Raw genomic sequence first — 72089 nt, 5'->3', positions numbered from 1 at the left:
TTCCAGTTTTAGTCTAGTTGCATCCCATAAATCCAGCTGTAGTGGAGTGAATTATTGTAAGACTGCTTTGGTTCTTCAGAGGCAGATTTTAGTGTAACAAAACTGCCAAGAATGGCAGCCAGAGCTCCCTCCTCCTTTTAAATAGCAGTGAAGTATGCTAATTAAAGTGACTGAGGTAACATTAACATTTAATCGTGATGTTTTGTAAGGCTCTGCTCCTTTTTTTTAGTTTGTGCTCTCCAAAGTTAAACCTTTACTATAAAAACAATCTGCTTGATTAAAAAAAATGGTACACAACAATATACAATAAACAATATTTTTCAGTCTTTAATTTTTCATTATTTAAAGTTAAGTGTTTCATCATCCTTTAATAAAACTAAAACAATTTGAATATGAAGTAATGTGCAAATGGACGCTCTTCCCAGTGTGCAGTATATGCGTGTAAGCTACTTAAAACTATATCCTCAGGCACTACTCTCAAGCTCAGTGTAGTCAAGGTTAACTTGGTGTCCCACTGCCCCAACCTGGCCACACATATAAACATGTCTTTTTTTCAAATAAAACCTTCACTGGGTTATGAGTCAATATCCAGAATGCTGTGCACAGGTTAAAAAGACCTATGATTCCCTCAGAGTCTGTGAGGCGAACTGACAACAGTGCAGACTGAGACTGAGGTGGGTTTGCTGAATGATGCTCCTGCACATGGAACTGAACATAAATTGATCATGTGGAATAGCACGGGGAAACTGTAGAAACTATAAACTGAGCATGTGGATGAGAAAGTTTCTTGTACATATATATTTTTTTATTATTGGCTGGAGGACAAATACCTTGCATGCCATAGTTAGTATATAAAAATAAATAATTATAAGTCGTTTCTTTTTCTTTTTATTTATCAATGACAAAATGTTTAAATGTGCTCTTGCATACAACTAAGCTTTAGTGATGAGTAGCAGCAAATTCTGAAGGCCAGATAGAGGAAAAGAAGATTGCAATCACAATCCAGCTATAGATAAGTACCTACGGAGGAGAGTTTACCCTACAAGAACACTTTCAAGGCAGTGAAGCGCAATTTTCATCAGAAAAACACTGAAATAAGTATTACTGTAAGTCTGCCTCAAGCAGGCGTGTTTCCATGGCAGAGAGGGGAGACACTGTGCATACAGCGACTGTCGGCGATGCACAAATCACAAAGTTATGGCTGTAAAAAGAAACTCACATGACATCTGGTCCCATGTTTGCCAGATGGCACGTGGGAGACTCTGAATCTGTCTGTCTATCTATCTATCTATCTATCTATCTAGTCCTATGCATCTTTGTCTCTGTGTCTTTGTATTCCCTTGATGTTTCCACATATAGTCACAGACCAGCAGAGTGAGTATAAAATAGTGTTTAAGGATATACGTTCTTGCAGGAGACAGCTTCATCCTATCTGTCTAGACAGGCTCTACTACCTTAAATACAGAATTGAGACATTATAGAGGGAAGCGTGCATAAGAGGACAGATGTAAAATAATGGAAAACGAGAAGATTGAATTCATTTGTAACTTAACAAGTGGTTCCTGAATAACTCCAAATCGAGAAATGTCTAGTAGATTAAGGTGAATTAATTATGTCTGTGAATTGACATGCTTATCGCTTTCTTCATGAGTCGTTCCTGATTAACTGTAAATCAGCAGCTGAGCGTCAAAACAATAATAACTCACTAATAACTAATTACTGGATCATTTACTTTTCTCTGGCCCCAAGTAAAGTGATACTGAGTCGTTACAAAGTAGTCCCTCATTACTTAACCAGACACAGTTCAAGACAATTCAGCACAATTCAGACCACACATATATTGATATTTACGTTTTTGTCGTATTCTGTGGCAGTCCTGAAACATTTGACCGTGGAGCTGCGGAAAGGCAACAGCTCCAAACACAAAGTGCTTTCACAAGTGAGTATTTACATGCTAAGAAACGTCTCAGCATCAAGCTAAATAATAAATGTTCAAAAAATAAAATAAAAGAGTTAGTCGATGAAAGAGAATGGTACTGACAGTAGTGTCTCCCAGTCTGTTCTCGAACTCGTCATTATCTACCATATAGTCCACAACTCAGAGTCATTCATACGACTTTTTAATGATTTATGATTTGTCATGTCAATCAGGATTCGTTCCTCACTCAGTCCTTAACTACTCTCAGGTTGTACCGTATTGTGAAGAGCTGCCAATGCATTTTATGATGCAGTCCTTAGCTATCTTAAAACATTCATTTTGTTGGCTCTTCTATTCTGGTATCTCAGGTGAAATAGCATTGTTTAGCATTTCCAGGATGTGCTTTGCATGCCCTTGGTACCTGCTTAAAGACTTTCATGGAACTAAAAGCAAGTGCATTTGAAAAGAAAAAAAAATCAAACAAGCAAAGCAGTCTGCAGATCCCTTTAAATCCAACCTTGTATACCTCTGTGTACATAGAGAGGGTATTTCTGCATCAGTCAAAGCTGTTTGAAACCCAGTGAGAAACTCATACGTGAATATTGATTGGGTGCAGCCAATTATAGAGCGCTAGATAATTGCCTGTAGGTTGAAACCAAGAGTGCATCTATTTTGGAGATACTTTAATATTGTCTGAGAAGAAAAGGAGAGTCATGAGAGCCGGTGAATTCGCTCAGTACCTATCCATCCTTCGCGAATGCTCCTTTGGAGATGTTACTGTAAACACACAAGAGGGCTTGGCGCCATTACGAGAGAGCGGTAAACAGGCTGGCAGTGTCAAAGGTGGCATAAATCATGATGGAGATATGACTGCTGCTGGACAGTTCTTTCCTCTTCAACATCATTTTAGTCCAGTCAATAGTGTATTTAGTATGTAATAAACAGGGGAACCAGATACAGCGAGAGACTGCAGGCGGGATACGACACATTTACGCTCTTTTTTAGATTAGTCTGTTTTGCTCTGTTGCTCTTCACTGCCAGGCAGAACACTCCATCTGTGGGTACCTCTCAATCCCGAGCAGACCAGACACTCTCCCACATCAATGACTGGCTGTTCAGGAGCTGAAAAGGAGCATCTCAACATTACACACCAAATTCCTCTTCAAAAGACGTGCAAAATCAGTGACAAATGCTTTGCGCTACATAAGAATAATTATGCCGTGCCGTCAGTATCAGGCCAGTGATATGTTTTCATTGTTTTGCCTCTGCACTCCAGGAAATGGAACAATGACTGTGAGATTAAAGAGCGGCTCTCAGCTCTAATGGCGTTTGAGAGTTTTCATATTGGGTAAACAGTGTAGGGCTCAGTTCTCCTTATACAGAAAACAGTCCCTCAGTTAGTAGCAGGAAAATAAGCCTAAAACATTTAGACCAGAAGGTTCTTTACTGGCAAAATCAGTCATCTGCAGAAACGACTGCACATGTATTTCATTTGCTGGAAACCAGAACGATGTCAAAAAGGTGTCGAAATAAGCATTCTCTTTATATACTCCCAATTAGCGAAAAGAAATGTTCTGAAAAAAAAAAAAAATTCCACCTGGATTGTGCTTTTCAATGAAAACGATGAGGAAATGTTTTCTATATCTGCCAAGTCGTACTGAATGCATTAGCACTGGCAGCATATTTCATCTGTTTTCCTCATAATATCTGCTCTTGCAATGCAACATATGTTTGTAGCAACTAGAGCATGATTTACATTTTGAATGGTCATGTTTGGGAACCCAAAGCATTTGGTCAAGGTCAGGGAAAGATTATGATCATGGTAATATATATATATATATATATATATAAAGTCAACAGTGACTTGAAGTACAACGCATTAAGTACATGTTTACTTTATTAGGAGAGCAGAATCCATAGCAGTGTTCCAGATCCTGATTGCTGAGTCTTGGAGATGCCAAGAGCAACTTGCCTCCACTCCAGTCAGTTCTTCTTCGTTGGGAGAGCTATTTAGCTATTTGATTAGTTCAGCGCCTTTTGTCTGTGGCCAGCTCGGTTGGTTCTGCCTGCCCATTCTGGCAATATTTTCTTGATTTTGTGTTGGCTTGAGCAAAGAAAAGAAATGCTGAGTTTTTAAGTCAAAAATGGCATGTGGTGTTTTATCTGCACTAGGGTTCTGTTAAGTAACATTACAGAAACAGGGCTGAAATTGTGGGACTAATAATAAACAGTGCTGTAATTCATGTGTTAGTCCTTTAATGTGACTGTTGAGGGTTTTTATGTAAAGCCAGGTCTGCAATTAAAGAAAGAAAGTTTGTGGGACTTGTTGTGTTGTCCAACACGGAGAAAAACTTTCTTGCGATGGTGTAAAACTTATGACACTTCCTGCACTCTCCAAACCCAACCCATCTGTTTCTGAAACAAATCAGGAATTATTTTATTTATCTCTTCTGTTTCCCTCCTAATATGCATCTTCATTCAAACCTGTGCCTGTTCGGTTTTGACTTCTTTCATAAAAGTGCCATTCATCAAGCCTCAGTGGCATCAGGGCTAGCTGCAGATGACAAAGGCTGTCAGGATGTGACACTGCTATCGCAGCAAGCGGGCCAAGCGGGAGCGGCTTTAGATAACATAAAGCAGGGTTGTTTGACGTGAAAAGAGTGACCGGTAGTTAGACACTCAATCAGGAGGGGACAGAAGGGCTTGCCAATCTCTAAGGGTCACAAAGCAGCCTCCATCTGTCACTCTGAAGCCCCCCGCTCTCCAGTACTCTTCCACATGCAGACAGAGAGACACTGGAAACCACTAAAGGGAGAGGTAGAGCCAACATAGCAGGATGAGAGCGACTGCTAATGAGGAGAGTTAAGCTCTTTATAGGCTAGTCACAGTCAATGATAGACCTTAAAAGACTGTCAAGGAGCCAAAAGGGGGTGAGAAAATCCAACATTATCATTTTGATATCAAGCCAAAGAAGAAAGGGGTTTATTTTACAAACTCAGTATCATGCTAATCAAAACCAGAAACACTTGATTCAACAACCTAAGAAATACAATTAATAGAGAATATAAACAATTATGCTTAATGGATTGCATTCAATTTGTGCTTTTATGCACATTCTAGTGCTAACAGAGCCTCACACAGAGTAGATCCATAGAGTTACACTTCTCCATACGTAGCTATTGTTTTCTTAACTCAGACAGTGAAATTGAGTCTTCTTTCATGCTTAAGTCTCCTCTGGGGTTCGATACATTTCTCAGCATATGGTATATAGACATTGCCCCCATCTAGGCAGCTTATACGCTAACGTAGAGCGAAAGGCCTGTCTTGCCCAAGAAAGCAAGGCGTACATAATTTACCACACTCAACTCAGCAAACTTATGAAATAATGATGCGGCGTCTGTTTACGCGAAGGGTCCGTTTTATTATTCTGGCACAAATATGAGAGAAGAAAGCAATCAGCTCGTGTAAGTGGTACATTTAAACAATTTTGCTTGCTTGTCTGCTGTCATTCAAATGGGGGCTATTTAAGATAAAGGGCTCTCAGAATATTCCCTAGAGCTGAAGCCGCTGAACATGAGGACTTGGAGTGGAAGCCCCAGACTGCACTGTTTGCACAGAACACACAAAACATCGAATTACGAGGGGTATAGAAGTTGCTTGATGTGCATATTTGAACTCTGATGCAACAATATTTTCTGTCTATTCACACATCTGCAATTTGTATTGCTAAACTTGAATTACAGCCGCTTTTTCCTCTCGTATCTTGTTTTTTTGTTTGTTTGTTTGTTTGTTTGTTCCTTATTGGATCAGCTAAATCAGCCTTTAAATCCAAATCGGCGGAGTGTCACTTTTATGGCTGTATCTGCTGCCACAGTTTTAATTACGAACATCTCAATGCAGCATATCCCAGACGTGCTCGCGACAGACAACAACAGACAGCACAAGGAGCCAAAGAATGACAGGCGATGTGGCTGGCAGTGCTGCCGCAGAGGCACGCGGGGCACAATCTTGTTGTGAAAACGCTGATATGCCTTGAGACACCACATTAGGAGGCCATCCTCGCTTGTCATCAGAGCTTTAATTGCCACGACCAGGTGCAAACAGCATGTAATCTTGTTTGTCAGCTGCACAGTTTTATTTTTCTAATTTCGTCCTTTTGACAAGCAATTTGGGAATAGAGAGGATTTGGGAGAGCAGGCGGCCGTGAGCTAGTGGGGTGGAGTCGGATTTGGCGAGGCCGTGAGAGGAGAAAATAAGGGTGTCGAATGTGTACATTTGTGCGCGCGAGTGTGTGTGTGCGTGCGTGCATGCGTGGGCTGGTGATTGTGTAAGTGCGTGCGCGCAGTCCCCTCATCACTCCTGTTCAACCTTGTAATCTATGTGTCTCCCCAGTCCCTTTGTCCTGAGGAATGCCTGGCTCAGTGAGTGCAGAAAATTACCCTCCTGCTCTGTTCCTTCGCCTCATGAATATCTCACACACACACGCACGCACGTACACACACTCGCACACACACACGCACACACACAGAACCATAAGCTCATCTAGTTAAAATTCTAAAGGATGTGAAATGGGATCATCCGTTTCCAGTTTTTTCACGGCCACCCGCTCTTTGCTTTGTCCCTAAACCCACCGACAACAATACAGAAGGAGCTAAGACAAAAACTAACCGCTCGCATCGGGAGCATCAGCAACAGACCGGCTCTTCCTCTCATTAATGATTGCATTTATTGAGTGCCTCATGCTGCCACCTCGAGCACTGCCGGTGACCCCAGTTGTCAGCAAGCTTGGCGGCGCCGAGTGCTCTGGAGAACCCGTCCTCTACGCAGATTCATTGTTTGCTTGTGTGTTCCCTCCGAGCGTGTGGAACTTCAACCTGTGCGCTGCTGAACGTGTGTCCGTGTCTGTATTTACGCCAGAGCAGCTGTGACTAACAAGGCCGAGTGTGCGTGTGAATCACCGTGTTTGTATCTATGTTTGTGTGTGAGCACAGGCTGCCCCCAGTCCGACCTTCCCCGTTTTTTTTTTTTTTAACAGGCGGAGAGCTTGTTTGTGCAGCCTTTCAGGTACGTGTCCCTCTAGTGCTGCTTCATGCCGCGTCCTGTGGGAGCTCTCTGACCCACCAGCCATCTCTATTCATGTCTTTGTCAAATTGTTTAGCATAGGCAAGAGCACTTTCGTGTGGCTGAGGACCCTGGGATGAGTTTTACTATGACGGGGTAGACTGAGTGACCGGGGAGGGTTTTGTGCATGCAGTGCTCAGGCCATTGTGCTGCCTCTGTCTTGATATTTAAATGCAGGGCACAGCCTTGGACCGAGCATGTCAGGCAGGTAGAGGTCAGGTACAATAAAAGGCTTCTTGCAGAGACTATGCTGATGCAGTTTTACTCCATAAAAGATGAGGACTGGGTCTGCAGGAGTATGAGTGAGGGCATGCGAAGGGGTGGAAGAAAAAAGAGCAGCGTGACACCTGCCACAGAGGTGTTCATCTCCCGCATGTCCTCACTGACAAGACTGAGCAGCTCTCTCTCGTGGATCTGCAGCTGCACCAGAGGAGAACGGAAATTAATTTCTCAATTTCTATGTTTGGAAAAAAAGAAAGAAAGAAAGAAAGTGAACGAGACTGTAAAAATGAGCTGGGATTTAAATATATAATTGTGCCAATGAATGCAACAGTTCATACACACACGCACACACACACTCTGGATCACAGAGGTGGCACATGAATGCCCACTGAAGGAAAGTGTGTGTGTCTGCGTGCGTGTGTGTCAGTTTGTGCATAAGAATGAGAGGAGGAAAGAAAAGAAGAGAGAGACTGAGACTGAGAGAGGAGGGAAAAAAATGGTGCCATATTCATTTGAAAACTCTCAAAATGGAAATATAATAAGTTTTTTAATTAAGTCCCCCATTTTATCGTGTTTTACATGGGACATGCCACTATTAATACCCAGATAATTAATTGTTTTGCAAACTTTTCACAGTGTCTGGTGATAAAGTTTTAATCAAGCAATATGGTGTTCTTGCCAAGCCATGTCACCCAGATATTTAATTATTTAGAGAGTCCTGGTTAATGCATTGTGGCAGTCAAGAAGCTGCGAGAGCACAGCTGACTATTGTCGTACTTGTAGCAACCAAGAAAACATCATGCTAGATTTCTGCTGCATGGGAAGCAGGAGGATGCTGGAATGTCCCACCTGAGGGTAACATGCTACTTTCGCCTGACTGGAGATCTGCTGAGACCCGCAATGCAGAGGCAGAGAAGGAGAGTGAACAGTAGGCGATGAAGAGGAGCGGGTCTTGTTGTTGAGGATGAAACATATTTTCCATGTCAGAATGAACAAGGAAGAGCATTTCTCAAGTGCAGTTTTCTCCAACTAAATTCAGATAGAACTGAAGTTATAGTGCTTGGCCCTGAAACCCATTATCTAATGGGATAGCTATTCTGGATGATGTTACCCTGGCCTCCAGCCCCACCGTAATGAATCTGAAAGTTATCTTTGATCAGGATATGTCCACTAACTCACAGGTAAAAGACATTTCAGGCACTTCCTGTCTCAAGTCAATGCAGAAAAATAAGACCATGCATTTGTCAATTCCAGGCTGGATACGTTCAGTTCCTTATAATCAGTTGTTAATAATAAGTCACTAAAGACCCTTCAGCTGATCCAGAACGCTGTGCTACTTGTTTTGAGAAAAAAATAAATCATGTTTCTCCCGTACTGGCCTCTCTGCAGTAGCTTCCTGCAAAATCCAGAATAAAATTTAAAATTCTTCACCCCACTAGAACACTGTGCCTAAAGTCTCCACAAGCAGAATGGGAGTCAGAGCCTTCAGCTATAAAGCCCCTCTCCTGTGGAGCCATCTTTCAGTCTCAGTCCAGGAGGCAGACACCCTCTCTCTATATTTAAGAGTCGGCTTAAAACTTTCCCTTTTGATAAAGTTTACTGTTGGGGCTGGCTCAGGCTTGCATGGATCAGACTCTAGTTGTGCTGCTATAGGCTTAGACTGCAGGGGAACTTCCAATGATGCACTGAGCTCCTCTCTCCCCCTCTCCCTCTCCATATGCATTCATGTCCCATTAAGGCATGTTAGTAACTTGGCTTCCTCCCCGAGCCCTTGTGCTTTCTCGCAGGTTCCCATGGATCGAGGCAGCACCTGGATTGTGGCAACTACTGCTGCTGTAGTTATTATTAGTCATATTTATGTTATTGTCATATAGACATATACTATTACATATTATTCTATACATATAATACTGTATACATCTAATATTATACCATAATATACTCTTTTATTATTAGCTATATTTCTATAAATATTATAGCTGCTGTATTGTTATTATCGTCATCGTGCATCTCTGTCTCTCTCTCTCTGTCTAAATCCAACCAGTTGAGGCAGATGGCCGCCCACCCAGAGCCTGGTTCTGATCGTGGTTTCTGCCTGTTAAAAGGAAGTTCTTCCTCGCTGCCATTGCCAAGTCCTAGCTCACGGGGGAATTGTTGGGTCTCTGTCAATGGAAGAGTACAGTCTAGACCTGCCCTCTGTGAGAAGAATCATGACGTAACTTTCGCTGTGATTTGGCTCTATATAAATAAAACCGAAATGAATTGCGTTTGAGGCGCTAAATTTAAAGTCAGTTTGTATTAAAGGTGCCAACATTCAGACCTGTCACTCTGATGGAAAGGGTTTTTGTTTTTTTCTACAGCTAGAGAAAGCATGTATTGAAGTTTCAGAAAATGTGGCGTTCAGAGAGAGGATTTCTTTTTTTTCCACTAAACTTACGTTCTTACAATTACACAGCCAGCTCTTCACCAGTCCACCTAGAGTAATTATTTGTGCCTCCAACAAATTGTGGTGATTATGCCACTGCCAATTTCATTGCTCCTTCCCTGCTAATCCTTTGGCTTGCTGAGGTGAGACTGCATGCAGCTGTTTTTGCATGCAGTTTGATGGTATAGCAGTGGTGGAAATTAGCTACTAACACTTAGCTCACGTACTGGAGGTCAGCAGCCACTCATGTGGCAGATGAGGAGATGGACATTTTGATGCTTGGATAGCTTCTATCTCCCTGATATAACTCTGAATCAATAACAAAGAAGTGTGCAATCATATCTCCTAAAGATATGTTACTAGGGATGCATTTTAATAGTATTTCAGTGAATCTGTATCATTTTAAATCTCTTATCTCCTCTTTTTAGGCAGTTTGTTTGGTTGGAAAAGAAGACATCTTTGTTAAAAAGAAGTGGAGTGAAGATGTGCTGTTCTTATTTCATTCAGTATCATAAATAAACCATGGGCAGGGTTTAGAGCAGTGCTCTCACCACATATTTAGTCACTGCTCTGTGACATTCATTAACCCTGTCCTATTTTTTTTTTCTTTGAAAACTCAGTTTTGTCCTCACTGGGGGGCTTTGCTCCACCTGCCAAAGCAGTGGAAGCTCAAGTATAAGCGACACAGTGGAAATTATATCTATTCTGCTTTCTCACTTAGCAAATATCATCTTAATAAATCACAGATTTCTCTGCATGCAGGATGCACTTTAAGTCACCTGAATTTGTTGTCGCACTGCCTCCAGACTCTGATGGGTCACAGAATACGCCCTGACACCGCAGGCTGAGGCTCAGCAGGCTGAGGCAGAGCACTCTTCCTTCTCAGAAATGCCACATCTTCTTCTTGCTTTAATATTTTGGACAGTAGATAAATATTTAAGCAAGGGACTTGTCTTTGCCCCTTTGTCACGAGCACCCCACCACAACATAGCAGCTCACAGTTGTTTTGTCGGATCTGGTGAAGTGTATCAACATTTTGGCATATTCAAGTAAAGGCAGTTTGTCATCTTCTGTCAGTCTTGCTAACAACTGTAGCACTGCGTTAGCATGTGTTTGTATAGATGGTATAAGGTGTGATATGTGGTGTTTGTTTCTTAGCAGATGCCTGCTGTGTCAGGCAAACAGGTCGCCGAGCTGAACAAATCCAGTATTTTACTAACTTGGAACCGGATCCAAAATGGAGCCAGTAACCGGATCCCATCTTTACTGTTACTACTCTGCCACAACAAATATGTTTTACATGACATGTAATGTGTCCCACATTACATTTTGTTGTGTAGGCAACAGTGAGCACTTGGTTAAAGTTGGTGTTAGTTAGATATGTGAAAAATATGATTGCTGAGTTGAAGCGTGAGACAACCAGACGTGATGACCAAAAGAAAAAAAAAAACTTTACCAACTTTAAGAGACTGCTTCTATTAGAGTCCTTTTAAAACAATTTATTTTCAGTAGGCTTTGTGAACAATATTTGTGTACCTGCTACTCCACCGGTATTGAGCCTTTTAAGCCAATATCTCCCTTCAGGGATATACTGTAAGTTTTTAAAAAGGAATGTATTTCACTGAAGTTCACTTTAGTCGGCCCAGGCCTTGGAGGCAAAATATTGATCAGTTTCTTTTGATGTTTATTGCCACTGGCAAGATTCACGTGTATATGCAATTTTTGTTTGATTATTGTATTTCCTGAAGTTCGCCTCAATTCAATTCGAACTCAAGCTGCACGGAAGGTCGGCTGATGATTTTAGTTGCTGCCTCTTTTCTGTGCTTGAGACCTTGCAGTGGTATCGAGACTGCAAAAAAAAAATCTCAATTTTAATTCCAGCATTGCAGGAGGATGTGTGAAAAGGGAATGGCATCCCCAGAGAACACAAAAAAACAGGTTCTATACATTTCTGGTATCACAGGATGATACGTTATACACTAACGCTACAATCTCAATCATGCACTAGACAACTTTGCCTGTCATGTCACATGCAGCATAGTAATTACAGTATATTCACTTTGGTTAACAGAGGGAAACTTTTCCTGGACTCTGCAGATGTGGCCCACGGGCAGTGTGCATCTTCTTGCAAAGCAGAAAACAACAAAATGCTACGGCTCCTATGGTCAGACATACACACATGGTCATACCCACATACACGCACCCATACAAACAGAGGCACAAATCCCTCTGGTCTCCCAGCCTGCCTTCTTCCCCTGCTGTGCTTGATCAGGCGTCCTCTCTTCATCTGCAGAACACAGAGACATGGCTGTAGTCCCATGTAGCCTTGTTTTCATCCTCCCTTTTTCCATTTTAAGCCCCAGAACACCACTGAGAAGGGAGCTTCATTCTGACAAACTCTTTTAGGTGTCCATCTACTTACTTGTTAGCCTGCCTGGCCAGCCGCCTGCGGGTCTAGCAGCAATTCCATCAGCGACTTCTGTCTCTTGTTGGATTCAAGGCTTCACCCTGGGACATCGCATTGATGGGCGAACAACTGGCCCTTTGGTTTTGATGATGGAGTGAGAAACTGCTGGAATATTTCTAATAAGACGAGAAGGGACTGAAACTGGTGTTATCTGAGTAAGATGGAAGGCGCACAGGATACAGGAGAGGGGACTGAACAGGGGGAGATGGAAGGTTTGAGGGAGGGGTGAATGTATATGTGGATGTATATAACCTGTTCAGCCTTTGTAGTAGGAGCCCAGCTCAAGCCCTGTGAATCATGGGGGTTTGTTTCATCTGTAACTTCATGCGACTGAAAGACCATCTGAATTTCACATATAATTGGACCTGCAGTTGTGTCCTCTGAGGAGCCAGTTTAAGGGCGCACACGGTGAGCACCAATTGGACAAGATCGGAGCTGTGTGTGTGTGTGTGTTTGTGTGTGTGAGTGTATGTGTTGTGAAACTGATTAGGCATAAGTGATGATTAAACAAAATCAAACTATAAAAGCATGAGTTTTGAAGCTGCCTCCATGTACTTAACAACATAACAGGTGAGATCAGTGAGAAACATGCTGCATGGCTATGAATCTATGGCTGATAGAAGCTGATGACTTTATAGGACATTGTGTATAGAACTGAAATTATTACGTGACATATTACAGGTTTTATTTTTACAGGTTTTACATTAAGAAAATTAATACATTTGGTGCTTGTGTCATCAGTTCCATGGACACCTCCTGTTCTAGTTAAGGTGATGTAAAGCTACAACGACATATACGAGAAGAGGTCGCAGATTGGTCAGTTCACACTTGTGGATTCATCTTTTTGTTTGTTTTTTCATCTTTATGCATGGGATGACTGAATTATCAAACAGCATATGAAAGCACAATGTATTTGATTTTTTTTGTTTTAGCCTGAATTGCCCAGAAAGTTGGAGCAACACAAACATTTTCTACTACTCCGATACGACTAACGCTCAAAATCATTAGTGCAGTGCGAACGGGATCATCTTCTAAACTGCTCAAACTCAAAAAAATGTATAGATCCATTTTAGATTGTGTACTCAGAGACGATTCACCACATCACACAACTGTTTATAGCAGGAATCAACTGTTCACATCACCTTTCGCACACTTTCAATTGGTTGAAGGTCTCCTTAATTAATAGGGCCCGAAGCAGCATTGATGCTTCTGATTTTTATGAGCACGCTGACTGCAGGCGAACAACAAACTAAACTTTCCACTCAGCTGATTCACACTGGCCATGCCCTTCGCCGCTGCCGGTTTCCTACCTGCACAGCCCACTGTAGTCCCAAGGCTAAGAGATTATCGTGTTGATCTCAAAGTGTGAATCAATTAAGCTCTCACCACATTTGCAGTCAATAAACAGCAAAGCCACTGACAGGCTCTTGCCTCAATCCTTCTCCCATTGTCAAAATGTCCTCTAAAGCACCTAAGCCCAAACTCCTGTTGAGACAGCCAAAAAATGACTATTCTAAGCATGTCTGTATCGACGGATTCTAGCAAGGGGACTTGGGGGAACCAGGGGTAACAATAGAAAAGGCGTTTTCAAGAATCAGAGATGGATTTGTGTCATGATTGTCAATGATCTATTCTCTTGCCCTCTCAGTCAGACAGTGAGGCCCAATTTGTATTCCTGTTTCTTTTTTGTAACTGTCAGGGAGACAGACGTGTGTCCATGTCTGCTGCTGGGGCAGTCAATGAGCCATTGATTTGGAGAACCGTGTTGATGTCTGAGATGCCTATGTGATGGATGGGCCCCATCTTAAACAGGGGGTAAAAAAATAAATAAATAAATAAAACAATAATAACGAAACAAGCAAAAGTGTGAGATCTAGTAGTTTTGAAACTTTATAAATTGCTCACACAGCCGTTTGGTAGTAAGTGCTTCCATGCCCATGTTTTCCTTTGATGGTCCTTTGCTTTTGCTGTCTTTATCTTATTCACCGAAATGATTGTGGAATCATTTCCCTTTTTCTAAAATGAAAAGGCGTCTTACCGTTCTTTCTGATTTCAAACATATTTCACATCAAAGGTGGCCATTCGAGCACACGACACACAGAAAGTGACATACTGTGCATGTGTTTGTACGGTAAGTCTGTGGATGCGTTGCACAAATACCACCTAATGATCTATTGCTGCGTTCTTTCATTATTTTCTGGCATCGGAAAGCTGTCACTTGACAAGCCTTCTGTAATTCATTGTATTTTCACTGCCTTGAATGATTTTGCTGCTCCTATATGCGAAACAAAAGTAATAATAATAATTTCCCCATAAGACTATGTTCCCATCAAAGAATAAGTACCTATCTTTTCTATGCATGCTTTATATTGTGTGTGTTCCCGTGTGTGTATGTGTGCTCATAAACCAACATAAACTACATACATAAGCAGGCGGCTGTGTGCGCTGAGCTAGTTTTCTCAGTTTTTGTTGGCTCAGGGGTGTTTTTTAGTCAATATTTCAGAAAATGTCTACAGCATAAGATAAATGGAACACAAGGCAAAATTAAGCCAGCTGATGCACACCCAGCATAAAAAATACGACTTGTTAGTTCAGTAGAGGGTGCGAGCAAACCCTCATTATTATGTTCTATCATTGAGTATTCTGTCAGAAACACACACACACACACACACACACACACACACACACACAACAGATCCAGCAATGGAAGTTATAAAATGAACAAATGATTTGCTGTGTGTGGACAGGCTTTCTGTGTCAGCTGTGTTTGTGTGGTAGGCCGGTCTGACTGGAGTTGAACATGCATATGAGAAGCTAATGAAGTACTATACAAACTGTACTGTATGTAAATATCCATGTACATGTACATATGCATAGCACATAAAAACTGATTAACTGCAGCTTTCTATTAATCCGAACAATAAACAATAAACCATAGTTGGGCCTGCAGAGGTTATAGTCAATATTATACTCAATATCATTGCCATTTGCTTCCTTTTAAGAAGCAGCTATCTGCGGCCAAGTCATCTGTCGAACCATTTGTGAAAGAGATGCAACTCTTATCGTTCAAGTCATTTAGGACCAACGGGGAAAAGCAATTACACCATCACCACAATTCATCTTTTATTCCTCTTTTTTTTCCCCTCAGCAGGAACGTGGCTGACAGTCCAAACATGCCACTGGCCTGACTGTCCGCGCTTTTGTGTTGAGAGCATTGCAATCAGGGCCAAAGACCTATTTGAGCCCAAGCTGAATATAGGTTAATTGGGTGAATACAGGCTGGAGCCGGTTGCGAAAGCTGCCATTTGATAGAATGATCCCTAAATGTGTTATAATGATGTAAAAGGATGGGTTAACACTCCCGATCCCTCCTCATCACCCTGCACCATCCACATTAGTCTAAGTGCCTTGATCATCCATGTGTGAACCCTCTGGGAGAATAGGGTGGGAGCTGTTGGTGGTGAAGGTGTGGTGGCACATTCCTCCTTGCATCATATGAAACCTCCATTTCACGGCTGACTAACTTGATGGAAAGTAATAGGGGGACCAGGGAAATGATGAAGTGACATGACCAATAACTTTCATTATGTGTCTGTAACCTTGTCCCATTCACTAATTAATTTTCCTCTGGCAGTCATATGCCAGTATGTGTCGGACCACAGAAGAACATCCCAGGTAATCTCTCTTCACTGGCCTCAGCGGGGCACGGGTGGTGTTGCCAGGAGGGAGCAGACAAGCAAATATTGCTGATCCTCCAGCCTTAGGTAAGGTTTCGTGGTGGAGACCAATATATCTGTTTGCTTTTGCAGAGTCAGATTTGTCTATCCCTTTCTCAGCTCCTTTTTATGGATCATAGCCCCTTGCCAGATGCAATCTGTCTTTCTTTCTCTCTCCCACATAGCTGTGAGCTGAGAGATGTTTTCTTTCTGAAGTCCCGCGTTCCTCAGTGTTACCGTGTTGTGTAGGATCAGTGTGTAAAGTAACAGGGGCACCTTCCAAATATTGATCTGAATCCATTTTTGCCAAGTCAATTTCTCAATAGTCTTGAGGCGCAAAATGCTTATTTCGCTGGTCTCCTCTTGTCCATGACTGAAACTGTCTTAATGTGGGGAAATAACCATCAGGGATCATGGGGGGGGGGCAGAAAAAAAGGCTGAGGTTCTTCATGTTTTGCACATGTAACGGTGAACACCAAAGTGTGCAGTAAAACTAATTAATTAGCGTATTTTATTTAATGATGCTGTGGGTTTATCCAAACCAGTTGCAATGAGAAGAATCAGCACAATGAATAATAGATCACAAGACTAAATCTGAACACAGGCGAACAGAGCAGAAAGCTCCCTATCAGTTCTTATCTTCATATTACCACTGGTACCAAACAGTGGGCTGCTAAGTGCTCTGCTGTTCAATGTTTAAACTGGAATTTCTGCAGCCTATTATGGCTTTATTGTATTTCCTATGTCATTATAGCTGTTTGTTGTTTCTTTTCTTTTTTTTTTCCTCAAAACACAATTAGACCTGGGACTGTAAATCTTGCCTCGCGTCTGGCAAACTCCTCCAACAACAACACAGTCAGCTCCACAGTCATCTTAGGAGGTTAAGGAAGCCCATGGGGGTCCGTAGAGGAGGGAGGAGGATGGGATTTCAGCACCACCTAGTGGCAGCCCTCGAAGCAAGGCATTGTTTGTGGACTGGGTTTAAACTGCATCCCGTGAGGATCTCTTTATGTTAACGCAGAGCAAGGGAGCCCCGTCCAAGCGCCTATTCCCTGCTGTCAGCTTATAATTTGCACACAGAGGTAATACTGCTTTTGTTGTCCATCAGAAACAGTAAGGAGAATCTGACAGTGCTGAAGAGAGAGGAATATCTTCTTTGCCATTACCGTTTGTTACATTCAGAGGCATTAGGGAAACAGCACAATGGCTCATAAGCCAAATGGTGTGGTATGAAACTGTCATTAGTGAAATGATAGAAAGGAAAGCCAATGGGCAATGGAAATGATAACAGAAGACAATATCATATCATAGTTGCTTGATGTGTATTGTTTTTCTCCAGGGTATATCATCCAACCAGAAATGCTGCATCCCAATAATGTCTTAGTTTTCTTTCAATTATATTTTATACATTCATAATGATGATTTCCTCATTGAAAGGAAGCAAAACAAATCCAGTGGCATTACTAATGGTTCAGACCTTCGACAGTTCAAGCCCATCCTAATCAGACCAGTTCTAATAAGGTGCAATTTCTCATACGCACCCACAAACACAGCTTCTCCTTTCTTTTCTTCTTTATGTGTTTTCTTCTTGATAATGTGTTTTGTATCTCCGCTGCCACAATCACACCCATGTAATGGCATTGTGGGAAACAGCTTCTCATCTATTCCACTTCTTCTCCCGTATCTTGCTTTTCTGTGAATAGATGCAAAGGGAACCACATCCAAACACAACCTATCCCTGGACAGTGCCTGCGACCAAAGACACTGGCAGAAAGAAAGAGACTCCTTAACTATGGAGTTTCATCTGGCATTGGGGCTCAGCATACCACAGAGACCAGGGAACACAGTGATGATGAAAAAGAATGTCCTAGATTTTCAGAGAAAGAAGGGGGCTGGGCACGGGGAAAAGAGATTAAAGGATGTGTTTTGACAGTGGTAGCCTGTTCCAGACAAAGTCCTGCACCACACTCAGGGTCTATACTCTTTCTTCCCTTTTCCAGTTCAGATTCAGTCATGATTTGGATCAGGGTCGGGGTCATATTCTTTAAAATTTCTAAGGTAGCTAAGTTTTGCAGTTGCCTCATTCACTAACAAAGCTGATATATTGAAAGTTGGCACATGACCGCAAGAGGACCACTCTTTATATTGATGAGTTATTTTGCATTATGCCCATCCACCAAAGCACATTGGTTATTCCTCTTTTCTCCACCTCCTCACTCATTCATCCTTTCGTCCGACCTAAGCACCCACAGTGACCCTCATAAATCCTCCATATCAGCCTCCCATCTTCCCGCTATCGCTGTATCCTCCCACACTTTTCTCCAACTAACTGCCTCGCCTACTTCCCCCGCCTCATCCAAGGGTGGCCTCTCTCTTTCGTCTCTCTCGTTCCTCTGTCAGTGAGGCCTGCCTCTCGCTCTCCGCAATAATAAGGCTTTCAAAGGCTGATGGCAACACTGTGGCTATTCATTACGGCCGGCCCATGGTTCCAGAAAGATCACTTGTTGACGCCCGTTACGAGGCGAGAGGGAGAGAGGAAGGGAGCGAGCGAAGACAGCGAGGTAGGTAGCGGTGGGTGGGTCTCCGCTAGCCAAACAAAGCCTTGGCTATTTCAAGGTTGTCATGTGTCATGCTGCCCATGGGCCTGTCCAGGCGCGGCTGTCTTTGCACAAGCCTGTCCACATTATGAATGGCTATCATGGACCCCGACTGTCAATCAAAGCAGTAAACAGAGACAAGGACTCAAGTCTGGGGTGAATTGAAGCACAGAGAGTGGACGGTGTATTTAATTTTGTAATGGGCTCATCGTTGCCAATCAATAATGATGGTCCTTTTGCATTACAAATATCTTTCCGTCCTCCTGTACCTGCATATAATACCCTCTCCTTTCCCTGATCTTTTTTTTTTTTTTTTTGTCTCTCTTTCTCTGTCTCTTTTGTGTTTATTTGTCCCCGAGGAGGCGGAGGAGGTGGTGGAAATGTGACCAGGCCTCAGGCTGGGAAGAAGGTCAGAGACAATAGCAGTGAGGATCCTGTATAATTGTACGTCTGATGTGCTCACATTTTCCATTCAGGTGTTCGAAACAGGCTGCTTTCATCACCTGCTATGAAAGGCCAAGTCCTTATTCAGGGGGTGAGCTGCATGACAATGCCCGGCTTTTTGTCTTTTATTTTATTGTTAATGCTATCAGTGCACAACAGTGTTCCGCTAAATGTTGACTTGAAAGAGACTTAAGACAAAAACACACAAAATGCATGGACAAAAAAAAAAAAAGAAAAAGACAGAGAAAAAGAGTCCTGTAACAAGATGAAATAAAAACACCTTAGCTGTCATTCTGCTATATATTATGCTATAAATACATACATACAGTGTATGCAATGAGGTGAATGGAGGAAGTAAGCATCGAGGGCCACAGCATGAGCAGAGGCCCTGAATCCAACAAAGAGCCCAGAAATAAAAGTTTGTCTTTATCTGCAATAATGAAATACAAGACCCTTCCTCCTACCTAAAACAATATCAGCACGTCTCAGCGGCCCAGCAAAGTGCACATGGTTTAAAAATCTGGCTACCAAAAGAGAAGAGAAAAGAAAACATCCAGAGGGAAAGTAACTGTGACAACATTGTTCCCCAAGAAATAATTATGCGAACTCAGCTTGCTAGCGGTCATTCGCTCTCAGCGTTGGGGGCCAGAGTAATGACTCGCAGCACTGGAAATATGCTGAGATTTCAGATTACGCAGTCGTTCTTCAACGTGTTATAAACACTTCATTACTGATTACCCTAATAACCACCACAGACACATGTGCTTGTTTATTGATGTGGCAATGGCATTAAAAGGGGAGCCTGTTGTGCGTGAGCCACACTAGCTGTGGCTGTAGGCTATCGATCCCACAGTGGGTTTTACCTCATCAGCTCAAGGAGGAGGAGGCTGTGGCGTGCTCATGTATACGGCTTCTACTGTTTTTCTTTTTTTTATGCTCATATTTCATTATTGATTCAACTGAGGATGCAGGCGTGCAGCAGGCGTACAGATGGAGAAAGATCATTTGTGTGTAATTTTTATCCACATTGTTTAAATAGGTGGGCAGAGATAAGTGGCATGCAAGTAGTCATTTGCAGTGGGCTGTGTGAGCAAGTGTCATTGTCTAGGAATCTCATTTTGTATAGTTTGTACTGAGATGTACTCTGTGATGAATTTTAGAGTGGATGAGTTGTGTTCTGGCGTCGCAGAAGGTGCTAAAAGCGTCCTTCCTCTTCCTTGGAGAGAAAAGTTACGTGAGGATTAAGTTTTGTTTCCAGACTTTGTAGATCTTTTAATAAGGGATTTGTTATTTTTTTCTCTTTGGCTACACGTTTTAGGTAATGGATCATGTTCATACCTAAACGACTGAATAGGTCAATTGCCAGTGACTCTCAAAACAACATATATCACTATTTCTAAAACAACATATGATTAGCTGTGTTTCCATTGCCCCTAGAAATGCGCAAATCCTAAATATCGCAATAAAAAACTGGTAATGGAAACACCTATATTTCGAAAATCCTCTCAAAAAACATTTTTACGCTCTCATGAGGTGGTTTTTCAGATGTGTCGATATAAAAGCGTATCGCAAAAGTGTAATGGAAACACTTTTTTCGCATTTACACGTTACCGAGGTCAGCGGACGCATAACACTTTTGGCCATCTTCCTCAAAATGAAATCTCGCGGGATGTCCGAGAATTTACGAGAATTTCAGCTGGTTCGCAAAACACTGTTCAATGGAAACACCTGCAAGTAAATATCGCTTTTATTTTGCGAACAACTGTAATGGAAACGCAGCTAATGTTGGAGACAGCAGCAGGCGTACAAACCTTCATCGTCACGTGGTCGCTTTTAGGTTGCTTAGGTTTAGACAACAGAAGTACTCGGTTAGGTTTGGGTTTGGTTAAAATAAGTATGTTAATGCTATGTACTTTACATCCTCGCTCCAATTGCAGACTTTCTTTTTCTTTTTTCTTTCCTCCTTTGTTCCTGTCATAATTACTACGGCCAGTAGAGGTCGCTGTCTACGGTACAAATAAATGTCGTAATAACCTACCTGCACACATAATATATACAGCTGGTGAGGACGGCCTAAATCGATTATTAGTCGCAGTTAAAGAGTGGTCTGTATTGGCTGAGATTTTATTTTTGAGACTTTGGATAATACTGTGTTCTATCAGTGCCACATCAGGGATAGCCGTTTGCAAGACACGCGACTGTTTGTGCCAGTTTTTCACCTGGTCACAGACAAAAGGAGATAAGTATTCCCATGCCGAAATATGAGCCATAGTGAGCTGAGTCAGTGTTACTGCCCTGCAGTGGTGGGTAGAGTGCTAAAAATCTATTCTGAAGTAAAAGTACACCCAATTACACCCATAAAAATAAAAGTAAAAATCACCATTTGAGAAACCTAATTAAGTAAAAGTAAAAGCAACAACAACAACAAAACACATGGTTAATAAATTAGTCACAGTATTAAGTTCCTTCGCATTTTTATATTTGTAAGGGTGTTCAGGCCAATGCAAAATAGTAAAGTAATGTTAATGTTAGAGTAACTGCGTTCAGTACAGCGGCGCACCAATCTAAACGCCAAACAGACCACCAGCTACAAGATAAGTAAATGTCATTATCATGACAACAAATATTAACGGCTAGCTACATTTTCACCCGCAGCGCGTGAAGCGTCCTTCAATGTGTTTGGAGAGGTTAGAAGAGGAGTTTTTGAAAGCTTAGATCTCAGCGTTACTTCGTGAGGCACGTCGTGTCCTGTACCTGCCGTTTTTATTTGGAATAAAAAGTGTGTCCAGATGTGGCCAGGGACTGTCAGCAGAAGCTGCCTCTCGTTCTGGGTTTTGCTCCATCATCACTGCATCGTGGTCAAAAGACAGGTGGTGCTTCTGTTCCTTGCAGGCAGCTGGCTAATTGGCATCCGCAGCGGCGGTGCTCCTCGCTCGCTCTCCGCCCCTACACTCAATCCCCACATTTAGAGCAGACGAGTTGTAGAAAAGGTAGAAATTGCAAATGTAGTGTAGTAGAAAAGCAGATTGCTGGCTCAAACATACTCAGATAAAAAGTAGAAGTACTGAAACAAAGGAACATGAAAACTACTGTTTTACTCATGCACTTACCTTGTGGGGGAGAAAGGCAAAGTTTGAGCTTTAATAGAAAAGAGGACTATAGATTCTCTGTTTTGAGAATGGGATCCTCCACTTACTCTCTCACCATGTTTCCTGTATTTAAACGTTCTGATATTGAATTGAGAATTGCGTTAAAACTCATCCCACTATTTGAATTGCACAATATGAGAAAATGCACCTTCAAATTATTGAGTTGTGGTCATTAGGCCAATCAATGCTGGCTATTGGTATCTTAATCTTCAGGGTGCTTCAGTGGGAATAAGCCGTGATTAAGGCATTAGCAGTGCTGCTGTCGTACATGACTGGAAATCAACATTTTCATCTGGCCGCAGACTCAAACTGAATTAAAGATTTTGACATCCGAGGCGACCTTTGTTGTGAGCAGGCGTCTGAAGGTAATTTGGTCTACATCAGTATGCCGGGTCGGGTTTCATGTTGGGAGGTCTGCGTGGTGCAGGCCAGCACGCTCGCTTCCACCGCTGCGCTAATTGAATCCATTCTTGTTGCACTCTTGGAGGCGTCTGATGAGCGAGAACAGGGAGCTGAAGGGTCGGATATTTAAAGAGCAGGTAGCAGGGATTAGAAGGTGAGAGGGGCAGGGAGATATCTGACAAACAACCCTAACAAAACACACATTAATACACATATGTTCGCCACAATCATCCTTTGATTCTGCTACCCCGTGTCTGCCCTCACCACTGCTCAGACCCTGAGGCAGTACCTGGGGCTAAAGACTTTACAGGGCTCTGACTCTGAAGCATCAGCAGTGGGCGGGGGAGCGGAATAGAAGATTAGGGATGTGTACTGTGTGTGTGTTTGTGTGTATGGGAGGGGAAAGCAAAAGAAGGGAAGACAAACACATGCTGTCATCAGCCTCTCTTAAGGTGCTCCGGGGATATCACAGATGTCATTAGACTGGGCCACATTCAGCAGAGCAGATGATAAGTGGAGAGACTGGAGAGCATCAGCAGACAGCACAGACCTCAGAGTCCAAGTGATTTGGCAGTTTTTCAGGTTTATTTGTCGATCCCTGATGTTCGACATATGTGGGACTTCACTGTCTCGCTAAAGTCTTTAGAATGTCAGGTAAGTTGTCTATCATCCAAACATACGTGTACTGACTTTGGATTTCCCAGGCGATGGACAGAATCCTGAAAAGGCATCCAGGAAAAGAAGTTTGACGCACTGCAATCACAGGTTACAGCTAAAGGTTGGGAATATTATCTTAAAAGACGATTAATAGCCCGCTACATGCAAGAAGTCCGACAAATAGCCTCTTAACAAGGCTTTTTAAGGAAGCATTAGACAGCTAATGGGGATTCAAGGAGGACAAATCGTCTGTGCCCAAATTACAGGTGCGTTTTCAGCAGAAAAGAAAGAAAAAATATTATAAAAAATATGTAAAATGTTGTATGCAAAGAATCCCATATGAGGTCAGTCTTGAGAAATGGATCAACAGTGTTAAAACTAGTAAAACTAGTGGAGGAGTGTTTTTCAGTGGTGATACAGTTCATTCTGCTGTTATGTAATTTTTTATGAAGTATTTATGTTTTTCTTTTTTGAGGGGGGGCAAGCACTTTATTATTTACAAATATTGTTTGACTCAGGCCCGGTAGGCAAAATACATATTGTGAAAACCACACATATAAGCCGATGTTTCTGCAAGGGCATATGTAAATAGCACGATTAATCATTAATTCCAGTGTTGGTTTGTTGTAACGAGTTAGCTCTTTCCTGTATGGACAAGCTACATTACAACAGCAAACCGGGCAAGTGAGAGTGTACAGAAATGTATGTCAGTGTTTACATTTGCATAGCACGCAAATATTATTCCAGTTGTATTGTTGACTTGCAAGGAAGAGGGAGAGGAAGCCCACACAACATGTAAAGCAGGCAGGACGTGCGTAATGAAAGCAGCCACACAAAGGAAATGTCACATAAAGTGTTCCTAAAATAAAAAAGAACTGAACTAATTATGCTCTGTTGTTGTTTATAAGACGCTAGTGCCTCCATCTTTTATTCATCAAGACGCGAGGCGGCTTGAGGTTCTCTGTCTTTCTCTCTCATGCTCACTCTCTCAAATCTCATTTCAAACAGAAGCCATTGAGCCGTGGAACTGCATTCCGAATCACAATGAACTTGTTTCTCGGCAGTAAAGGAAGAGGACGGAGGCGGGTGGGGAAAAAATGGCAAGAGTGAAGCTTTAGCGTGGCAAACAGAGAGAGAGAGGGAGAGCTTTCTAAATGTTACCTGACAATCACCACGGCATGGCAGGCAAAGACGCGGATTCGCGAAACAGGAAACAGATGACTTGTTTTGGTATTGAGGGCAGGCCGCCGGTTCAAAGTCAGTCAGCCTCAACCCTGTGAGCTCTGGTGCACTCATTTCTGAAACCCACACACACACAGTGACAACACAGGCAGGACAAACGGGCTTTGTGACACACACAACCTGAACACAAGTCCTTGATTTGGAAAGAAACTTTCGGAGGGACTGTGAATTAATTGAGTTAGTCATCCCTACTACAGACACTTTGCCTCAGGAGGGCCTCTTAATGTGAGATTCACATTATTTAATGGGGAATTTCACACTCATCTCCTGAACTGACCAAAGTGCATAGTCTGGCCATGCCTCATTAGACAGACTGCAGGATTTTCTCCCTGTGGATATATTGTACCTGCTTCTCTTCATCCGGGATTCGCAGACATGTTACATTTCTACAGCCGCAGATTCCCTTTGGGAATAAACACTGTCGCCAGGGGATTTGAAGTCTCTGTGTTAACAAGACCCATCACAGTTTGCCAGCCTTTAGTGAGGGGACACAGAATTGATATTGTAACAAGTGTGTAATGAAAAGAGATGTCCAAAAAACTGCACAAAAACTCCCATTTCTTGAATTGTTTTTGGCTCACAAAGCTAGTAAAAGATGAATAATGTCCAAAAATGTTTTCTGAGCAAAGTTTTCTCCATCTGCATTTTAATATTACTGATGAATGACAGCAATATTAGATATAAGTGGTTTGTTTGATCATTTCTGAGCTGGTGTGAAATGGTAATTTAAGTAACAAGTCCCACACTGGGTTTGTAGGTGAAATGGTAAAGTGCAAGTTATTTTTGAGATTCGCAGAGAAAAAAAAAAAAGAAAAGGAAAAAAAAAAGGCTGCCTGCAACTCACAGAGAATTTCAGAGTTGATATGATCCATCTCTGAGCCGCCATCTGGCCTTGGCTTCTGTTAATAGAGGGTTTTGCTCTGAGCTAGCCAACACGTGGCTGGAGACAGACTGACACACACAGAGAGAGACAGAGAGACAGAGGGGGGAGACGCAGGAGGTGAGAGAGAGAGACTTAAAGGTGAGAGCAGGAACGGGAAGGAGGGGAGGAGAGAGATGCAGAAGCCGAGCAGGAGAGACGGCGGGTCGTGCAGGGAGAAGACAAGTGGAATTAAGTGAGAGAAATATGGCTAGGTGCAGAGAGAATGGAGAAGAAAAAAGGTAAAAGATTGAGCAAGAGAGACAGGAGTAGGAGAGAGTGCAGTGCACTCTAGGGGGGAGCATGTACTTAGAATACGGAGTAAAGCGGAGAAGTGGAGCTTTAGAGTACCTGTGCCCCAGGGAGGATAGTGTGAAGTACCTTTTGTCTTCCCACCATCAGGAGCTTCTTTTGAATAAACCTAGCCAAGCATTTCCTTTTTGTAAATCTCACTTTGAAGAAGGGCAAAGCTAAAGCTTCTCCCACAGTGGCGATCGAGTATAGTTGTACCTCGACCCACGCAAATCCCTTCCTCAATAGCTGTGGGTGTGTAACAGTTTCATTTCCATTTTGGAGCGCGGGGAGATTGCTCACCGCCAGACACGTAACAGCAGCTTCACCTTGGTTGTGAGCCTGCATGCGTTGTCCACAGTGATTGGCAAGGCTGTGTGACCAATTTGATTTAAAGCTTTACGCCTGCTTCCTTTATCCCCCGAGACTTGTCAAAGATGACACGTGGCATCACGGCAAGACAGGCGTGCTTCCGCCGTCGCCGCCGCTGCCTCTGCTTCTGCGCCGCCATCCAAATCCCACTGGGAAATAACAAGCTCCAAAGCTGAATTCATCAGCAGTGATCACCGTGATCGCTCCCTAATTGTTGTTTTTGCGCGTGCAGGTGTGCTCCGCCGGAGGCCCCCGCAGGGAGGGGATTGTAAAAGCAGGGGAAACAGAAGTGGCGCTCCTGCTGCAACCGCAGTGAAAAGTTAGTGCAAGATTGCGTTCGATGGAGAGAGTGTTGCATGTTACTGGAGGGAGATGGTAATTAAGCCCAGGGCAAAGTGGTAATGGATCAGCCCAGAACTGTCATCTGCAACTCTCCAGTGCCCTGCCTCTGATGAGCGAGCGGTTTTCTGTCAACCCACAGAAATCAAAGAGGGAAAAATGAATGTGAACTCCAACTATTAGTTTGGCATGGGTCAAATGGTGTTTGGTGTGGTGCAAAATCATAATAAGGAGAAAAAGAACTTGCATTCTATGTCAAAAACATCTTTATTATAGAGAATGATTTTCTCATTTGGTTCAGCCTGTGGATGTTGTCTGATGGCTGAATGAGGGGGGCTTATAAGTATTCTAACGAGCTCTGCGCATGAAAGCAGAAGTGACTTGAGTAGATAATACGGTGAATAACGTTGATTTATTATGTAAATGTCAGTTAGTATAATATTTGTGTCTTCTGATGTTTCTGTATATTGAAATTGAACGGGAATTAGAATACAAGAGAAATACATTAATTTCACAATTTCATCGTCTTTTCTCATCCAAAGGCTCAATCCAATGCAAACACACACACACACACACACACACAGAGAGAGAGAGAGACAGAGAGAGACAGACAGAGAGAGAGAGAGAGAGAGAGAGAGAGAAAGAGAGAGACATTGTCACACTAATTATAAACTAAATTGGTATAAACTAGAAAATTTGCATTCTAAAGCATTAAAGACTTTTTTTTTTTTGCCTTATCTGCTGAACTATTTTCAGGATGCTGGCTGTGCACTTTTCAACTCTTCATTGTGAGTTAAAATAATTGAGGCTGTCATTGGTCCATAAGACATGTTTTTCATATCCCAGCATGTGACAAAAAAAAGTGGGGTTTTTTTGTTGTTTTTTTTTGTCACAGCTGTTGCTAATGAAAAGATCATTGCTTTATACACATTGACTTAAATGAACAGGTCATTTAACACGTTCCTCACTTTGTCTATTACATGGAACAAAAAGGCTGCTGGGAGAAAAGTTAAGTAGTTGATGAAAATGAATTCATTCTGTGCAATCACATTCACTAAGATGCAAGAAATTATCATTTTAAGCACATATTTCTCACATTTTATTTGTCGTCTCTATGCAGAAAATATAAACAACTTATGCACACATGCTTGTCAGCATGCAAATGCAAACCCACAAATACACATGCAGTCACACAGAGCCACGCAGACACACACAACGACCGGATTTATTATAAAGAGACATAAAATCATACAAATGTGTGGTTTTCTCAGTTGCCCCAGGACTGTTGGTAATGCACTACAGAATTGAGTGTCTCTTTGTATCTCAAATTTCTCATTAAAAAGCTTACATAGCCTGTTTTCTCCACTTCACTCGTCTCATGAACGGATAAGAAAGGCATGGAGCAGACCTGAGGCTAATCATCCAACTTCTTTATGGTTTTTCTCACATGAAATGATACGATAATAATTCATCAACCCAGACAAATAAGGACAATCTGGTAGCTACAGCGTGGGTGAGAGCTGAACAAGTAACTTTGTCTCCTTGAAGCCTGAAATGAAGTCAACAGTATTGTGTGTTTTAATGCCACCAGTGATTACATTGTTGCACATCAACAACAAGACAGCTGGTAAGAAAAGCAGGCATGAGCTGTGCGCCATGCTGCTCGATTCCGCTGATTTCCTGTCAATCTTAAACACTGAATCATACGTTCAGTAATTGTCAAGCATGCCCACTGTTATGCATGCCTTGTCTACGCATACAATGGTATTTCTTAAAATACTTTCTTCCCTCCTCTTTTCTAAGAAAATCCCAGCCCCAGATGCATTGTTTGTTTGTTTGTTTGTTTTATTTCTGTCCATATAGAATGCAAAAACACAAGTGAAGCCATGTCAAGAGCATCCCAAACCAACAGGCAGTGATGTAACCCTGACATTTAGGCCAAGTAGGCCAATCAGAAGTTTACAAACATTGGCTACCTGTAACTGCAGCTACTGTGGTTAAGGCATGGCCAGCTCTCGCCATGGTAGTCTGACACCTCTGTTCCTCAATGAAAGAGTAACTGCACATGTATGTGTCAACATGTAAAAAATCCTGTTGGCAAAGTTAGCGCCTGCACTACTTTGGCCACGACCACCATTGCACTTAATGTCCCCTCATTTAAACAAAGAAGATAACTGCAGACACTCCCAAAAACTCCACTTCCCCGTCTACACAATAGAGTTTTCCAAAAGCGTTGTTGTCTTTGACCTTAAACTTCTGCAGACCAAAAGGCTAAAACGCATAGAAAAGGCTCCATCTTAATCATTTCCGACTTCCCCTCTGTTTAACAGCAAAATTAATAACCTTGCCAGTAAATGCCAAAATTCCCTTCTTGACCATGAAGAAAAGGCTCCACACAGGGATGCACATGGAATGCACTGCTGAGGTGAATTCAGGTAAAAGCTATATTTCTTCTAACCATACATACATTGTACATGCCCTACCAAAGAGAAGGAGGCATCGGCCAACAGAAATAAATAACAATAAACTCTATGACTCGCATTTGTGCAACATATGACCTTTAATTGCCATTGAGATGTATATCTTATTTTCAATGGAGGCCTGAGTACCTGTACAATAATACAAGATAAAGAACAATACATCATATTAGAAAAAAAAATATTACTGAAACACAGAATGGAAAGTGAACATGAAAGAATTGAACAGTATGTTTGGTACATTTGACATAATAAAAGCATATTTTATGCTGCAATGCCAAAATGAATTCCACTGTTTCCATTCCACTCTTGTATTTGGGAAATATCCAGTGATGGTATTTGTTTCAATTGTCTTCCACTCAATCATACATACACGTAAGGTTGCTTGCATTCTGCATACTCTATGTAAAACCTCTTGTTGCTGAGCCATTCTAAGCTTTTAACCTTTGTCTTCTCTCTCTCACACACACATACACTCACACAGAGACACACACACACACACACACACACATCATCATCCAGTAAGTGAGCAATATGTCCCAATTCAGGAGCTGCCAATCAACCCTCTGTCAAAGAGTCTGTCAGAGTCAGAGGTATTAATATGCATGTGTGCACTCTTCCCAGTATACTGGGGGGATAGAGTGGGCTTTTACTCTTACAGGCATGGACATAGCATGACAGATATGGCATGCAATCACGGTATTAACATCGGGAGGAAAGCTCTTTCCAACCACAAGGGCATACTGATGCTTTAAAGGTAAGGTAAACAAAAACTAGCATCGACTTTTTTGGGTAAAATCACTAGTCATGTACAATAGGAGTGACACGCAAATATTTAACACAAGCCAAAAATTGTGTACTTTAAGCACTGAATGGTATTTTACCTCAAACAAACCTGAATTCGTGTGAGGCATGAATTTCCATTGAGTGCACTACGCAGCTCAAGGACCCCTGGAGAGTGAGAATAACGCTATGGCATAGCGGCGTGGCTGTGTGAGCCATGCACTTTGCTCTAACACAAAGTAAAGTAGGAGCAAGCAGCAGCAGCTTCAAGGATTCAGGGCTGGGTTTTGTATGGGAACATGTTCCAGAGAAATTCCACGGTGGACGTCAATACATCCTTTGCATTTGTGAATGTGCGAAAGTCTGCAGGCTGCTGCAGAAAAAGAGCACACATTGTGTTCAGCAAAGCCCATCCTTGAAAGAACATCAGAAAAAGACAAGTGAAAAAGGGGCTGAGATGGTGAACCGTTTTGAAATATACTGAAAATCATTGATATATTGCAGCCCTTTATTGACTTTGGAATCTAGGGCAGAGTTTAATGCAAAGACAATCACTTGTGTTCAGAAGACAAATGTACTATAGCATTTGGATTTCATGCTATATCAACATTCCTTGTTGTTATTTCAGATTTAAGACACAAATAAATATGTTTTTTCCCTGATGGATCACGTTGAAATTAAGACAATACACTCGGTACTGTAGGTGCCAGACATGGTATTACATGGGGACTTCCTTTTGCAAATAGAAACAAAGGTTTGGTGCCAGTGCCTCCTTCTTGTGTTTTGATTAATGCATATATCTTTGCAAGTCGCTTTGGTGAATGCAATTTTCACCTCCAAAATAGAAAAAAAAAGGCTGTACTGTTGGGTGAATTCAGCTGTTATGTGCAAATGAAACAGTGGAACACAAAATGTTGCTCAGAGTAAAGGTAACACTGAATGAATTGTCACTATTCACATTTTTACCTCATGAAATTAGCACCACACATTGGGGGGGAGGGACATCAGAGCAGCGTAATAGTGCAGATATTATGGCAACTGTCAAAACCGTAAAAGTGGCACACACATTTTTTTTTTTTCAGTTTCAGTGAAATATACTTATCCAGTTCATTTAACTGCAACATTGTGTTCAGTATTATCCTCAGTATTTTGTTCAGAATAATCAGAAGTGCCACTTGGTGCAGGGATAAGCTGTTTTAAAAGAAACCTCCAAGAAAACAATTCCCAAATAGTCATGATGCCATGTAAAACATAAATAAAACAGAATGTGATGACTTCGTAATCCTTTTTGTCATATATTCAATTGAAAACAGTACAAAGACAATATATTGAATGTTTGACCTCATCCGCTTGATAGATTTTTGTAAATATCTGCCTATTCTGATGCAGCGACACGTTTCAAACAAGGTGGGACTTGGAATTGTCCTAAAACTTCTGGAAAATTACAGGTTAACAGGTTCATTGGTAACAGGTGATAGCATCATGGCTATTTGAACGGTGGATTCAGCAAGTTGAAGAAGTGGCAAGAAGTTTTCTGTTGAGGAAGCGGGGGCAGCAGGAATCCACCAAAGCTCCCTGAGGTAAAGCGAGTGTGTATCTGAACAATGCAGCCTTTAAAAAGGAGGAAAATGCCGTTCCGTTGTCTTTAGACCAGTTTTTTGTTGATCAATGGCACGATCACTTTGTGCTGTTTCAAGATAGCAACGTGCCAACAATGCACCTGATCACACCTCACCTCACACAACATGGGCGCTGGCTGTGAAAGTGCCACCCGCATTGATCGGAAACTAGCAATGACACCTTACAGCTGCACGCTGCTGTAAGAGCTAAACTTCAGTTTGTTTTCTTGTAAAGCACATTATACAGTTTTCATGAGTGTGATGACTTGTTGCAGAGAGAAGCCAAAGGTGTGTCTGTGGTTCTGGTGATACAATTGACATCTGACAGGAAAAAAGGTGCAGCGCAACTTTCTCAACATTGCACACATTGACAGTGCACAGCTTCTGTCGTCGCTGGTATAATTGATATTTTGGTGAGACAAATTCAAAACACACACAGTGTGAAGGGGCTAAGCCTGTGTATCCAAGTGCAGACACAGAGTCAGGTATGAAATGTAAGGTATTTTATTGCAGGGCAAATAGAATGCTATATGAGCCGGGGCCGACCCAAGCAGAGACGCCGGGGAGGATCCGGGGATAAGCTGAGCGGAGGTCAGAGACAGGGGAGCAGGGCTGACAAGACAGGGGTTGCAGACGGGGGCCAGAGCTAAGGAGACCAGACTGCAGGCAGAGGAAAAAAAACAGGATTAGTCAGGGTCAACAAGCAATGAGCAAATACCATGTAGAAAGGCTAGAAACACAGGCTGACTGAGCAGGCACTATGATCTGGCAAGGTGGATGTGGCAGAGCTGTAGGAGGCTTGATTCCAGGATGGGATGCAGCTGGTGGCCCTCTGCTCTGGCTGCAGCACACCTGTCTCCATTCAGACGATTACACAGACACACAGGCCCAGTTCCAGTGCTGCCCCTACAGCCATGCAAAAGAGCATGGGAGTCAGTTTTGTTTATCCAATTCCCAGTTTTTCACAAGCTTACTATGACATTCATGGCAGCAATGTAGTCTTATAAAAGTTAATAATAAAGACATGTCGGAGCTATTGTTGTAAACACCAGAATGCAAATGTAAGTGAATGGGCACTCTTTCCCGACGCTGCAGCAGGTGATGGATAGCAACACATGTCGCCGCAGCCGAAACACGTTGATTGGACACCACGCTGACCAATATTTCTGTTTCCTTTGGAGACTCCACAGCCGCGAGAGCGACTCCACGCAGAGTTTCACTCCGTCACGCAGTGGGAGGGTGTAGGAATCGGATTGGAGTTGGGCCACAGGGAGAGAGGGAGGAAGAGAGACCGCAGGCTAAACTGAGGTGGAGGGCGTCATACTTTGAGTTTTTGTAGCCATGAACTACGGATGCCAAGAACGGCCTGCTTGTGGTTATTTACTTATTTTTTGCTGCCATTTCAAACATTTGTTGTTTAGTTCAAGAAAACTCGCTACGTTATCTCGAGATAATCAACCGGTTACCACAAGAAAACAAAAGATCCTCATTACTTCCTCTTATTACTCCCAATGTTTATCAGAGACCAGGAATTTCATGGCACCAAGCAACTGATTCAAGATGAAAATGTCAGATGAATGATTACCGTTACTGATCAACCCATCAGACTGTGCTTCAGTCGAGGTTCGGTGATGAATCCTCCCGTGAAGGCTGAAAACAGGTGTGATCAAAAGAAACCAGACACTCATTTCTGAGTTCTCCACGATTACCCAGTAAGCTTGAGAAAACGAGTCTTTTTCTCGTGACAAATTATCTTGTTATCTCTAGAAATCTGCCTTTTGTTATCTCGAGATAACAAAACAATTAGCTTGTGATCTCGACATAACAGCATTAAAAAGATAATTGCAAGAACAGATGTTCTAAGCTTTCGTAATGAACCCTGAAAGCAGTCTAAGGAAATGAAATCCTCAGGAAATTGTGGCAGCAGTTTGATTTGAGTGCTGGATAGAACCTGAGGAGCAATTTAGAGCGGAAAGCATATCTTTCACAAGTGACTATTAGACAAATATTAAGAGGTAGTTAGATGTATTGAAGATGTACTATTACAGTAATTGATGAAAGCTGTGTAATGTGCTGGTGAAACACCTGTTCTCAAACCCATCTGGCATCAGAAATTAGGGAGGGCTAGTTCAGCGTCGGCCTGCCAGTCTAAGAGTAGGGATGAGGATGCGAACAGAAGATGGGAACAGTCGCGCTGTTGCTGTAAAAATGTAAAGTGCTCATTAAAATGAAAATGAGAGGCCTGAAAAGATAAAAGCTCCAAACAAGCCCTCACACAGAACACGTTTAAATTCAGCGTAGGGAGGAAAAAAAATGCGAGGATACAAATTACCCTCATGCAAACTCAGATGCCTCAAAGCTGCCGAGCAGATTTAAGAAACACTGTATTTACAAAAACCAGAGTCAAGGGATACAGCAATTAAGGAGCACGCAGGTAAATAGCATCACTTGTGCAAATTATAGACAGTTTTATCTTCTAACTTCTTTAGTCACCTTTACACAGCTGATTGCAGGGACAGCCGGGCGGCAAGGTGACGATTCTGCCCTCATCACCCTCACACTAAACATTGAGGGGAAGACATGCAGTACAGACAGAAGGTTAACAGCTGGTATGATGATCATTACCTGAACCTTAATATTAGTTAGACAAAGGAACTACTGATATTTCCCAAAATATCTGTTGTATGTTGGGGTAACAGCATAGCTGCCCCTGATAGGATCAGGATTAACAAGGTTCTTACAAAGGCTGGATCTATAATTGTGCTGTCTCTTGACTCATTAGAGACACTATTGGAGGAAAGAACTGCAGGAGGACTTGGAGCCTCACCTCAGTTTAAAGGCCATCCCGTTTGGCGTTTTTAGTGGTCGAAAACGTGTTCTGAGTGAGAAAGTCTTTGTGCTCACAGCTGAGAAACTTCCAAATGATGTGAAACATGCCCCATTTCCTGGGAAATCTAATTTGTAAGCTCTTGTTTTAGGCGTATTCTATCTGTCTTTACTCATTGCAAAGGTTTTTTTTTCATCCTTACTGCCTGTATTAGTGGACCCGTGTTTAAATGCACGACTTATGGTCGGCTTTGTATTTATTTTATTTATTAAGTGATGGATTGTATTAATATATTGTTTTCAAATATAGTGGCCTCAGTAGAAAGAAAGTCTGTCACTGTAGCATAAGTCACTTACAGTTCTGTCACTACTTGTTGTGTTCATATCATTCCCAGCCATGCCCCTCAGAGCAAGGTGGCAAAGTGCAGACCAATCAAGCATTTTTGGTGCCTAAACCAAGCAAACTGTGACCATTTCACAATGTTGGCCACATGTTAGACATGTTTCTGTCACATTTGTGACTACAGAGCTTCATTTAGCTCAAAATGTTTGGAAACTCTGAGGAGCGCAGTGGGCCTGAGGGGCTAAGAGGACTGGTTATACGGACTGAGAAGCACAGAAGTTGAACCAAGAGCAGACTGTTGAGGACTTTGCGGTGCCCAAGGCTCACAGAATGACAGGTGAGGGGCCTTTGGCAACTACAGAGACGACCACTTGCCTAACTTAGTGTTGTGGTGTGTAAAAACTGTACAGTTCTCTTTGCTTTCAATGTGTGTTCGTGGCTGCAGCCATTGTGGAGTTTACATAGCTTATATGTCTCTGTTTTGTCTGCTTTGGTGATGTTTTATACTGCTATTAAAGTGGCAGTTATTTCATTTCTGCCGAATATTACTTCTTGCACCCACAGCTGTGTCCATAACTCTTTTATTTATTTGTTTCCACAGTATATTAATAATTGATAGTCAGTGCTACGCACAGGCTGCAAAATTTGTCTTTAGAAATGGTATTTAGTGTTAGTTTGGACATCAAGGCTTGGTGGTGTGATGTTGTTCCACTAGTGTGGTTGGGTTGACATGAAATGCAGTTGCAGCCTAAAGGGGTTCTCAAGTATTTCGAAAAGGTGCTTGTGGGTTTGCTCAGAGTGCAAATCACTCTTTCTGTGATTGGGCATCATTGCCACACGGCATTGGCTCGTTTCAGTAGATGTGAAAAAATTGGGATGCGTTCTATGGGATCATCATACGGTTGCAGCATCGCTGTCTTGTGAGAACCAGTTATCTCTGCAAAATCCTTCGACGAGTGCAGAAGCCTTAAAGGAACACTTAATGCTTTAGTTTATCACAATGTACTCGTCTTACATTTATATTTAAATAGATACGAGCCTCCTTTTGAGAATTGTGTTTGTAGTACACAGACTACGTACGTAAGTGTCCAGTAAACATTCATTTATGTTTAATATGTTACATTTTCCCGTCAGAGTTGTTAAAGAAAGTTTTGTAAAAATATATAAAAAACTTAGCAGTGATGTATTCTATTAAGCCCACTCAGGAATAATGCATATTATTAACCACTTACCTTTTAAAACTTTTGTTCACTCTCTGGTGTTAATAATAATGTAATACGTTTGTAATGAATACATTAAATTGCAGCTCAAATGCTAGCAAGCTGCATATTGCATTACTTTTTTATTGTTGAAAATAAATAGAAATAGAAACATTTTATTGTAATTGCACAGTATACAGTGAAATTAGGAGCGCTGCTACTCATCAGTGTAATAAAAAGACATAAGGAAACACGGCAAACACAAAACATCTACAGGCTGCAACACCGGTTCTGGAATATTAAGTGAAATAAATAAATACAGTGTGGGTTTGCACTAGAATGAGTGTATTTAGTGTGAGTGTGAATGTAATTATTGCATTAGAAAGACAGTCATCGTATTGCACTTCAGACGTCATCCGGTGCTGTTTGGAGTTAAGTGTACTTACGGCCCAGAGAGAGAAACTGTTGTCAAGTCTAGTGGTCCAAGCTTTGATGGTCCAGTAGCGCCTGCCAGAGGGCAACAGGTCAAACAGGCGGTGTCCAGGATGAGAAGAGCCCTCCAGAACGGTTTTGGCTCTGCAGAGGCTGCAGGAGATAGAGATGTCCTCCGTGGAGGGCAGAGGGTAGTCGATGGTTTTCTATGACCCCTGAAGAGCTCTCCTGTCTGCTGCTGCGGGTGAATTACATTGAGATCCAGGATGCCAGTACACTCTCCACGGAGGCCACTGACAGCCTTTCTTCCAGAAAAGAACAAATAAACACTGTCTGATTCACTGTAAGTTCATTCAACCAGTGAAGCATACTTATATATAGTGTATCACAACGAATTCAAAGTGCACTACTATTGTATATATTTACGTTTTACTCAGTAGAATAGATTTTAATATGGTTAGAAATAGTTTTATTACAAACAACAGTGCTGTCTGTGAAGAGTATTAAATAAAGCTTTGTAAAAGTGTATTTTCTACATTTTTTTACATGTACTCCCTAAATCCCACTACAAAATACTACATTCCAGTATTTATAGCGTACTTTTATGTAAAATGATTAAAGTGCGCTTAGAAGTATTGCACCAACGATTGTTGGTAGTAAAAAGTAATACACTTTTTAATAAGCACATTAAAGTTCAACTATGAATTTACTGCATTTTAAAGTACTTATTATAAAAGTTTTACAACAACTTGATTAAGATGCTTCTTGTGTTTACTTTTGATACTTGAAGTACATTTTGCTGATAATACTTACATCCTTTAAGTATTTTCACATTGTGATATTAGTACTTTACTTAAATAAAGGATCTGAATACTTCTTTCACTCCTAATTATATCCAAGCCTGACACTTAATGGCCTACTCTTACATGAAAAAAAGTGTAGAAAACACAATGGAAATATGACATTTCTGTCTGTTTCATGAATAAATGTGAGAAATGGCACATCAGACATGTGTGAAGCATCGAGGAGATGTTTTAAACTGCAGAAACAGCTTCTTCTTCATCTTTTTCTTCTTCCTCCCTCATGTAAGTTAAATGGTCGCTATGTCAGAACTTATTTGTGGTGTTCCCATCTCTCATTCATAGGGCCTAACTCTTTTTTGAAAAAAGGCACTAGCCACCTCAAGCAGGCATAAAAACGTTTTTTGCAAAATCGAAAGTTTTTTGAGTTTTGCCCTTTCCACCAACCTTCTCTAACAGAATTACTTCAGAAGAAGAAGAATTCCTTTATTAATGCCCTTTGGCGGAAGTTCATCTTTACTCACTGATTACACACACACACACACACACAGTTACACAGAGATACATATACATGCAGTTGATGTGGAGAGATGTCAGAGTGAATGGTTGCCACGGCGCAGCACCCAGAAGGGCACCTTGTCAAGTCCTTATGGAGGACTGCCACCCCAAGAAATGTGCATGAAGATACTTTGATGGAACCTAATGTGTAAAAAGCAACCTTTTAAAGGTTCAGATGCACAAAACATACTGTGTACATTATTTTAGCCTGCATTTAAAGAATGTAGCATGAACAAGAAATTAGGTTAAACCTGTATAGGTTGAGCTACAAACACTCCACCTTTTTGGCAGATCCCCAAATCAGATTAGGCAGAGCAAAAATACCCTCATGTATGTAGTTGTAGTCACAACTATGACTTGAGTCTCATCACATTAATTGGGATGTTTTGTATTTTTACCAACGTGCAGTTTTCACACTTGATAGGATTTAACATAAGGAGGTTGAAGAAAACAAGATGTTTTTTTGCGAGAGGTGTGTTTAAATTGTGAAAATCTGCTTACCTGCCACAGGAGGTGGAGGAGGAAAAGACCAAGGCGTAAAAGAAGAAGAGAACATTGTTTCATATGTAAGAGGTTGACAGACACGAGGCGCCAGGTGTCTTGAGGATGCATGTGTGCAACGTCAAGTTTAGTAACATGACCCCCATCAGCCCCCACTTTCTGATCCCCTGTCCATCTTTAATAATAAACACTTGAGCTCAAGCCTCTTGTTGTCCTTCTCTTCATGGTTTAGTCCATGAAAAAAAAAAAACCTCACTGAAGAATGCAGTCTTATCCTTTTTAATACCGAACAATAAAAGACAATTTTATTCAATTTTATGTGTATGAGGCAGAAATGTTCTGTAATTTGTATCCAAAATACATGGATGGATTTATTACCATAAACTGACAGACAACTCAGCCCTGGTAAGCTTCCAGTTGTAGTACACTTGTAACAGAAGTGATTTAAAGGGAAAAAAAATAAGTAGTGCAGCAAAAAAAAAAAAATAGAGTCTGTTTCAAGCAGACAAGGATTACTACTCAATATGAGCTTCCTTCTTGTATGACAGCTAAACACAGTCATTACAATTGGGAAAACATAGCTTCTGGGCAGACCTACTCTCACACACCCGTGGTTTTCTGAGCAAAATGGAATATGAAAGTCAAAATAAAAAGGAAGATTTGTGGGGTTTTGTTAGATTCCAGTGATTTCCAACTCTCGTTCATTCAGCCCCTTTCTGCCGTGTCTGCTGCAGTTCTACGCCGCCTTTTCTGCCGCCGTCTCTCTGTCATGCGTGTTCAAATCTACATTACATACTTAACTCAGCTGAAAGGAGGGATTTTTCAGCCCGTTCCTTTTTTGAGCTTCTGTCTGATAAATCTAATCAGTCTCAGTCTTCATTCTTGGATTATTTGCCAATGGTTCCAGGATGCTGGCTGGAATACAAATGCACAAAACATTTTTATTTTTAAATTGAGGTCGGTTGATTTCGTATTGCCACATAGACAAATTTCCAGTTTGTAAACGTTGAAGCGCAAAAACGGTTAGGCCTGGCATGCCTGATTGTAATTACCATGTTTTTATTATGCATGAGACAAGAAATGTGTTGCTTCGGGTGGACCGGTATCTTTTTACAACAACCTACGCAAGACCAAACTGACCTTTTCCTTAATTCATGGCCCGGTCAGGTTTTATAAAAGAAGTCAGCATGAGAGACAACCTAGGAAGACTTGAAGACCGACAGAATGCACACAATGACAGGTAATGCATCACCTGGAGACAGAAAGGCCTTTTGTAATTGTATTGACAGATATAAATTATGGCAGCAGTAAAATGCAGGAGTACCACAGCACAGAATAAAGATGCAGGATGAGAGGGCTTTTTGTGTTTTGTCCTTGTTTCCATGAGTATTTACTTGTGAACATTTGTTACATCTATGTGTGTGTGTGTGTGGTTTTCTTCAGTCATGCAGCGGGGTGTATGGGCTGTATTGCTCTGGCCCTATCTGCTTACTGTAAGCGTCCCACTGGACTGCAGGGAGGAGCAGGGTACCTTCTCCCGCTGCACCTCCATCTCCCAAGAGAAGCTTCTGGACCGAGTCATCCAGCATGCTGAGCTCATATACCGTGTCTCAGAGGAATCGTGCTCTTTGTTTGTGAGTAACGCCGACCCTTGCCCCGAAATGAATCTTTGCCTTTTTAGCACGTTTTGACCGTTCAACAGAGCCGTTGTCTCCGCAGGCTCTCGCCACACACCAAACCTTCGATTTAACATGTGTATAGCCTCGGGAGAAACTGAATCACACTTCACACTGAGTAACACCTGACAATAGGAATGATTTTCATTGTGCCTAGAAAGGGAGGATTCAACTGAGAGGAAATCTAAGAAAATCCATTACCTACAGTGGGGATGTTCTTGTCCCCTAAAGTCGGGCATGAGTTAGATAATTTTTATGAAATGTGAAATCAGCATTTTGAAAAGCAGTGCTGTCGAAACGCAGCCTCGGGCAAAGGCTACAGTGACAGCAATGTTTTGCGTCTGAGAAGCTGTACAACATCACTTTTTACATAGAACTAAAAGGAACCGTAATAAAATCAAGTCCTATAGAGAACAACGAAATTCATTTTTCTTACATCAAAAAGACAGCGAGCCCTACACGTCCAAGGCTGTATAATCGTTATCATCACATCTAGCATGTAATCTAGCAACACTCGGAGTGAGTTCTCTCCTAGAACTAACCTGCAACAGCAAATCTGTTTTGAAGGAAACATAACCACATTTTCTATTAACACAATGAGAAAATGTTGTTAGTCAATGCACCTGGGAATTTGTAAAAATGTTGACAGCGCTCGGTTAATGATAGGGAAAGATTATGGTTAGTTTTTAATATAGAAAAAACAACAAACAAAGTGCTTTTGATGCAGAAAACCTAGCCGCTGTATAGACAACTGGATTCCGGTGTCACATTCCTGCACTTTGTACGGCCGCCATCCACCCCGACCACCTCTCTGTGACCCAAGCACTGTACAATAGGATAAAATAAGATAAGATAAGATAAGATATAACTTTATTGATCCCATGCCAGGGAAATTAAGATATTACAGACCGCACTAATAGCAAGAAAAGAAAGAACATTATGTTGTCACCACAATGTAGTTATGAATGCAGATTAGTTGTCCATAAATGTAACTCCCAGGAGACAGGGTTGATAGTGAGGGCAAAATGACTTTTTGTTGGCCTTTCTCGCAGTACGCCGGACCAAAAGCACTGACACTTCCTCTAAGATACTGCGTGCTATTTGCTTTTGATTCTGACATGATCATCGCCTCACTGCCGGGCTTCAAAGTAATCTTCTATCTCCCTTCTGAGCCAAAGATGTTTTATTGAAGAACCAGGCCTACAGTGGAGTAATACAAATGTGATAATGATACGCTGCAGCAGCGAGAGGACAGGTTTCTGCAGCCTGTTGAATCCCCTTCACTCCGAGGCTCCAGATCCAAAATGATCTTTGAAATGTGATGGGGTTGTTGCCGAGAAGGCGCTGCATGGGGTCTGCAGATGAGAACATGCTGGAGAACAAAACGTGTCTCCTGTGGTAAAGATCGGCTGCTTTTGTCACCGTCTCCCTCATCTGTCTTTCTCGCGTGTCTGCCACTGTGTGTTCTCGTAATTCTACACCCATGAGAACCAAAGGCTTTCAAATCGGTTAGAATTTTTTCTAAAAAAATTTCTTTTAAGGTTAGGAGTGTAATTATTTCAACACGCCGTCTGATACTAAGATAACTCTGTAAAAAAAACACAGATCTGAATAGGGCTGCTCATAACCTTCACGTATGAAAATTGAGAGTAAACTGAAAAAAAAAGATGAAAGCTTTTTTTAATTCTGTATACTAAACCAGAGGCAGGAACCTTTTTTCTTATCAGGGGCCTTTTCAATTTTTATAACATCCTTTGAGGGCCATGCTTAATTATTGATGACCTCTGCAATGATGGGAACTGCTTCTCTGTGGTGAGGCGTCTGATGTCAGATGGAAGTGATGATGATGATGATGATTATGATGCTATTTGCGGCTGGTTTTTACAAGTTTGGGGCAGCATTTCCTCTTTCCAGTTGCCACAGCTTTAATTTCACAAGCTGAGAAGCTGCTGGAGCTCGAGGTTCGGCTCTGAGAGGTGCTTGGTAATGTCCACCAAGAAGGTCAGATCACACCGACACTTGCGGTCACTAAGCTTCCACATCAGGTTTTACTTCGGCTCATTTTGGAACAATTTTATTTGCTAGCAGCTCTGCTCAAATTCTCCTTCTGAATGAGGTTTCCGCTTTTTGGCTGTTAGCCTGCTCGTCGCAAAAGTTGCCTGAGTAACTCTGTCAGAATGTGGTCTTGTGAAAGCTGCTTGTTGGGCTTCCAATACAGAGAAGAAGAGGGATCTTTATCCAAGAACATTTGTCCTTGCATCTCATCTAGTTTAGCATGTTTCAAGCTGTAATGACTCTTGAGATTAGCTTTTTTTTCAGCACTGTGAACACATCCACGCAGACTAACTTAGGCATTCTGGTTTGCCTTTTACTTCAACAAAAGAAATAATTGTTTGTCCATTTCCCTTGGAAAGCGCAACAGTCCAGAGGCCAGAGGTTCCCCTGCCCCCGTATGTGTTTTTTTTATGTTTTCCCTTCTTTTTTCCACATTCTTGTATTAATTGTAGGAGGAGATGTTTGTCCCGTTTCCATTGCAGCTCCAGAGGAACCAAGCTGGCTATGACTGCATCACCAAATCCTTACCCATCCCCAGCTCCAGAAGTGAAATCCAACAGATATCTGTGAGTACATGGCCTCTGAACACCACGGCATATTATTGTTTCCTGTGTCAGGGCTTTGATCTTAATCTGTTAAGAATGTCAATACGTGTGTGTGTGTTCGTACAGAGGCAGTTTCCTTGTGTGAGTGTCTGTATAGGTTTCTGTGTGTCTACATGGGTGCATGGATTTGTGTTTGCGTGTCTGTTTGTCTCTGTGCATCCTAGTGGACTTAATATTTCTTGTGCATTTGTGCTTGTGTGCGTATGTGTGTGTGTGTGTGTGTGTGTGCGTGTGAGTGAGTGTTTGCAGGCTTCGAGCTGGCATTAATGCATGACTGTTTGCATGCACAGGTCTGCACACAAATCATTTTGAAGCTGCTAAGAGCCCAAGCTTGCTCTTTGTAATCTAATAACAGCCCCTAAGTGTGCAAGTAAACCTCTCCTCCATTGCCCCTGCCAGCCGCTGAATGATGGGCTGTTTGCAATAATTACGACGTAAGGTCCTCAAATCTCATGCATATACCCGCCTGTATAATATTTCAACAAATGTGTATGTGCCTACTGAGGTTTTGACTACTGTCCCAACAGGGCATAGTCTTTTAGGCCAAAGGTCAGCTTGACAGGAGGCTGCAAATTTAATCGAGCCACTTAGGGAAAGGCCAGTGACGGGTGATTGGGATGACGTAAACTGTAATCTGGTTAATGGAAATTTCTGCAATAATCCTCCTTCAACTAACAGAGGCCAAGTATGCGTGGCAGTTTCTCAGAGCAGTATTGAAACTGTAGGTTGAAGTCATGTCACTATAATAGTAAGTGTGATCTTTGAAACTGCACACTGCAAAGCTCTTCTTTATGTTAATAATTATGCCCTTTCTGTGGAAATGTTGCCTGCTCTGCGGTTTAATGGCCATCATTGGTCAATGGTCATTTGCACTTGCTTTAGAGTCTGCTCTGCTAAGCGGCTCGACTGCCTCACCCACGACATTTCAGCCTATTTTAGTTGCTGGATGTTTTATAGCTGACGAGCCCTTGATCAGAAGCCATGCCGTTACGAAGCTCAGTCTTTTTTGATTGCTTCTGTTCATTACTATCATACAGAAATCCTGGAGTTCAAATGGCACATTCATCACAAAAAAAAAAAAAAATGTTCCCACCAGGACATGGATAGAGCAAAGTCAATTCCACTGTGGCTGTGAAATGTTTTGTAGTGTGATTTCCATACCGTCTTTCTGTTTAACGACAACTTTGGGGTCAGTTATGTCTCCATCTGTGTGCCCCGCAGGACAAATGGTTGCTCCACTCTGTGCTGATGCTGGTCCAGTCGTGGATCGAGCCTTTGGTGTACCTGCAGACCACGCTGGACCGCTACAATGATGCTCCTGACATGCTGCTCAACAAGACCAAGTGGGTTTCTGAGAAACTGATCAGTCTGGAGCAAGGGGTGGTGGTCCTCATCAAGAAGGTGGGCCAAATTCCACTTCTGGATTACTGTTATATAACTAAACCTGGAGTGGCATGTAAAATACATTTTACTGTGTAATTATTGTGACAATACAAATTATTACAGAATACTAGAAATTTACTACTGTCCTTCACTTTAGAACCACTGGTAGACAAAACGGGCCTTTCTTTTTCTTAATATTTCCACCGTTTTTCCAAATGTTTTCCGCGCAGATGTTGGACGAGGGGGTGATGACCACAGCATACAGCGAACAAGGCCTGATCCAGTACGATGTGCTGCCAGAGATGCTGGAATCTGTGATGAGAGACTACACCTTACTCAGCTGCTTCAAGAAAGACGCCCATAAGATGGAGATTTTGCTCAAGCTTCTCAAGTGTCGACAAAATGACACATACAACTGTGCATAAAACATGAAGTGCTATTAAATAATACAGTGTTTAGCTTTAAATGAATTCCTGAGATTGGTAGCCGTTTCAGCCTTGCTTGCAATGCAGCACATTCTTTATTGATTGTTTTGGAACACCTTCACACAGAACTAAGTAGGTGTTATGCTGTGCCCTCTCTTCAGCATACTGCATTTTATATTTCCCTGCTCAGTTGTTATTTTAACCTGGCAAAGGCAACAGAGGGCAAACTCCCAAAAGATTATTTGCGTGTCGAGCTGTCAAAAAAATCTGCATATCCTGCCATTGATTTCCATTTTCTTTGTTCTTAACTGGAGTTTGTATTCCTCGCTGGCTCTTGCAGTGTTTTGATTATTCCCTCGGCCCCCAGAGTATTCAGCAAGACTCCCTTTTTAAATGGAGTTGGTTTCACTTCTGCATTATTGAAATGAAACACTTTCACCGGAGATGGGAGTCAAACAGAGAGCAATCACTGCTTAAAAAAAAGAGACACATCTTGATTGGTGAAGGAGAGTGTGAGAGACAGAGGGAGAGAACAAATAACAGCTAAAACGAAATATGTGGAGTTTTGGGTTAGACGCAGCTTTAGATTTGTGGAGCGCTCATGAAAGAATCATGAATATCTCCATGCCTTAACATGCCCAATTCAAACCTGAATGTCATAAAAGAGGTTTATTATTCACTTTAGAGGGTCAGGGGATACACAGTTTAAAGTCTAATTGTTCGGTCTTATGAATATGTAATGCAGAATGCAGACTATACTTTCTTGTACTCTCATGTGAAAATAGCAGAAGCCCAGTGTACTGTGAAAACCTTTCTAGTCAACTGCTGTTGATTTAATAAGCTAATAAAGCAAGTTGTAGAAATAAAAAAAAATAAAGAAAGAAATTAGTAAACTTTGGTTCTGATGTGATGTATTTTTGAGTGAGTGAGTAAAATCCATATCTTTATCCCACTCGTGTTTCTGAAAGTGAGATAAAGTTTCTCCAAAGTAAAGTTTAAATCAAACGCAGCTCCATGCTCTCAGTAAAGTCCTTTTCACCCCAAACACAAGAGGGCAGTAGTGCTCTTTCATGAAGGTAACCTTAATCACAATATTGCCCACATAGTGCATGCCAAAATGCCATGCATTTTATAACGTCGCATGTTGTGTTTCCAGATGCTAGGCTACAATGCACTGAGTTGGTGCATGTTTTCTCTTCATGCGGGGAGAGGTCAACCAGAAACTTTTTACTTAAATAATGTTCATTTCTCATGTTTTCTGTGCGCAAATTTCATGACCTGTGATCCCGGCAGCCAAAATAAAGCACCTGCAGTAGTTATCCCACTTACAGTTAATAGGCTTGAAATTGGCAGGCTGCATTGCTTTTTCCTGTTTACATCTGCCACCACTCCTTGACACAGGGAAACAATAAAGGAAGCAGTTGCCACAAGCATTTTTCTTTCTTTCCCTTTTTTCACCGATCTCAGGTTTCTTCTCGACTTTTAGTCCACCCTCTTGAGTGTCCTGCTACAGCCTCTGCTCTTCCATCCTCCCTAACCATATCAGAATATGTAAATCAGCCTTGCGGTTGCCACGGTGAGTCGGGTGTCAGCGTAGAAAGGTGGCGTCGTGTGGTGTGGGTGGATATTGAGGCAGGATGTGGTACGGGGGCCTAGTGTCAGCAATGTCAGGTTGAGCTTCCTGAGGCCTAATCACTTCAGTGTGGGGGCTCAGAGGAGATTGGGTTCTCCTCTGTTCTGCTCTGCAGGGCTGCAGCTCCATAGCCTCAACCTTGTAGCGCAGCCCTCACCTTACCTCGTTTGGTTCCTGACAACACGCAAGTAATCACAGGCGAGGTAAAGCCCCGTGCCCCCACCCACTTCTCAAGCTTTGAGGCCATAAATATTAAAGATTGGCTATAAGTAGTAAGAGGATGGGGAGGGGATCAGAGGAGGGAGAGAAAGATGTTAGGGAGTGGAAGGGGAAAGAAGGACACGGGGATGAAGGGAGGGGTGTGGGGCCCGGGTGATTTCACAGTCTAACTATTATAACCTGAGGAAAGGAAATCTAGACTGCTGGGATGCATAAGTGGAGCACAGGAGGCAGACAGAAGAGGAGAGGGAGAGAAAAAGAGCAGGAAATGTAAAGAAAATGGACTGAACGAAGGAGGCAAAGAGAGGTAAAGAGAGCAGTTGTCCCCCCTACACACACACACACCATGATGTGAAACGCGTCAATCAAACAAAGAGGAAAAACACAGCTGGAACGAGAGCGGGAAAGATAGGACCAAAATGACTGGGAGAGAGTCTGAGCACAGCTCTGAGCAGTGTGGCATGCAGGGAAGTAGGTTGGATCTTGAGAGAAAATGGATGGCTGGAAGGCAGGTACACAGCTAGAGGAGTTGGTGAAGTGGTGTTGGCTTGATATGAAACCGAGACTCAAAGTATGAAGTCCTTGAGCCTCTGCTGGCTCGGCTGGCTCCCACACTGTTGTTTTGCTTTCATTTATGGCTCAAAACGACAACTTGGAAAGACCTAAGACAGTCTCACAGCCCCTGTATGATCTCCCACACTGAAAACCGTATAGCAGCGGCTTACTGCATTTCCTTCCTCCTCGTTTTCTCTGCTTTAATGACACATTTAGGCTGTAACAAGAACTTGTTACTTAAAGGGTTGTACTTTTGCTCATGTGGAGGGAGGAAAGGGGGGGATGAGCTGGGAGGTAAGAGAGGGAAGTGTTTCCTTTCCACCTAACTTCTGACAACCAAAGCTGCTGCTTTTGTGATACAGCCGTCTCTATCATACCGCTGCAGAGCGGAGGGAATCTCAACCAGCCAACCAACCAGTCCTGAGCACAGCACACCGGGGGCCACATCACGTCCAGCTTTCAGTTTGGTCATAGGCATTTAAATCTCTGCGTCCAGCCTGTCTGTCGAACCAGTGTCACATCTAAACCTCTGGATGTCAAACTTTGCCTCACCCTCCGCCTCTCCTCTGGCTCCCCAGGTGAGGCAGCTCTTGAAGGCCGTGTGGAGACGTGAGCGAGGGTCAAAAGGTCATGGGGATGAAGGCCATCCTAATTGTTCCAGTATGCTAAAAGATGTCATGTTGTATCAACAGCAAGCTCGGATTTCACTCAGGTCAGACAATAGTGGGCAGGATGAGAACAGCTGAGAACATCTCTCATATGAGCAGACATAGAACAGGGACTTTTACCAGAATTTAAATAAGAATAAACCATTTTTGGTAGTTTTTGTAGTCATTTGACATATAAAAGCATAACATTAATAATTGCATTAGAGCTTTTAGAGAGAGCTAAGAGATAAACAAAGAGAATTTTCCTCAAGTGGAACAACTCTTTGGTGGCGTGTCTTTGTTTACCCACTGTTAAATCAATGCATTATCTTAAAGCTTCCTGTACAGTGGTTTTCACAGTTGTTGCCATTACATAACCTGCATGTGGTGCAGACACAAGAAGTGAAACAAGGCTGCAGGGGAAACTGGCTGATGTGAACTCAGCGGGGAAGCAGCCATCAATCGTCCTAAACTGAAGCCCTTCGCTGTGGCAGGGAACCATGGATCTGCTGTTCGACAGAGAATTCCAAAGCTGGGGATGGAGAAAAACCGGGGGAAAAACATCCAGTTGTAAATAAAAGCTCCAGACGAGGAGCTAAAAATATGCACTTTTAAACTCCGCTCTGTCCCCTGTGTCATAGATTCTTCCTTAACATTCCCAACATGCAAAGCTTAACTTACACGCTACAGCTGCACTCAAGGCACTTTTCTAAACCATTTCAATTAGCAATGGGAATTGTGTGTGTGTGTGTGTGTGTTCCTTTATTAATAGCATTATTAGCTTTCATTTTACTGATTTATTAATTGAATCAAAAACAGCTTCCAGTCAGGTTGTGGCATAGTTTCGTATATTTAATGTTTCGGTTGCGTGTTCTTGTTTTTATTCTGGTTTGTAGTTATTATTACAAAATCAGGGGGACAATCACAAAATCCAAATCCCTTTCTTATGATTGGATGGCTCCACATTTCTGCACCCGTCTGCCTAATTCTTCTTTGAACAGCACAGCATCATTGCAACACACATTTGATGAACAGGTCTGTTGATTACTAGACACACAGTATTTTATGTGTGACCTCGTCGGCAGGCTAAATGCTGACATTGTATGTCACAAATCATGAACTTTATGCATAAGTTTATGCTCAAACTTTACTTTTCGAGACCAAGATGTGAATTTAGTCAACCTAAAACTGACGAAGAATAAGGACGAAGGACAAAGTTTAATTAAAAACTGACATGGAGTAAATCTGAAAACAGCTGACAAAAGTAAGGTTTTTAGTTGTCATGAATTGTAAGTGTTATTTCTATGATTTGACTAACAATAAATGTGATGGACTTAAAGAATACATTACATTTACATTTGTAGAAAGTCGTGCAAAGTGCTTAAAAGGGGCTTTTGTCACATACTCCAATGACGTGTGACAGTGAAGACAAATATCTCTGTTGCAAACTGTGCAATGGATAAGAATATTACAACAGCACTCCCACTACTGCACCACTCAGCTCTTTGTTAATGTTCCTCAATCAGAAATGACATATGCTTTTGCGAGCTTTGAGTGGTATTCAGCTTTACATGGTGAAAGAAAGTTATTCATCATTGAACACGCTCTTTTGTCATTTTATGAATGGAAGCAGGACTTTGGAAGTCTGTTCTGGCTTCTCCACGAAAAAAAAAAAAAAAGAAAAGCTGATTGTAGTTGAAGTTTGTAGTTTCTTTTATAAAGCGTCGGGATTCTGCCACTCAGTTCCACTCATCAGCTTACTGTGGATATAATGAGAGACAAAGCAAAACATCTTAGATGACTGTATCTAAACCGGCGGCTGTGGAACAAACGCCCTCACTTTAGGAAAGAAAAACGAAGAAGGCGGACAAATGCCAAAAGAAGCTGAGCTTAAATCAATGCAATTTCCTCCCTTCACGTCTCCGGCCAGAAGGACCTTATGGGGTTCTGCACCACTTTCACTATTCCGTAAAAAAATCTTTCTGCTTTGAGATATACTGTAAATCACGTCGCACATGGGGCTAGTAAGAGAGAGGGAGGGCTGTGGAAGGGCATATATTTGTCTTTCTGCCAGTACGCGTCTGCTTATGTTTTTCTTAGATCAAGACACAGGCCTAAAAATCTCATGCAGTTCCTTCACTTCAGGAAGCACTTTCATAACTTCAAATATAATAATTTCCTTTTTGGAAGGACGCCGAGGATCATCCATGTGTATGTGGCTTTCATTTATCTGCTCTCTTCCCCCGAAAGAAAAGGATTGGAGAAAAAAAGGGGGAGCTCACAGACAGTAAATGGTTGGACCTCTGGCCTCTGATCCTAAATGGGTTTCGATAGGTGTGGTGAATTCAGTTTCGGCTCAGGGATTATGATTTACCGCCTCTCTGGTTTGGCTCCAAGAAAGCAGCGCTCACATCCTCTGCCTATTTTCCTATTTTGTTTTGCTTTCCCTTGATGGCAGCAGCACTGAATGTAAAAGGTAAGCAGGGGGGGGGATGTCACCTTCCTCCGACATATGGTGCTACAAAGAGGAAAGACTGAGGTTAGATGACATTGACAATTGAAGTGTATTGATGAGAATATGAGAGATTTATTTTAACAGACATGAGCAACTTACTGAGGAACATTCATATGCTGCGATACTCAAACAAAGAAAAGGATGAACATTGAAGTTGCTTATTCACAATGTCTTTTCCAGTATGTAGCACAATTAAGACTCATAAAAAGTGTGAAAGTTGAAATAAGGCTTGCAAGTGGAGCGGGTTAGTGGAGGTTTTGGTGGAAAATGGTGGTTTATTTTCGTTCAGCATAGCATGTTTGGGTGTAGTCGTGGCTGGATAATGACTTCACAGTGTAAGCAGAGCTTTTTTTGATGTTTGACATTTAAACATGTTGATGCTACCTTCAGCTAAATCTGTTTTCCTGCCAAATTTGCATGAGGCACCTTTGCCTATTGGCAACGTTTTCTGCTCACACTGCTCCCGACATCAGGCCCTGCCAGAGGAATGGGCTACCAGCATGTGATGATAATGATGTACTTGCAAGGTTTGCACTGTCGTTGCCAAAACCGTGACACTTCCTCTATCGTTTGAAAGCAGTGCTAATATAGCAGCTCACAGGGTCATCGGTTTAATTCTACCAGAGTGAAATGTGTGAGACAAGAGAGAGGGTCTGTATTATAATGATGCGTGATAGTCAGTCCATGGGTGTTGAAGCCATTAGAACCATCCATCCAATATTTCATTGCTAATGATCTGATTTCCCTTGTTAAGAGGTTTCAGTTTGCCAAATATTGACGTACATCCAACATTTATTGGGATCTAAATGCGACACGCTGTATGCATAACTGTGACCGATCCCCTCTTGATCCAACCACCATGGATGACGCTTTCATTTACAATGTTTACTTGCTGTGGTCCCCCATACTCTACCCCCAAATTTGTGGCTTCCTCCCCTGCTCTCTACAGCTGACCAACTGTTTATGTAGCTCTGAACCACTGAGGACAGCCCGTGAGGGTGGTTTGATTTTCATGTGGTACTTGGCGAAGGTCTGATGCTGTTTGACAATAATGGAAGAGGAGTGATATAATTTGTCCCGAGGCAGCAGATTTGGGGATAGAGACATTACGTCATGGCAGCGGAGAGTAGTGGCGAAGCAGAAGAGTCATTAGAGAGTCGTGCTGGTGAGGAGGGAGCTGCGGCCCGCAAATGTGCTAACATTTGCTTTTAGTGCTCACAGTTTATTCGGTATTGGACACCTGAAATCTCCCGGAGACGAGATATGGAAGAAGCTGGGTGGCTATTGGAGCGTTATTCATAGGTGTGATGAAGCAGGAACACAAAGGACAATTGCAAGGATGGAATACGGAAGTTCACTCATGTCCGTGAAGCCTTTAATTGTGTCCGTTAGATTAAAAAATGTGAGTGAACATGAAGAGTGGAGTGTTTGAAGACAAACCATTCAGGCGGCACAAAGTTTACTGGAAAAGTTGCGAGATTCTCGTGACATCTGAGGGGTACTTAACACCACCTGCAGTCCTACACTGTGTTCAGGCGATTCAAAAGGTGTGATTTCATATATAGCACACACATGCCATATGTTGCTGCCATGAACTGAGCTACCTTTGTTTGCCAGCTACAGCAGTAGCTTATATGTGTCACATGACATATAAATAATGAAAGGAGAAAACACCACTGAGAGAAAGTCTGCCAGATGTTTATTGCAGTGTGAAAACTCACTAGAGTGATCTGGCTTAACGAGCAAATGTTCTACGATGGTATCAGTTGAAAAAAACCCAGGTTCAGGATCCTTAAAAAAAACACTTTACCTTGAGAATGTGTTCAATCCAGTGCTGGCAGAGCTGTACAACTGACGGGGTTGTAAACTCAGTGGATATATGTGGCTTGCCTGGCTGGACAGAGGGGCAGGGAGAACAGGGCGAGGCTGCAGTGAGGTGGAGGGCTACGATTGTGAAAGTGTTTGTGCGCACATGTGTACAGGGTGTGAAAGAGGTACACCGCAGTGTGTTTGTGTACATGTGCCTGATTAACGTCTGACTGTAAATCAGACTGGGGGCGGAAAGGGCGATGGCAGCTCTTGTAGCCACACTACACATCTGAGCTCAGCAGCTGCCACACACAGTAACGGACAGCCGCGCACGCACGAGTTCAGAATGTTTTGATGTACATGTTATTTTATGCCATTATAGTGCTTAACATTCTTTGTGGACAATGTTCAACAATCACACAATGAGAAATTCCACTCTGAAGGACGCACACATGCCTCATGCCAGTGGAATTTCGGCACGGCCACATGACACATTGATTTAAAGGTGCCTGTAGGAGAGCACATAAACAAAGTTATGTTTTTGTTCAGTCACAATATCCTCGAGGTCTAATGCCTCCCCTTCCTCACAGAACAGTATTCTAAATCCAGAATTGTCTAAGTTCAAGTTTACTAGCGTGTAGATTTCTTCTTCTCTGTCTTTGTTGGCACAGAGCATCATATCTTGGCATGTTACTGCCACCTGTAGATCAGTGGAAGAGCGTGACGCAGGACGGGACTGGAATTCACAAACATCTCCGTCGTTTCTTCTTCTTACTTGGTTTTATTCCCCCTCTGTATTATTAAAAAAAATCATAGCTGCTGACAGCCCAGATGTGTTCTGAGGGTCATGGAAAATCATTAATCAGTAAAACTGGAGGGTTAGGGCATGCAACAAAAGCTAAACTGCACTACTTCATCACAATATAAGCCCTGAAATGCATTTAAAAAAGTATTTAAGTTGAAACTTAAATTTTTCAATATATTGGAATTAAGAATAGATGTCATGAAACTGCACAAGAGTGAAATCAGAGAGGAAAACTGTTGCTTTGAGTTGTGTCTCAAACCATGCTGGCTTTGTGTCTACTTCTGGCAGAGCAAAGCTTTGATAGTCCCATACTCATTTTTCTCTTCGACATTTTTTTTTTTTTTTTTTCATTTTCATCCCAATTGCTTCCCCTCCCCGTCCTATTGTTCCAGCGACGTGGCATGAACACAGCTTCCTGGATTCCCACTCAGCGAGGCGAAGGACAGCACTCCAGCTCCCTGCCAAGACACCTTATCTGCGCCTGGCAGCCTGCAGACAGGATGGAGGGGTGAGGTGAGGTGGGGTCGGGGTGTAGAGAGGGCTGGAGAGGGTAAAGGCTACAGGATGGGAAAACACACACACAAAAGGGGCTTGGTGAAGGAGGATGTATAGATGAAGAATTGTTGAAGCACTTCAGGACAGGAGGTGTTTTGTTTTATTGTCCTTTTCAATATATTTTGAAAAATATGAAGTACTCCATCAGACTAGGTCAGGAGTCCTGGACTTGTTTTCATCCCTGGTGTTTACATGGTCTGCTACGTCAAGTAGCATACAATTACAGAAGTTAAACCTCTAGAAATCACATTTTATGTTGATCTATCGCAGTCCTTGGGAAGATGAATAGACGCTTCTTCTGGATCAACATGTATTGACAAAATGGCAAAGAGGATTGGATGTGAGAACGGACTGAGGGTCGACAGGATGGCCTGAGGGGTACGCGGCCAAAAGGCGGCAGTCTATTCTTTGACCGTGACAGTACTGTAAGTATTTGGCTGTCAAAATGTCCTCAGGGCTCTGCATTGTTTCCACTTTCTTTGACGAACGAATGAAAACCCTTCCTCCGTCAGCAGTGGTGGACAGATCTAAGGGCATCATTCCTCCGTTTTATTATAGTTTTGTCCATTTCAAGGCCACATGGCTGCCAACTGGTGACTTTTAAAAGGCAAATGTCTAATTAAAGGCACAAAAACAAGGTCTTGTTTGGCAGGGGGATGATTCACTGGTTCTCTCTGTTTGAAACTGATAAGGGTGATTTATTTGACTTTCCAATTCTCTGCTGATGTCTTTCTGTTGTTTGTTTTGGTTTGTTTTGGCACTGAAGCATAACTTGACATTAAATTGATTTTTAGGTGCGAACAAGATTGAAAGTTCACAGTTTTGCTCCAGCTCAAACTTCGCATTGATTAGTTGTTTGTGTGTGTTTTCTGTGCGTTGTACAGGAGGAGAGGTCTCTTGGAAAGAAAGGGTTATGGGGAGGATTTCTTTCCTGTGGTTTTGGGGGACAAAAAGTCAAAATGACAAAAAGCTGGCACAGCTTGAGTCAGAATCAGCTGTAGCCTGCAGCCTCCTGAGCCCCTGGGTTTAGGCTCAACGATGAAGTATGGGAGCTGTCTATAGGTTGGAGGCTTAAATGTGCCATGTGTTTATGAATTTTTCAGAGTTCTCAGCAGACTAAAAACCGGGCCCCAGCTTCCTGCTTCAAATGAAATGAGATTTTAATTTCCATGTTGCAAAATGTTGATTTCATAAATTCTATTTGCTAGACCATCTTAAACTATCTGAAATTACCTGATATGCCTCACTAAATTACCAATTTTGGTTTAGCTTTGTTCTGTTGTGCAGAGTGATTCCTGGCATACTTTCCTATAACATCAGAATAAATTATTTCCTGCAAGGCACTCCCTCGCTTATTGCTCTCTATTGAAACACATATACATATGTAATGAAACATTGCTGTTTGGGGACACAAGGTCTTTTAGCAGACTGCACAAATGGAAAATTGTGACACTCATTTTGCATGTCAAGTTTGTGAAATTGAAAATATTTTAAAGTAATGAATAGATAAAAGTCATGAAAAAACATTTGAAATGCCTCATTTAGGGTGAAACTAATTGAATCAACACAGATAGAAAACGTGAACATGGCTGTACCAGCCAGCATATCATTCTCACTCATTCATTTACAAAAGATAGTGGATGCTGGATTCAGTTCTGACTGCGAGCATGATGCATGTTTTCTCTTTCTCCCATCTGCTGTACAGTATACAGCTGTGATACGCTCTGACTGAGTGTACTACTCTACATATGAGAGAGGCCTTCAGTATCCCCATCACATGGCATATCAAGTCTGACACAAATCCCTTATGATCACCTTCCCACACTGACATGGACCACATCCTCGGGAAATGTTTTAATAATAATAAAAATGAAAATGAAACAATCTGAGTACCATTTTTTTTTTTTTTTTTTTTCCTTGGAAAGAGACGAAAGGTAGGCGAACAATGAGAGCTTGTCTACCAGTGAATCTGGGACACTTGGAACCAATTAAAGCTGAACAGAATTGAACTTTTATTCTGAAAAGCCACCTGGACATTAGGAAGGTGTGTCAAGCTTTCAGGAGTTAATATTTTGAATCACAACATACATTCAAAATGCATTAACTACATTTATATCATAATGGTCAAGAGTCACAATTACTGAGGTGACTACAATAAAGCAAACACAGTGGCTCAAAGTGTCTTTGTGTATATGCACATATGTGTGTATGTTAAACAGAGGCAGAGAGAAAAACAGAGAGTGTGAGAGGAGAGAAATTTAACAGGTTTTATAATCATTACACTGCAGATTGCCATGGTTAGCGCTCAGCCCTCAAATCCTGCAGGTTTCGCACCATCTGGAGTGCGAGCGCGCTGCAACATCTCTCATTGTGGAGTGTGAATCCCGGGGAATGACGACTACCGACCGCAACTGTGCACCATACTTGCAGTGGCATGCAGCTCCCACATATGTGCACTAGATGTCAGTCAAGCTCCTTAAATGTTGTGCATATGGAGGAAAGTGGACTATGAGGATGAGTAGAAAAATGAAATGGATGCACATCATTGGGGACATTTGGGTAACAGTATTCCCTCTTTCGCTTGGGCTGTCTTTGATGTGATATGCAGATGGAGCTATGCATGGAGAGGTATGCTGCCAGCACGTTCATGTTGGATCACTTCAGCAGATGCTGCTTACATTCCATCCCTCACACTTCTCTGTCATTCTCTGTCTCAGCCAGATCATAGTATTTGCGTTATGTTTCACAAAACAATATCAACTGCAATGCTCAAATAGGAAACATAGGTGTGATGTTAGTTTGAACAGAATTTTGTAATCTGTAAGAAAGGAGCCATGTGGGAGAAGGAAGGACTGTAGACACGGCAACAAACATGCCGTATTCATAGATCATCATATATCACCAGTGTGTGTTTGTGTCTGTCATGCAGGGAGTGTGTGAGACTGGAGATCAGAGAGGTTGCTTGTTAATGCTTCTGGGCCTTAAAGTTGCTAATAAATAAATTAAAAACCCTGCAAATTAAATTCAGGCTAAAAATGAGATTTGACCATAATGCCGCTATTAAACAAGATGGTTTAAAGTTTGTCTAATTTCCTGGATTATGCAAAACCTTCAAATTGATCTTAAAATTAGTGGATGCATAACACAGACAAAAATGACAGGAAGTCTTCCTGTATCAGCTACCCCGTTTCAACAGTGGTTGTCTTCAATTCTTCTTTTGAATAAAAATAATTTTAAAAAATGTTTAAAAAAAGAAAGAAAATGCTTCCTTATCAGACAGGATGTGTTAAAGATCAGATAATATTTGGTGTGATAGACGGGGTCACAGCTTCTTCCCTGATACATCCTTCCTTCCTTCCTTCCTCTTTTCTTTCCTTCCTTCCTTCCTAACCTTCCTTCCTTCCTTCCTGCCTCTCACACTCTCTCTTACCCTCTCCCTCTCTCTCTCAGTGGGACCTCGTGCAACCCTACCCAAACACTGCTCTCTTGTTTAGGGCTGGGCGAGCTCTCTGTCTGACCACTCCTTGGGCCTAATCGCCACAGAGCTCTTTTCTAAATTGCAATTACTGATAAACAGAGTTGGCTGATGGGGACAAGTGATTGTGCGGGCCATGGCGGGCAGTATCTGGCATCGGCCTAATTGTCACAAACAATCTGCCTCATTTCTTTCCCCTTGCTACCAGGGAGTGATTGCGCTGAGCACACTTGAGGGGCAAAGCATTTATGAGTCCGCTCATTTGGGACCACTTTGAAGTGTTCTCCAGTGTTTCTCAAGAAAATTTCCCTCTCCTCAACAGTCTGCGTTTTGGGATTGTCTCTAAACAGTTGTTTTAGTCTTTGGCGATAAACAGCCTCCATTTAGAGTTATTTTGATTCGTCATCGCAGATAGAGGGGTAAATATTCAGTGAGTATGATACAGAAAATGTAATGTTTGATGTTTCTTTTTCCAGGATGCTGCGGGAAAAAACGAGTCACGTTTTTATGTTTTCTACATCCAAAACCTTCTATAACCAAGACTTAAGCAACACATTGCCTCACATTACGACAGTTAATAAATGATTGCACATGTTGGAGCTGCCCAGTGAAACCGCAGCCTTCTAACACACACTACTTGCCCTCCTGGATCAGGTAAGTTCCTTGCTCAAGGGTTCATTGCCATTAGTCAAGAATTTTTCCTACTCCCAGTCTAAACCAGCAACCTTCCTGTCACAAACCTGTTTTTCAGCCCTTTATACCGCCATGATCCCCTATTTAGAGTTATATGAGTCCCACAGTTTCACAAGGCCTCACTCTGCCCAGATGTGAATTTAAACAAACGTGCAGCGTGGGACTGATATGTGGTTTTCCGAAGTCGCTACGGCTGCACGGATCCCTCAACTGGATGTAAAAGACGAGAACAAAAAAGTCAGCACGACACATCTTTCTGCATGTATTGTGTCTGCGCGTGTGAGACGCAGGTCGAGGTGATTGAAGGGAGGAAGCTACGACCTTGTCCTCATCCCTCCTGAGCCTCAACCTCAGCCAAGCCCGAACACTCCCTCAGCAGAAAGAAAGAGGAAATGACCCAACTCGAACAGGAAGTGCTGCAAGGTGACCAGTAGCAGTCTGCAGTGAGGTAGGGATGGTATGCTCTTATGGATGTGTGTGTGTGAGAGAGAGAGAGAGAGAAAGAGAGAGAGGCTTTGGTTTGTGTTGGCCTACCTCTGGTCCTGCTACACCACTGTTTTAGCAGTTTGGGGCAGGAAACAGCTGTGGAGAGGGAGGCAGAGGTAAAAGTCTGCACACAGCCGTTTGAGGGTTACAGTGCACTGCTTGCCAATATCAATCAAACTGCATGAAGCTGGGCTTTTACTGAGCTAGAAAACCACATCATGTTAGCACATTCACACAGACACATGCTCCAGCTCACTGTCAGTCATGGTGGATAATACGTGGCCACCCTGATGAAGGTGGATCTAGTGCTTAGGGATCCAGCCACGGCTCCTCTGGGTATTCTGATCTCAGTGAGTGAAAATCTGGCAAGTTTGCAAGGTTTTATGATTTGATTTATGTGCGTTTTCAAGATGAAAGTGGCCTGAACAAGCAACCAAAACATCAAGCAGATGAGGAGTAAAAGTGCAATAAAGATGAATGAAGGCCTGAGTTAAACGACGGCAGGGACGCTGGAATATTTTGAGCTCCACGGCTCTCAGCGAGGACGTGTCACTTTCTTGGTAAATTAGTCACACCCCTCGCCCAACCGGCCACATCACCACAATCAGCTGGGTGGCTTCTCTGCGGCTTTTTGCCCTAGACAGTTAACATGTCTCCCACTAATGAAAACCATAATTCTGCAAACTGATGGATCGCAGTGTGTCTGTGCATGTGAGCGTACAACTGTACAGGATGTCTGCAGGACTGGGTTTTGGGACAAAAACGGACACAGGCGCTCGCCATTGACTCCTGAAGCACAGCCTGAGGCAAATTTCATCTGTATTCCTGTGTTTTCCGAGTGATTCTACCTGCAGCTAGTCCCTGCCGAAGCGCTGACATTTTGGGTATGCAAGTCCCAAGAGCCTGTCGTCAGCTGTCAGGTAAAGGTGAAACGTGACACGATGTATCAAGCCTGTGGGCAACTCGAGCATTTCAAGATACTAAAACTGGCTCAGCTGACTTTGTCCGATATAAACTTGAGTTTGAATGATCAGATGATTTGCAGTCAGAGCTTTTTTTTCCTCTCTCTCTTCAAAGTTTTTGTTCAACTTTTCTAAGTAGAGAATTCGGACAAAATAACAGAAACATTTTAAAATGTAATACAAAGTCCAAATGCTGCTGTTGCTTTGTCTGCCAGCTGCTCTGGTTGTTTAACCCCCCCCCCTCACCGGTATCTGTACATGTCTGTATGTACAACAATTTGACTAATGGCAGAAAAGGTGAAACTCCAAACCTTTCCAAATTATGTTCAACCCAAAAGCCGGGAGACTGGGAGGCATTAGCAGGTAACAGGAGAAGCCCCCTCGGGATGAGCAGAGGGAGCTGGTGGGTATACCAGTGAAAGATGCTGTCAGCCCCCGCAACTATGACCTCCACATATTATTCCTTGTACAACTCCACATAAACTAATGCAACAAGAAAGACACCACAAAAAACAAAAGCCGAGTCCCAGGAGAGCCCCCCGCCACCCCCACCCCTTTATAAGACAGCTCATAATCCATCTCTTGTCAGATCAGTTTAAGGCGCTCATATATCAGCCCTTTCTGTCACCCTGTGCCCCCTGGCTTTGTGTTTGTAATCACTGATATGTCCAGAGAAAAGGACATTATTGCTCAATAGCTGATAACAAACAGTTAATCTGTACTGCTTTCTTAATAATCATCTGACATTAACAGCAGGCAGCTGGTAGTGGTATTTATAGAATGATCTGAGATTTTATTGTATCTGTTATCCAGCTGCTGAGAGTGCATCTGGCAAACAGCCTGCTATACCTCTGAAGCCTGAGCTCTCTCTCTCTCTCTCTCTCTCTCTCTCTCTCTCTCTCTCTCTCTCTCTCTTCATCTCCCTCTATCTTTTGTTGTCTCACAAAAGTGTTTTTATTGAATATAAAAATGGTAACAAGGTAAAGTTTGGCAGTAATTGTAGTACCTGGAGTCCAGGAGTGACAAACAACTAGCCTAGTTAATGCAGCCGGTTCAGTTTGCTGTATTACAGCGATGCTTTATTAGTGTGTAACCTTTACAGTCACATGTGCCTCTGCCCAGTCTTACTCAAGCGGATGTCGTCTATATATATACATATGACTTGCTATTTGGTTAGCAGGTCAGTTTTTTCCTCAGTGAGAACATGTTATCCTTGTATATGTCCTGTCATCAGAGCAGACACCCTAAAGGGCTATTTACAATACTCTGTGTCAAAGTTGTAAATTATACTGCCAGCTTGAGGGTTGGTTTGGAAGCACTCTCATGGCTCTCTATCACGGTTTTATGGAATACAGTTTCTTAAAGCGAAACTCCATGCAAAAGTACAATTCCCACATGTTGTAGCTGTGGTAGACAGTTTAACCTGGAATAGTGGATACGAAAAGGTCGCAGACACAGACACAAAGGAGCTGTAACTCCAATCTGAGACAGTCATCAAGTCATCCGTTACATCCTACACCGACATAATTTGACCGAACGATTACATTTTTTTTTTCTTTTGGTTCCTAGTGAAACTGCCTTCTTGCTCACTTCATCCAAACAAAGTTTGGGGTCAACCACAGCTCACCACCCCTGGATCTGGTCTGCTCTCAGTGTCTTGTTCAAAGACTTCTCTGCAGGGTGGATGTTTGTTGTCATGGTTGCTTATCCCATGCTGTATTTATGGATTCAGTCTCTCACTGTTCACTGATTGTATAGTTTATTGAAGACATCACAGATTCTTCTGCAGTTTCTTAGCTCTTTCTACCTTCAAAAGAAACATATTAATAACCTGTGTCAGGGTGGATTTTCCGAGATCTTTGATTGAACATGATTTTCTCCAATTCCCTGCAGCTGTAAACAAGGTGAAGGAAAGACAAACATTAATACTACCAAGTGGGATGTGTAGCACACACACACATACACACAATTTAGTTTAGAGTCCACAAATTTAAATAGAGGATCCTCTTTTGCATGCCACTTCACACAATCCTGCTATTCTCTCCAACAGACACCAACCTATGCCTGTGCACGCAACAACAACACACACACACGGATGCAAACATACCATACTAAGTGGGTCTAATATTTACAGACTGTCTGTCTAGTGAATTTGGCCAAGGAGATTTGTCTGAATCCTCCCGAAGTCACGCTACACCCAGATCTGTGGAATGCCACTCCCTCCGTTATGTCTCCCTGTGGATGAAACCATTACAGATGACCTGAGTGTGCCTCAACACATGAAAGAGCAACACTATCTGCACCTTAGAGGTGAAAGCTAGTTATGCAGAAACACTGTGAATGTTCAATATGAAACCTTCTAAGAGGTCATCACATAAAAAACTCTTTTAGCATGCAAATCTAGTGGTATTCTGTGTGTGTATAGAACAGTGCCACTTCACCTTTGTTCCCTGCTTATCTACCCAAATGTGTAATGACTGTGTTGAGAAGATGTTTTGTAGCAGATCAGATTTTTAGTTTGAAACATACAAAATACAGTGAGTTAACAGGATGTTAACACATATTTCTGTGCATGGTATCAAGCTGTGATCTTGACGTGGAGTGCATCATCTACTGTATTTAGAAGAGTGTTTTTACATAAAAAGTAGTAGTAGTTCAGTACGACATGTTGCAGGTTAGGTTTTGGGTGTGCGTCAGCTTTTATTTGACTCTCTGACTAAGTGTGCCACACATTTTTATGAACACATGTCATAAAGATGGGCTAGAATGATCGCAGTTATCTTGGGCTGTCAACCTTTCCTTTGTTGTTAATTAGGCTCTTTTTTTTCGTCCAACACCCCCTGATTCAGGGTAGACTCATCTGCAGAGGGCCGTGACAGAGCCCCTGAAGAATGTGTGTTAAATCTTCCAACACGTGGCCCTGTCTGACTTAGTTTGGTGTCAGTGTGGCACGTTCCAGTGAGGTGCACGTTAGGACCTCGCTGGATCGCAGTCTGTTTCTGTTGGAGCACTGGGCCACATATTTGAGCCACATGTGTGTTTGAGACAGAGAGAGCCCAAATGAAACACACATTGGGACGCAGAAGTGCTGCGTCTGCAGTTGCATTCCTGGAAGCAGACTCACAGGCTGACAAAGGGGGGATGACTGTCACGGCTGAAATGGTATTCCGGGAATTATTTGATGGACATCACATTGTTATAGTTTTATTTCTTTTATAGTTTGGAATAGTTTGGAAGCTCTGCTACTGTGTCTGTTTTTCATGCCTTGCTGCAGTGACTATGATTTTGTGACAGAGGGCAGCAGGAGGCCATTAAAAACCAAACACGCTCTGTTTTGGTCTCAGCCCAGAGCCACATGCCAAAGACAAGCCATGAACTTAAGTTGATCACACTCTGCCTAATTTGTCCAATTTAAGCTCGTTTGATTCATTGGTTGAAAACTGTCTGTCTGACGAGAGCCAAACCACCATTTGCTCCAACTCCAAAGCATATTTGAAAGTCTGCCAGCCATATTTGGGGTTGCATGCACATTACTGCATTGAAAGAATATGTCAGCTTGGATAGTGAGCTTTGAGCAATAAGCAAATATGTTGGTTGAGCCATCTTGATATTGTGCAGCAAAGTGGATGACAAGGGGAGTTACAGGGGTTAAAAGACACTATCAACCTTTTACCATAACAGTTTTTTTTTTCTCTCAAATCTTTAGGATTGTTGTGTTGGCCTCTTGAGACCTTTTTATTACCGCAGTCTGCCATATAAGAGAATCTAATAGTCCTTATGTGTCCCCCTCAAGAGTTTACATCACCCTACGCCCGATGTGTGAAATGTAATCTTCCCTGTGACAGGCTATAAAGACAGCCATAGGTTTATACAGTATGTCCTTCTCACAGCATATGTCTGATCCCAGCTTGAGTTTAGGCTCATTTCATTTGTGCCGTTATTCAAAACACTAGTGCTGTTGTCAGTTACAAACCTCGCCTCTCAAACTTGATCAGTTGTTTCATTTTTACCTGAAACTGAAGCAAACATGAGAGGGTTTGCGTGAACTGCAGTTGAACTCAACTGGATACAATCGTGCTTGGGTGCTCGTTCTCGTTGTTTTTTTTTTGTGTTTTGTGAAATCTGAACACAAATGTGACAAATTAGTTGTACTTAAGTTGAATATAAGGCATCTTGCATTGCAATAGCAATAGTGGACCTGGTGGAAAACTGTGATCTGTCAACATTGCATTCTGAGTGCATGTCCATGACCGTGTCTCTGACCTGCTATGTGGCTCATAATGTTTCTGATCAAGTGCTTTCAGAAGGGTTTACCTCCCTGCTCCAGCAGTGGACTTCTTAGCAGAATGAGATGGATGCCGTGGTGCCTGTTGGGTCGGACAGAGGGAGGGCAGAACATTAAAATACTCAAGAGAACTGACTGTACTTGTTGGCGTCCCCCAAGGCACCGTCAAGGACCCGTTCTCTCTTGTCTTCATAAACAGAGGTTACTTGGATACAAAAGGGGGGCGGGGGGGGGGTTCATTCCTGCAAGGGTTCATGGACTCGAGCTTGGCATTTTTCATATTTACATTGCTTGATAGTCTCAGTAGATCTGTTTATGATATTTCCCCCCTCACTGTTTGTTTGTGGTTCTTTCTTCTGAACTAAATCTCTCCTCCACCTCCCTCCCTCCCTCTTTTGCCCTCTCTTTTTATCTCTCTCTTCTGTCAGTACGATATCCTGCATGGTAGCTTTCTAAATTCAATCTTTAAAATCTGTTAAAGTGGCTTTGTTCATTATTCACGCTCATTAAAATGCATTGCATCTGACATATTCAACCTAATGATAGATTTTTGTAGCAAGCCTGCACAAGGCCACGTTTCTATTTCAATAGTATGCAAAGGAGGTCTGCGTAGAAAATGTAACTGCAACTAAAAATGATGGGTGGCTTTGTTTTTGACAGCGTCTCAGATATTTGACAAAAACATGGCTGGCTGTTGTGGCTATGAAGTGAACCGAGACAAAAACCAGACTGTTTGTGATTGCAGCAGAAAGCGTATTTCCCCACAAACCTGTAAAAAAGAAAACGGGCCACAAAATTTTGAAGCAGATCCATTTCCACTGCGCTCAGTTTACTATTAACTGTTTCAGGCCGTCTGTCCCACACCTGGTCGCTGAGCGTGGCATTGAACAGAGCACGCTCTGTTCCGCGCCCTGACAAATCTGCCGAGCCGTACGGAAAATAAATCAGCTCCACATTCATTAAACAAAAAAGCTGTGGGCAGATTTATTTCATTATTGGGTCTCTCTCATTTTTAGCATCCGCCTAGCTTTTTCCCCTCTACCTTCTCCTTTTTTTCCCCTCTCGTACAGCAGTTTAACTCTCTAAGGTAATCCTCCATCTCATTCCTTTTGGCTCCTTGTGGAGCGCAGGGCCTCAACCGTGCTTCTCTGGTGGATCCTCTTCAAAGGGAAACAGCGTATTGGTTTTGTGCCTCCACCTCTTTGCTATCTGTTGGGCTGCGGTTTGTGAGGTGCTCTGAAAAATGCTGGCCCAGCCACCTAAATTGCTGCATAATGACCCAGTGAAATGTCCCCTACCAGGAGAGCCTGGGCTCTCTGAAACAACACAGACAAACCTGCACAAATACGCTGCGCTGTTTATGGAGAGGCAAAGCCCTCATGGAAATAATCGGCCTATTAGGGTCACATATTTCAAAGTGTGCTATCTGTTTTTCCTCTTTACCCTCACTTAGGGTCTTTGATACAATTCCCATACCCTATCCCCCAGCGGCGGCAGCTCCCGACGATAAAATCCTTCCCTCACTTATTCTCTCTCTCTCTCTCTGTATCTCTCTCTCTCTATCTTTTTCTCTCTGTCTGTGTCTCTCTGTCACACGATGGAGCGATAAAAGTGTTGATTTGTTATCATTCTGGCTCTGCGATGCTGTCGCACATTGAGGTCACAGAGCAGAGCAACTGTGAAACCACAGCGCCCAAATCTGACATTCTTGTGAAAACAAGCATGGAGGTATGTCAGTTTCATTTAAAACCGTGCGAGATTGTGTTGATTTTGATTTTCACTCCCTTTCCTTTTTGAAACTTCTGCAGAACACTCGGATAATTAAATCGCGAAAGCAACATTTCAGAAAAACAAATGGTGGTTGCAGTTTGGCTTATTATTGTTACTGGAACATGGCTGGGGCCTTTGAGAAGTATCACCTGTTTTACACAAACCTAATGGCCTTTTCTGTGCCTCCCCAGCTGCTGACAGTACAACTAACTTTGAGCCGCTATCAGCTCCATCCTCCCAGCATCCTTTGAGGAAGGAAGCAGGGCAGGCTGCATTAGTGCCCCACAAGCTTTGCGCTGCCATCTCCTGCAGGGACGCCGGTTATTTTTGGACTGAGGGGTGGATCGCGTTACGACTACGAGAAGACCCCTCAGACAGGAAATCACCCAGCACGCCACCCAGCAGGTCCTGCATTCTTGGCCCTCTGCCGGCCTGGCTGAACACTGGTTGGTGATTCAGCCCCATATGCAGACGGTGATCAGAGGGAGGAAACCCCAACAGAACAGGAGAGCCATCTTCTTTTCAACTCCGGATGACCTCTCCCAACTGAAATATCTGCACACACAACCCGTCAGCCCTGTGCAACGTATATATATATATATATATGCATGCAGAAGTCCCGTAAGTGAGTAAGTGCGGTACTTCTGCAAGATATGATGGGTATATTAAATAGAGATTGTTGTACAGAATCATACATTTGGCCATAAAAAACAGAACTGAAGCAATGGTGATATAATTTCTTGTATTTTGAATTCACAACGTGTGATGTTAGTGTACCCAAAACCACTTTCTTTGGCTCAGTACAGCAGAAACGCCTGTCATGATCTACCAAACCATTTTTTTTAAAGTTATGTTTGCCATAAATTTATTTTTTTTCACATCTTATTTCTTTTGGTTGGTCTGTTTGGCTGATCATAAAGTGACAGATGGAAATCCATACTTTTCACACAGTTCTCCACCAGTGTCCTGCTTGGCCGTTCCTAATTGCACAGTTACTCCAAGCATCAAAAGCTTCTTTTTTGAGTTTCTCATAATGAGGAAGGCTAATGCCTGCACAAACTATGGTTTAATTCCACAATGGCCTGTGGAAGTAAAAGCAAGATTAAATCAAGTTTCTACATGACTGAAATATTTCCTGGATCATTACAGTACGCCGGCAAGACACTGCATAATGTAGTCATGTGTTGTGCTATTTATTTCATATGAACATTCCTGGGGTTAACTGAAAAGCCACACAGTTATTATGTGGGAAATATCAAAGGCTGTGCGGCCACCGGGGCTGAAGTGGAGAGCGTGGGAGGTTTGTGACATAGCCCCGATTTCTCTCCATCTGCCCACCAAAAACATGCATGTACTGCATTAGTGTGCGTGTGAGTGCAGCTTGTGTGCATGTCTGTGTGGTCAACAGAGGGGAGCCGTTCTGCATCTAATGAGGCTGTTTGCCGTTCTGCAGTGGACGTCTACCTAATTTCAATTTAGCATCATCACACCCTCGGCCCGACACCTCCCAGGGGAAATCCTCAGTAAAGCCATATGAAATGCTTGTTTACAATTGGCCCGCATATACATGTTGTTTTTGGATGTAGAGTATTAGGGATGTTGTGTATTTAAGATACAAATAAACAATATCTGGACATTATTCAATCATGCTACGCAAAGCTAAATCAAGTCTGTGTAATAAGTTACTTGATTAAATAATGATTTTCTGAAAATAAATTCTACATATGGACTTTTCAAGGTTCTGAAAGGTTTGTCTGTGCACCTCTGTGTTTTCGAGAGGAAGGAATGTGTGCCAGTGCCTGGTTTATTGGTGTTCACGTCAGTCTGACCTCAGGGTGTAAAGGGCTGTCACCGTTACTTCACCAGCTCAGGTTACACTCTGCCCATCCACCCTCAGAGAAAGCGAACCGGAGGTGACCGCTGCCTGAAACACTCCTGCTCCTGCACCAAGCCTCCGCAACGCCACATACCTCACAGCATTTTGGATTGTTTTCTAGAAGGAAAACTTCAATTGGATCCCAGATGCACCCCTCACACAAGACACTTCACTCCTTTCAAATGCATACATACACAAACACACACATGCATGAACTTCTTAGTCCTTAGCTGCCTTTTTAATATTTGAAATTCTGAAATTGGTCTTGTTAGCTGCCATTTGACCCCTGACCTGTAACCACGGCATAAAAATATGTGTAATCACCTCTTGGCCATAGGACAGAGAGAAACTTGACACTATTATATATATATATATATATATATATATATATATATATATATATATAGTCCCCAAAAGTGCAGTTATCAGAGAGATATCCTGTGGTGTTGTGTTTCAGCTCAGTAATGGACATTGTTGGCCTTTGCAGTTACTCTGAATGTTACTGGCACCTATATTACTCAGTATTTATGGCTCAGGTTTCTGAACCTCAACACGACGCACTCCCCGCCTTACGTCTACCGAAATGTGCTTCTCAAAAGATTCACACAAGCCATTGAAGCACAGCCTCCTTTCATGCCCATTAGCATCACAAGTGAGGTAATGTGTGTAAAGATATGGGAACCTCTGTGTGGGAGATAGAGTGTAAGTCTAAAAAGCATCATTCATCTTATTGTTTTTCCAACTTTAAGCAGGAAGTAGCCTCACATCTCAGTTTTTTATGTGATGAAGGACATACTGGTGTCCGTCCACTCTGTGCAGCTGAGGAAGCCAGAAAACACTACAGAAGCTAACTATAAAGTAATGGATTAAAGGAACCTCTCGCCCCATAACACTGGGTACAGTACATTCCTTGGTTGGAAGGCATGGAGAGAGTGAGGAAGAGGGAGTCAACCATCTACCCCTCTTTCATCATTTCCCCACTCCCTCCACACTGCTACTGCACCAGAACCCACCTTCATTAAAACTCACTAGAGGGTTATGAATGGGCCTGTCTGGCCCGCTGCACAGTCTTGAAAGCCCAGCTGGTTCCTATTACAGGCTCTCACCGTGCGTTTGTGTGCATGCTTGCATGTGTGTGTGTTGGTGTGGGTGTGGGTGGGAGAAAGAGAGTGAGAGAGAGCCCAGTCATCTGACACTGAGGGGTAACAGGTTCTGGTTAATCCCTGGCAGGTAGCTCTGATGAGACCCAGAATTCAGGTGCTGCGAGAGCAGAGCAGAGGTGGGGGAGGGGAGGGAGGGGAGTGACCGTCTGTAGGTAGAGCCAAGGTGGAGAAAAGACATATAACCTTCGTTTTCAGGCCATATAGGGTGTCCATCTGAACCTCCAACACCTTCAACTCTCTCTCCCCTCCCAGTCTCATCCTGCTCATCCTTGTCCTATACTTTCTCATCTTCCTCCGCCTCCTTCGTCTCCCACTTTCACCCCCCAGTTAACAGCTTTTGCTGCCTTTCCGCTTTCCTTCTTTCACCTGCCTGCCCTTTGTAATTTAGAGGAATAAAGAGTAAAAGAGTAAAAGTTTTGTCCTTGTTCTTGTCTTTTCCTTTTTTTGGCCAGGCTTTATTTTCCTGGATGTGATCCAAACATGAGGATGGGATGTCAGGCCCCAAGCCAGACATTTTGGGCCCGTTTTTATGAAAGTGTATAAATCTGAGTGAGCCACAGAGGGGAGGTATATACGCTCAGTCCCATGGCCTTTTGTTCTCATGCTGGTCTCTTATTGCTGTGGAGAAGGGGGGGTGAAATAAAACTGTTCAAAGGAAGAGCCCATGGTACAGTAGCTTCATGTATCATCCAAACAAGGGTAGACTTCATACATGTCTGAGTCGTCGCTTTTTGATTGGTTAAGGGGACAAATGGGAGTTACAAGATCACTCCGGTTATAGAACATAATTACAACATTAATCCGTGTTATCCCATCATCTTTGAATTACATCCCTTCATAGCCTTTAACACTGTAAGCCCACTTGAAAACAGCCTTTTATGTATATTTGCTCCATGTACACAAACGGAAAATCACGGTGACCGTTAATAAAAGGAAGAAAACATGACATCATGGCCGGTGTAAAATTGGACTGGCGATATTTGAGCCACCTGTGTGTTGACGCAGGTGAGGCTGCACAGGAGTGACAGATGTTAGATAGCGGTACATCACTGTGGTCATGGTGACAAGGGAGAGGAAAACATGGAAAGAGGACATGTCTTTATTTATGATAGCACTTTGTTTGTTGGACAATATGGTTTAAATTGAGTCCACTCACAGTAAGCTCCCCCCCCCCCCCCCCCCCCCCCCCACACACACACACACACACACACAAATTTAGTATTCCCAGGCTTGAGTAAATCGCCTCACTTACGTCAAGGTTTACATTCTCATGCCCTCCCAACCACCAGCCCCCAGCTCCCACCCCCCTACGAACAGATTTTTTTCCCCCTCCTCTCTTTCTTTCTCCCATCAGTAACACCCTCATTCACAATAGTAACCTATACACCCCCCACCACCCTAAACTGCTGCACAGTGCAACACATGTGCTTCCAATTAGGTTTTCTTTTGTGAAGAAGTGAGGCTCCTCAGACCACCGCCTCCTTCTTGTATTCACACACCCCCACTTTAGTTCACATGAACACGTATGTATACAAAACATCAGGAGCACCCTCTTAATACTGACATAAGCCCCCTTTGTCATAATGCAAAGTCCTCTCATCTTATTGCTTAACTGTCCGTTTTTTATTGCCTCCCTCCATTCAATAGTTTGAATAGTTTCAGTACATGTACTTAATCAGTGTATTTGTCATGAGACACTATCAGATGTAAAAACACATAAAGAAATGCAGAAGTGTAAAATACTGAAAATCTATTTATTTCATTATTTACACCATCAGCTATTTATCCTAACTCACCGCACAACAAACAACTGAACCACACAATGCAAATAAATACTTTATAAATGACCCGATATTCCCTTTAAACACAGGTTATTATTGTTTGTCCCTACTGTATTGCAGCCTAATGTGAGGCTCCAAACGTTAAGAAAATCAGCAATTTGGTGAAGTTCCGATTGTGGCCACTAGAGGAGCCCCTATGACACACGAACGCCACAGTCTGCTCACTGACAGTCAAACCAGTTGCTGGTGTAGAAGTCAGCAGCAGGGTGGATTTTTATTTGTCACACTTCAGTGAAATCATTGCAATCAACTTTGCAAATCATCTTCCAACCACTAATGGTTAATGCGGTCTTTTCTTGCCCTCAAACAGCCGAGGAGCTTGGTGGTCCTCCATCACTCAATATCAGACTGTGTGCATACGACTTTAATGAAATGGGAACGTTTGAGCATGTGCATGCATTCATATGTTAGTTCATTGTTTACCGATGACTCACATAGCAGCATTGTTTTAAGTGTAGTTGTTTTCTGGGCCGCTGCTGTGGTTTGTGATTGAAATTATTGTTGCCAAGGAAACGCTCTAATTTGGCCTCATTGTAGACATTGTGGTTTGAGCAACAGGTGCCTGTTATTTTTGGTTTCTTTGTTGCAGGGTGCTGTGTGTTTAAGTACCTTTGTTTCTGTGTGTGTGTGTACGTGCGTGTGTTTGTGTCTGCAAGGGTGTATGCACGCACAGTTGTGTGCTGATGTGTGTCCTACCATGCTACCTTTGCATCTTCAGAGGGACAGAAATACACAGCCGCAAGCTGAGGCAAGCAGGAGCAAATAAGGCTCTGAGCTTCGCACCCATGGGATCCATAGCATTTGTTTACCAACCCCCCTTGAACGTGTGAGATTAAAAAAAGAGGTTCTTTTTAACCTCTGTTCAGTTTGCATAAGCAAATCAGGCAAGAAGGGGAAAAAAAAAATCAGGTTACCGAAGTTGTCAAGTGCTCTGAATCAACCGCCGCTCAACTTGACCTTTCAGTTTTTCCATTCGTCTGTTTTACTAAGATGAAGCATGAGGGTTTGAGCTGACAGGTAGCTACACTCTGATTAGACTTCACAAATGCCAGCCCTCTATCTGTGATATGAAACCGAGAGCAGTCCATACTTGCTTTTAATTTAAATGACAGATGTTAAGAGAGGTCTTCCAACTTCGCAGCCTTTTCACAATCCAAAATCAACATCTTGTTCTGAAATACAACTTTTATATAAATTGCCATTCCAGAGATAAACTGTATGCTGACTGCTGGCTATGCTGCAGACTATGTTAAGCCTTTGCAGAGCTTGACACATTTCAGTCAACTGGGTCAAAGGGCAAATTTAGAAAGTAGGTGTGCTGGCGTTTTTTTTTTTTTTTTTTTGAGTGGCTGTGTTATCTTAGCAGTAACTGCTTATGTGTTCTTGTTCACGCTTGTTTTAGACTGTGAGCAAAGTTAACCTCGTCCACGTTCCTCGAGCATTTAGCACAGTGTTGTGTACACATGAACACTCTTGGTGGAGAGCTGCTATTGTACATCTCACTTCTTCTCTGCTGATCATATTATTACTCAAAATGCTTCCATACTTCTTCTTTGATTTGTACCTTATGTAGAGGTTGTCATATTTACACACCACTGGCTCCATTAAGGTGTCAATTCACATTAAGATACACAAACTGATGAACATGGCTGAATTAAGGCAACTTTACTTGTATAACACCTTTCAAACACAGAGGCAATTCAAAGTGCATCACATAAGGCGAAGACATGCATTAGAGCAGCATTTAAAACACAGCAAAAGACTAAAACAGAGCCAGCTAAAACTGAATGCAGCGTGCAGCGTGCTTGCTAGCAGTGTGTGGCTCTAACTCAAGGCACTACCAGCTTCCTAAAGACCTGAGGGACCGACTGAGTCTATGTTCTTCCAGCATATCAGAAAGTCCTGCACAGTCCTGGCAGTTAAGTCTGACAAAGTCCTAATGGTTGCTTGGAAGAGAGGCTAATGGGTTTTACACAGCTCAGCGTTTCAGGCGTCCCCATTTAAGTCTGCTGCAAACAGCGGCTGGGCAGAGTTTCCACCACAGAGCTGTCTGCACGGCGCTGCACATTCTTACTGTAAAAGTGCTGAGAGCTTACTGAACTATTCTCATATTAACAAGGTCATACCAAATTCTTCAACCATCACGCAGCAATTTAACCTTCTGGGAAGAGCAGCAAACTCATAAACCAGAGGTAGCAGACAGGCCCATGCAGTGATGTTATCCACACAGCCGGAGAGCTGCTTTGGGCATCGTCCCGCCTGATGAACACACACACACACAGAAAAATATCCACACACGCACACATTCATAGATGCATACTGGCATACACATGCGCACACACAAACATACCTCGCTCATGTCTCTTTACACATTCACAGCATTCAGTGATAAATGTCTCGCAAACCGGGGGGCTCTTTTGACCTTAGCCACTGTGTCCACCCACCACAGGCCCTGGGGAGCGCACCTCCCTCTGACCTCCTGCCTGGCTGATCTATGTTTGCAGGAGAGAGAAAGAGTGCAGGGGGGTAAAAAAGTTCCCTCACCCTATGACCTCTCTCCAGGCCCTGAGCGGGGAGCAGGGTTGAGCCCGCCATGCCACATGAGACTCTGCTGCATGGTGCTTTCCTCCACTGTTATTCCAACTCTCTGGTTACAGTCCTAAACCCAAGGGGGTCTTTAACGGGGGCCTTGGGATCACAGGCCTGACTGTTAACAGCTCCAAGGTGAAAGGCCTCAGATGCTGCCCTAAGCCCTCCATGTTACATATTCCCCTGGCTTAGCGAAGTCCTTGGAGACTTCAGCCGGCTCCTTGGGGTTCTCTTGTTGGTGAGCATGG

General features: G+C 42.5%; 1 protein-coding gene and 1 long non-coding RNA gene across 2 annotated transcripts; both read left to right on the top strand.

The window, feature by feature from the left end:
* The first annotated feature begins 39043 nt into the window (after positions 1–39043).
* smtla (somatolactin alpha) lies at positions 39044–43963 on the top strand. Its single transcript, XM_041940427.1, has 5 exons — positions 39044–39059; positions 39263–39453; positions 42003–42116; positions 43377–43556; positions 43769–43963. Exons 1-5 carry the CDS (start codon positions 39044–39046, stop codon positions 43961–43963), a joined length of 696 nt encoding a protein of 231 aa, XP_041796361.1.
* Positions 43964–49355: 5392 nt separating this feature from the next.
* Positions 49356–53536, top strand: LOC121609720. Its single transcript, XR_006007007.1, has 3 exons — positions 49356–49493; positions 52539–52659; positions 52972–53536. It is a non-coding gene; the product is annotated as an uncharacterized LOC121609720 (long non-coding RNA).
* Positions 53537–72089: the final 18553 nt, after the last annotated feature.

This window comes from Chelmon rostratus, chromosome 7 (assembly GCF_017976325.1).
Source record: "Chelmon rostratus isolate fCheRos1 chromosome 7, fCheRos1.pri, whole genome shotgun sequence".
NCBI classification, from domain to species: Eukaryota; Metazoa; Chordata; class Actinopteri; order Chaetodontiformes; family Chaetodontidae; genus Chelmon; species Chelmon rostratus.
This window is presented reverse-complemented; position numbering and strand designations above follow the sequence as displayed.

Coding starts and splice junctions, on each gene's coding strand:
- smtla (XM_041940427.1), top strand. Junction 39,454..42,002: donor AGGAATCGTGCTCTTTGTTT/GTGAGTAACGCC, acceptor TATTAATTGTAG/GAGGAGATGTTTGTCCCGTT. Junction 43,557..43,768: donor TGGTGGTCCTCATCAAGAAG/GTGGGCCAAATT, acceptor TTTTCCGCGCAG/ATGTTGGACGAGGGGGTGAT.